This window comes from Rana temporaria, chromosome 6 (genome assembly GCF_905171775.1).
Source record: "Rana temporaria chromosome 6, aRanTem1.1, whole genome shotgun sequence".
In the NCBI taxonomy this organism is placed as follows: domain Eukaryota; kingdom Metazoa; phylum Chordata; class Amphibia; order Anura; family Ranidae; genus Rana; species Rana temporaria.
In genome coordinates this window covers 214,828,802-214,900,890 of record NC_053494.1, presented here as the reverse complement: position 1 = coordinate 214,900,890, position 72,089 = coordinate 214,828,802, and the positions used below count along the sequence as shown (strand labels likewise).

Below are 72,089 nucleotides of genomic sequence, written 5' to 3'. Positions count from 1 at the left end.
CCTGTGACCCTAGGATCGGCCCTGGTGGGGACAGTAGTGCTGCACTAGACGCAGGCCTCGCTCCCGGTCTCACTGGCTGAGAGTAAATTGCCACTGGTTGCAAGGTGCCAGGCAGCGCCGGCCCTAGCAACCAAATGTAGTTATTAGTTAGTAGGGGGGTGGCTGTGTCACCTCTGCGGTTTTTAGTTTTTGCTAAACAAACATAAAAAGACTGAATATTTAGATTTTTTTTTTCATATTTTGTTTGATGGGCACTGATAGGCGGCACTCATAGGCTGCACTGATGGGCACTGATAGGCAGGACAGATAGGCACTGATGGACACTAATGAGGCTGCACTGATGGACACTGATCGGGAAGCACTGATGGACACTGATGAGGCGACACTGGTGGGTACGGATCAGGAAGAACTGATGAGGCTGCACTGATTGGTGGCACTGATAGGCAGCACTTTTTTTAAAGTGTATTTTGTGCGTGTACTCGAGAGAGCCAGAGGCAATCTGCCACCTTTCTCCATGCCCCGGGTGGCAATGGCGGGTGTGTGAGGTGGTCCTCCCACACAGCCCGCCCTACCTGCTCCGCTTTGAAGCCCAACGGGGCAGAGGGACTCCCTATATGGGAGTGAGAGGATCTAGCCCGCTCAACCAGCCCCGTTAGTCCTTCGCCTCTCTTTTTAGAGACCGCGTGGTCAAAGTGCGTGATGTTAACCCAATTTCGAGTGCGTGTAAGTGTAGTGGTTTTTGTGGGAGGGGGGTGGGCGTACTAAGCACAGGCTTACCTCGCATAGCACACCCACCGGGAGCCGGGCTGAGACCACCAAACTCAATTCACATGTAGCCGAGACCGGGATCCGAACCTCTAGCTGCAGAGGTGAATGGCTTGTCAGCGCAGTGCCAATCGCGTTGAGCCACCGCAGCTCCCCCAAGTGACACAAATGATGTGGCACTGATGGGCACTGATTAGCAGTACTGGCGGGCATGAAGGGGACTGATGTCCCTCTAACAGAAGACAGTTAACAGGTTTCTTCTTTCCTCCATTCTAACAGCGTGAGGTGGGGAAAAAAAAGCGCATAGTTCATTAAATTTAATTTTTTTCTTAAAATCCTGTCTGTTTCGGTTTTCGGCCAAACACATCCTGAATTTTCTGTTTGGGAATCGTCATTTCGGTGCAGCGCTGGCACTAAGCAGGGTGCCTTTGCACTGACCCTCTGTGATTGAAATCCAATAGATGAAAGTGGCCGGGGACAGTCAGGCCAGGGAGGAATGAGCCGGATGATGCCGGACATCCTCCAGCCAGGAAATGGGGCGGGGCTCCATCTACATTGCTGCTTCTAATCCACATGGTGAGAAGCTCGCAGTGTGCGGTGAAATCGGAGGAAGCCGTTTCAGGAGAGGAGCCGGGACACCTGTGCGAGACTAGAGGGGAGGCCGGGGGGGGGGGGGGGGCAGATTTATTATACATACAGGCCCAGATTCACAAAGACTTACGACGGCGTATCTCCAGATACGCCGTCGTAAGTCCGAATGGCCGCCGTCGTATCTATGCGCCTGATTCATAGAATCAGTTACGCATAGATTTGGCCAAGAGACGAGCGGCGTAAGTCTCCTACGCCGTCGTATCTTGGGGTGCATATTTACACTGGCCGCTAGGTGGCGCTTCCGATGATTTTCGCGTCGAATATGTAAATGAGCAAGATACGCCGATTCACAAGTCGCAATTAATTACGCCGTTTACGTAAGACATACGCCGCCGGCGTAAAGATAAAGCTGGTCTCTAGGTGGCGCAGCCCATGCAAAAGTATGGACGCCGGAACAGGCGTATCTTTTTACATTGTTTGCGTAAGTCGTACGCCGCGAATAGGGCTGTGCGTAAGTTACGTTCACGTCGTAGGCAGTGTTCGACGTATCTTAGGCATTCTATCCGACGCATGCGCACTGGGATACGTCCATGGGCGGCGCATGCGCCGTTCGTTCAAAACGTCAATCACGATTCATTAGCATAAAACACGCCCACCTCTTCACAATTTGAATTAGGCGCGCTTACGCCGGCACATTTACGCTACGCCGCCGTAACTTAGGACGCAAGTGCTTTGTGAATACAGCACTTGCCTCTCTAAGTTGCGGCGGCGTATCGTAAATACCATACGCTACGGCCCGCCCACGCTTGCGCTGCTCTACGTGAATCTAGGCCTTAATGTCTGGGAATCGCACAGTCCCAGAGAAAAGCTGCAAAGCCATTTATCAGGATGAATGGAGACGCACCCCTCCCCCCTCGCATGCATGCCGCTGTGATCCTCTGCGCTTGTTACATGCAGGTTATTGGGTTAAAGATGTCGTCTCCAGATACGCCGTCATAATTCCGAATGGCCGCCGTCGTATCTATGCGCCTGATTCATAGAATCAGTTACGCATAGATTTGGCCAAGAGACGAGCGGCGTAAGTCTCCTACGCCGTCGTATCTTGGGGTGCATATTTACACTGGCCGCTAGGTGGCGCTTCAGATGATTTTCGCGTCGAATATGTAAATGAGCAAGATACGCCGATTCACGAACGTACGTACGCCCGTCGCAATTAGTTACGCCGTTTACGTAAGACATGCGCCGGCGTAAAGATAAAGCACGTCTCTAGGTGGCGCAGCCCATGCCCAAGTATGGACGCCGGAACAGGCGTATCTTTTTACATTGTTTGCGTAAGTCGTACGCGAATAAGGGCTGTGCGTAAGTTACGTTCACGTTGCAGGCAGTGTTCGACGTATCTTAGGCATTCTGGGCCATATTCCGAGAGAAGTTACGATGGAGCATCTCAGGATACTCCATCGTATCTCTCTTTTTTGGCCCGTGTATCTATGCGACTGATTCTTAGAATCATTTTCGCATAGATACGCTGAAGATCCGCCATCTGTAAGTCACTTACACTGGCGGATCTTAAATGTAATGACGCCGGCCGCCGCTAGATGGCGTTTACGTGAAGGTCTCATTTGTTTATGCAAATGAGCCTGCTACGCCGATTCCCGAACGATTTCGCGTCGCGTACCCGTCGCTAACGTCGTTTGCGTAAGCGGAAACTTACTCCTGCTATATGAGGAGTAAGTTTCCGCATGTGCCACGTAGGCCATGTTAAGTATGGCGTCGGGTCCGCGTCGTGTTTTTCCGTCGGCTACGTCGTTTCCCTAAGTCGTTCTTGAATACGACTTTACGTCAATGACGCACACGTCGGCGTCATTGACGTTTTCCGCCGAGAACTGGAGCATGCGCACTGGGCTTTTTTAAGCCCGGCGCATGCGCAGTTCGTTAGAATCGGGGGCGCGCTTAATTTGAATAGAAGCCGCCCCCTTGAAGATACGCGTGGCTACGCCGGGCCATTTACACTCCGCCGCCCCAAACTACGGAGCAAGTGTTTGGGGAATACAGCACTTGCTCCTGTAGGTTGGGGCGGCGGAGTGTAAATGGCTTACGCGCCGCCCGTGGACATTTACAGAGAATTTGGGCCTCTATCCGACGCATGCGCACTGGGATACGTCCACGGACGGCGCATGCGCCGTTCGTTCAAAACGTCAATCACGTCGGGTCACGATTCGTTAGCATAAAACATGCCCACCTCTTCACAATTTGAATTAGGCGCGCTTACGCCGGCACATTTACGCTACGCCGCCGTAACTTAGGACGCAAGTGCTTTGTGAATACAGCACTTGCCTCTCTAAGTTGCGGCGGCGTAGCGTAAATAGGATTAACGCTACGGCCCGCCCACACTTGCACTGCTCTACGTAAATCTAGGCCTTAATGTCTGGGAATCCAGAGGAAGCTGAGAAAGCCATTTATCAGGATGAATGGAGACGCACCCCTCCCCCTCGCATGCATGCCGCTGTGATCCTCTACGCTTGTTACATGCAGGTTATTGGGTTAAAGATGTCATCGGAATTAGCTCTATTTAACGGTGAGTGGAGCGCGCTGAACCACGGCGCCCGCCCGCCCGCCCCATGAATAAAACATATGTGATGATAATATGACACATTTACACAGCGTCTGCTCTCATAGCTGCAACACAAAACACGCACCCAACAGCCGATTACATTGGAGGTTTACCTGCTTGCTGCCCGCTCACTGTACATTTACTGCCAGCGGGCGGCACAGCCAGGCACCACGATGTACCCGTACGTCGCTGTGAGCATCCTGGCTTTTGGGTGTTCGTGTGCCCCCTGCTGACCCAGCTTGCCCTTGCTGTGATTGGACACAGCACGAGTTTGTCAGCAGGTTTCAGCCAAATGTTTTAGCTGAAACCTGCTGATCGGCTGTGGCTCTGTCCACAGCACAGCCATCTGGCTGTTTCTTTTCCCTGAAAATCGGGGAGAAAATGCAGCCGGATCTGTGAGTAAAAGCAGCACACATTACATATACTGCACAATTGCACGCAGGGCACCGGACGCATTGATTTTTTTTTTTTTAAGCACATGATTAGAGGCTGAGGCTCTAATTGGCTTATAAAAAGGGTGGGATCAGGGCGCAGAGCACTGCACCCTGAGCCTACCCAGTTGTGTGACAATAATGAATTAATATTCGCCAAAGGCCAATCAGAAAGCAGCTCCTCAGACCAGATTGGCCAGGGAGTCTCCTAATCTTGTCTCAGGACACACTGGCCAATCGTATCTCTTCCTGTTCAGCTCGGAGAAGAACGGAGAAGGGAATGGCCCGGATCTTCATTCCCCCCGCCTCTTATGTTAAAGTGGAGCTCCACCCAAAAATGTAACTTCCGCTTTTTGGGATCCTCCCCCACTCCGGTGTCATATTTGGCACCCTTCAGGTATTTGCTCCCACCTCTGTGCATAGATCACCGCGGTGACCTACGCCACGTCCAGCGTTTACTTTGTCCTCCCCCGCTGTCTTCTGGGAGACACACAGGTCCCAGAAGACAGCAGGGACCAGTGGGATCGCGCAGCGCGACTCGTGCATGCACAGTAGGGAACAAGGAAGTGAAGCCGCAAGGCTTCACTTCCTGATTCAATTACCGAAGTTGGCTATTTGTGGTTACCGTATTTATCGCTGTATAACGCGCTCCCGCGTATACCGCGCACCCCTAAAGTGACCCCCAATCCTGTGGAAAAAAAGTTATTTTTGTACTTACAGTTTTGGTGTCTTGCGCGGCGTCCATCGGCGGCCTCGTCGGGTCCGGCGTCCTTCTGCGGCCTCGTCGGGTGTCCTTCTGCGGCCTCGTCGGGTGTCCTTCTGCGGCGGGTCCGGCGTCCTCTTCGGCGGGTCCGGCATCCTTCTGCTGGTTCGGGTGTCCTTCTGCGGCGGGTCCGGTGTCCTCTTCGGCGGGTCCGGCGTCCTTCTGCGGCGTCCTTGCGGCGTCCTCGCGTCCTCCCCGCTCGTTTCCTGCGCCGAATTTTGAATACTGCGCCAGCATATACCGAGCGCAGTACACTCGGGCAGGCTCGGCAACTGTCGTGCTCACAGAAGAAGCCAAGACTGGCCGACTATACTTGAGTGTACTGTGCTCGGTATATGTTGGCGCAGTATTCAAAACTCGGCGCGGGAAAGCGGGTATCGGCGTATATTGCGCACCCACGATTTTGCCCCGATTTTCAGGGCAAAAAAGTGCGCGATATACGCCGATAACTACGGTATTTGTTCACGACAATCAATGGAAGAATGAATGGAGTCGGATCGGATCCTCGCCGTGTCGCCTCTCCTTGCCGGGGATCCTCTTGGTGACACCAGACTCTTTATTCTCCATCTTCTTGTGTATGTAATTAAGCGACTCCACGAGCGCGCTCTGTCATTATACGCGGCGGCCCTTTCCTGCCTTTAAATGACCCGCTTAACAAGCACGATAAAATCTTCACAGCGGACAATTACGGGGCTCGCCGCCCGCCCCAACACAAATCTCTCTCTATTCCCACACGGCGCCTTTTATAGGTGGGAAGAGGAGCGCGGCTGGTCGCCGGCCGGACTGAAGGGTTTTTATGAACGAGGTGTCAGGTCCTCCGCCGTACTCTAATTATTCTACAGCGAGACGCTTTGCTGTTTTTAGAATCGCGTTCCCCCGGGTGGCCTGACTCCGAGACACGAGGCGGAGGAGAAAAGTGGAAGATGAATGGCGGCTATACGGATCTTGTCTGCGCTCCGAGGATTTACAGACTTATTATAAAGCAGCAGGAAATTATGGTTACAAATGACCGTGTGTATCAAAAACCGAAAGATGACTCTATACCTGTAGGGGCAGATCCTCAAAGAAATTACGCCGGCGTATCTGTTGATACGCCGCGTAATTTCAAATTTCGCGCGTCGTACCTTTGTTTTGGTATCTACAAAACAAGATACGACAACATCTGTGTTAGATCCGACAGGCGTACACCTTAGTACGCCGTCGGATCTAAGATGCAATTTTTCTGCGGCCGCCAGGTGGCGTTCCCGTCGTATTCCGCGTCGAGTATGCAAATTAGCTATTTCCGACGATCCACGAACGTACGAGCGACTGTCGCATTTTTTTTACGTCGTTTCCGTTCGGCTTTTTCCGGCGTATAGTTAAAGCTGCTATATGGTGGCGTACTCAATGTTAAGTATGGCCGTCGTTCCCGCGTATAATTTAGAAAAATTTTCGTCGTTTGCGTAAGTCGTCCGTGAATGGGGCTGGACGTAATTTACGTCCACGTCAAAACCAATGACGTCCTTCGAGGTCATTTAGAGCAATGCATGCCGGGAAATTTTAGGGCGCATGCGCAGTTCGTTCGGCGCGGGGATGCGCTTCATTTAAATAAAACACGCCCCCTACCCGCCCAGTTTGAATTCCGCGCCCTTACGCCGCGAGAGATACACTACGCCGCCGTAACTTACGGCGCGAATTCGTTGGGGATTCAAACCAACTCAAAGTAAGTTACAGCGGCGTGGGGTATCTGACATCTGCGCCGGGCGCAGCGTAGGTATGTGAATCTACCCCGTAGATTGTACAGTGCCTTAAAAAAGTATTCACACATTTTGCCATGCAACAACCAAAAAGGTACCGTCATTTTACCACAAAAAACTGGGAAAGCGTATTGACTCGAGTATAAGCCTAGGGTGTCCATCTGCATGCCTCACTGTGCCTCACTTTGCCTCACTGTGCCCATGTGCATGCCTCACTGTGTCCATGCCTCACTGTGTCCATACCTCACTGTGTCCATGCCTCACTGTGCCCATGCCTCACTGTGCCCATGCCTCACTGTGTCCATGCCTCACTGTGCCCAGGCCTCACTGTGTCCATACCTCACTGTGTCCATGCCTCACTGTACCCATGCCTCACTGTGTCCATGACTAGACTTACTTTTAACATGGGAGTATATAGAAAGGGTGCCCGGCTTTGAAAAATCTTTCCTTTTTGGCCGTAGGTTCCCCAGACAGAAAACGTTGCACACTTGTAGAGGAGAACTGTAGCTACATGTATGCCAAGTTTCTGGTCCAGGGGACCTACGGCTGGCCAGTACCGGGTCCCCAAATTTACCGGAGAATTTACCGTTTAACATGGGAGTCTATGGAAGGGGTGCCCGACTTCGGGCTGCACTGATGGGCACCGATAAGGTGGCACTGATGGACACCGATAAGGCGATACTGGTGGGCACCAATAAAGTGGCACTGGTGAGCACCGATAAGGCACTGATAGGCGGCACTGAGAGGTGGCACTGAAGGGCATTGATAGGTGGCACTGGTGGGCACTGAGAAGTGGCACTAATAGGTGGCATTTATAGGTGGCAGTGATGGGCACTGATCGGTTACACTGATAGGCAGCATTACTAGGTGGCAGTGATTGGCATCACAGGTGGGCATTGATAGGTGGCACTGTGGGCATCGATAGGTGGCACTGTGAGCACTGGCAGGTGTCAATGGCAGGTAGCACTGGCAGGCAGTATTTTTGAGCACAGAGGAGGCAGATGTGCCTCCTTCCTCTTCGGGACCAATGTCCCTTGGAAACCGGCCGGTGATCGGCTTTTTCTTCTCCTCGCGCTGTCAGCGTGAGGAGAAAAAAAATGATTACCGATCCTTTGTTTACATCATGTGATCAGCTGTCATTGGCTGACAGCTGATCACATGGTAAGGGGCCAGGACCGGCCCCTTACACGGATCTGTAATCCACCGAGTCTCAGTGACAAGGTGATCACATCGCGCACCGCGCGCACCCTGCAGGGGCGTTTTTTTTTTCAGTCCCGCGCTGTAGCCGTCATTTGACTATAGCTTGGGCCTCCAGTGGTTAATTTTGTGCATGGTCCCGCAGCCTTCTGGGAAATGACATTTTTGGAGGCATTTAGTTCACCAATGGTGTACAGCAGTGGTCTCCAAGCTGCGCCCCAAGGGCCGGATGTGGCCCTTTGCTTGCCCTTATCCGTCCCCTTGGAGCACTATCCCTCCCACTGATACGAGACACTATTCTGCCATCTGACACCGACAATGGAGCATCATTTCTTCCACTGACACAACTAATAGAGCACTATTCCTCCCTATGATACCAGCAATGGGGCACTACCCCCCCCCCCCCCCCCTAATACCAGATGTTCACTAACAATGATGCCAGGAAAATTTCTACTCCCGCTGGCCAAAGTCCGGCCCTCCAAGAGTCTGAAGGACAATAAACCGGCCCTTTGTTTAGAATGTTTGGAGAGCCCTGGTGTACAGAATGTCTTTGGGTTGCCATATTGCCAGATGTTCCAAAACAAACCATTGGCGCAACTCGCTTAGAGAATAGGCTAAGATAGCACGGGAGATCTTTGAAGGGACCGGAGACCACTGAAGGAAAAGGATGTAATTGGCCTCTATGGCCACCCCATTAACGGAGCTTTTGGGGTGCAGTGGCCCAAATCTGGTCCCAACCAGTGGCGGTCCGTCTATAGAGGGCGCTGGAGCGCCGCCCCCTCTGGCTCCGCACCGCCACTGAAATAACATACATTAATACATTGCATGAATGTATGTTATTGTTGCCAGCTGCCGCTGGTCTATTCAGGTGGCCGGACCTTGAGCGCCGACCACCTGAATAACGGCAGCTGGTTGGCTGTGAGGAAGTGCCTATCAGAGCCAGCGGCTCTTATAGGCTTTCCGTGTACAGCCCTCGTCTCCCGGATGCTTATCCTCGGAACGTACGGGGGGTGCGTTCCTTGGATAAGACTGACGGCCGTCTCAGCCAATCAGGTTCACCGATTCTGGTTATCGGTAACCTGATTGGCTGAAGCGTCATCAAGGCGGGAGAAGACATGGAGGGACGTGGAAGTAGAAAGGTAAGTGCATTTTACAGGGCACAGCGGCGACAAAGGGCACAGAGGCGATAAAGGGCACAGAGGCGACAAAGGGCACAGTGGCGACAAAGGGCACAGTGGCTACAAAGGGCAGAGTGGCGACAAAGGGCACAGTGGCATCAATGGGCACAGTGGTGACAATGGGCACAGTGGCAACAATTAAAGGGCACAGTGACATGCACAGTGGCAACAATGGGCACAGTGGCGACAATTAAAGGGCACAGAGGTGACAATTGTCACAGTGGCGTCAATTGAGGGGCACAGTGGCTGCGTTTGATGGCATGGCACAGTGGTGACAATTGATGGCACAGTGGCTGCGTTTGATGGCATGGCACAGTGACTGCGTTTGATGGCACAGTGGCTGCGTTTGATGGCATGGCACAGTGGTGACGATTGATGCCACAGTGGCTGCGTTTGATGGCATAGTGGTGACAATTGATGGCACAGTGGCTGCATTTGATGGCATGGCACAGTGGTGACAATTGATGGCACAGTGGCTGCGTTTGATGGCATAGTGGTGACAATTGATGGCACAGTGGCTGCGTTTGATGGCATAGTGGTGACAATTGATGGCACAGTGGCTGCATTTGATGGCATGGCACAGTGGTGACAATTGATGGCACAGTGGCTGCGTTTGATGGCATAGTGGTGACAATTGATGGCACAGTGGCTGCGTTTGATGGCATAGTGGTGACAATTGATGCCACAGTGGCTGCGTTTGATGGCATGGCACAGTGACTGCATTTGATGGCATGGCACAGTGGTGACAATTGATGGCACAGTGGCTGCGTTTGATGGCATGGCACAGTGGTGACAATTGATGGCACAGTGGCTGCATTTGATGGGCACAGTGAGGCTGCAATTTTTTTCTTTTTTCGTTTGCGCCCCCCCAAAAATTTTGAGCACCAGCCGCCACTGGTCCCAACTTTCCGATGGAACAGCCGAAATAGGCTGTTTTCAACCACATTTGGTGTCAAACCCATGTTGGTTGGTGCCTGCACCAGTAGGACCTTCTCCAGTGTCCTTCCCCTCCAGCCTCCTGTATACTCGGATGTGGCTTGTAGCCAATCCTGGGATTCCTTGAAGTCCTCAGATGAGCTTCTGCTCTCCATGGTGTCATGTGGTGCGTCTGTAGCTCCTCGCCGCGTTCCGGCCTCTTTCACCTTGAGAGTTTTCTGCTGCGGCCCGGGCTGGAGGAATCGCTCTAATCCAATAAAACTAATTAGCAGCTTCTGTTCTCCAGGCAGCAGAGGAGATTATCTCCATAAGTTTATTAGCTGCCGCAGCGGCTCGAGGAGGGAAGGTGAAGCGGCAGCGCGGCTCTGTATTTCACTGCCAGGGTCGGGAATTCTACAAATGTCACATTGTTTCCCGTGTCGCACCACAAGATTGGCTTCTGGAGGGGATGTGGAGGGGATGTGGGTGCTGTAAGTCTTCATTTCTACAATCAAAGAAACAATCAATCAAATCGATCACAGGTGCCAAACACAAGGCCCGCGGGCCGAATCCGGCCCTCCAGGCCATTTTATGTGGCCCTTGCACCTCTCCTGCAGCTGCCAGAGAGCTCCAGCCCTCCTCCGGTCTTCCTCCAGACCCTTAGGGCCAGATTCACAAAAGAGATACGACGGCGTATCTCCTGATACGCCATCGTATCTCTGTGATCCGCCCGTCGTAACTATGCGGCTGATTCATAGAATCAGTTACGCATAGCTAGCCCTAAGATCCGACAGGTGTAATTGACTTCCACTGTCGGATCTTAGGTCTATGCCGGCCGCTAGGTGGCGAGGCCATTGCGGTCGGCGTAGAATATGCAAATGACTAGTTACGGCGATCCACGAACGTCCGCGATGCCCGTCGATCTAAATTTACGTAGTTTTCGTCGAGATACGCGTCGTAAAATTAGGGCTACCTCCTAGGTGTTCTAAGCAATGTTAAGTATGGCCGTCGTTCCCGCGTCGAAATGTAAAACATCACGTCGTTTGCGTAAGTCGTCCGTGAATGGCGCTGGACGCCATTTACGTTAACGTCTAAACAAATGACGTCCGTGCGACGTCATTTAGCGCAATGCACGTCGGGTAATTTTCCCGACGGAGCATGCGCAGTACGTTCGGCGCGGGAACGCGCCTAATTTAAATTGGTGCCCGCCCCATTTGAATTAGGCGGGCTTGCGCCGAGCGGATTTACGTTACACCGCCGCAAGTTTACAGGTAAGAGCTTTGTGAATCAGGCACTTACGCTGTAAACCTGTGGCGGTGTAACGTAAATGGGATACGTTACGCTGCCGTGGAGCAACGTAAATGTATCTGAATCTGGCCCCTACTTTTTTGCTTTCAAGCAATGCATCCAGCTTCTTCCCAGCAGCAGCATAAAGTAAGGGGGGTGCACTGTGATGTAAGGGAGGGTGGGGGACTCAACTTCTGATGGTGGGGGGGCTCTTGACATCTAATGTAAAGGGGAGGAGATGCGCTGGACATCTAATCTTACAGAAACAACCGGCCCTTTTGAGGGCAATCATAATACTGATGCGGCCCCACGATGAAATTGAGTTTGACACCCTAGATATAGATGAAAAGGAAAGGATTGGGGATTTCTTTTAGGTGCACAATGAGTTGCAATAATAAAGTAATTAAAACATAACAATTGGCAAGTAAGATCTAACGCAATCTTATCAAGACAGCACAAAAAGGTAGACTTCCCAACATGTTTCGCCCATATATCGGGCTTCTTCAGGGGATGCTGTCCAGTTTAGAGGTACAAGCCTTCTATGTCTTCCTTCGATTTCCCTTTTAAATATTTTCTTTCTTTGTCTGAATTTCTCACTTCCTGTTTCTCCTCAGTAAGCTTGCCCCCATCGTTAGTCAGCCAGAAGAGCTTACTGAGGAGAAACAGGAAGTGAGAAATTCAGACAAAGAAAAAGAAGGGAAATGGAAGGAAAAGGTAAGAGAACCAACAATGCACTAGCTTAAAGGAACCTATTTAGAAAATAAAAATGAACCTTTACAACCCCTTTTATTCCAAGGGACTTTAACGCCGTCTGCACCCTCAGGTGATTGTTTCCAAGACTGGTGATAGCACTGCCTTCAGCCGCCGATTCTCTGCGCGATAAGAACGATCAAAGCGGCACTTGATCGTTCTTATAGGCAGCGGGAGGGGACGTCCGGTGCTTCTCCGGGCTCTCCCGTGCCATCGGGGGCCCCGAAGAACGAATCGGTCGGCGCTGCTGGAAAGCATAGAGCTAGCTGACTAGCTGACCAGTCATCTCTATGACCGTCGGAGGCCCGGGATTCCGACGTTATGACGTCACGCCCGGTACCCGGAAGTAAACAAAGCCGCGATCGTGGCTGTCGGCATGAGATCAGTGATTTTTTTTCCACCGATTTCATGCTTGTAAGCCTGGAGGAGAGATGTGGGGTCTTATTGACCCCCCCCCCCACATCTCTCCATAAAGAGGACCTGTCACAGTGATTCCAGTGGTGTATTTAGGTTTTGTGCTGCCCTAGGCCTGACGAAACTCGTGCACCCCCTTATTTATATATGATGCACCCAGTCCTGTCAAGACTACACCCCTTTCTTTCTAAGACCTGCCCTGTCATTTTAATGGGAGGAGGACAGAGTGACGCAGTGGGATGAGGACAGAGGGACAGGGTGGGATGAGGACAGAGGGACAGGGTGGGATGAGGACAGGGGGACAGGGTGGGAGGAAGACAGAGGGACAGGGTGGGATGAGGACAGAGGGACAGGGTGGGATGAGGACAGGGGGACAGGGTGGGATGAGGACAGGGGGACAGGGTGGGATGAGGACAGGGTGGGATGAGGACAGAGGGACAGGGTGGGATGAGGACAGAGGGACAGGGTGGGATGAGGACAGAGGGACAGGGTGGGATGAGGACAGAGGGACAGGGTGGGATGAGGACAGGGGGACAGGGTGGGATGAGGACAGAGGGACAGGGTGGGATGAGGACAGGGGGACAGGGTGGGATGAGGACAGAGGGACAGGGTGGGATGAGGACAGAGGGACAGGGTGGGATGAGGACAGAGGGACAGGGTGGGATGAGGACAGGGTGGGATGAGGACAGGGGGACAGGGTGGGATGAGGACAGAGGGACAGGGTGGGATGAGGACAGGGGGACAGGGTGGGATGAGGACAGGGTGGGATAAGGACAGGGTGGGATGAGGACAGGGGGACAGGGTGGGATGAGGACATGGCGGGATAAGGACAGGGTGGGATGAGGACAGGGTGGGATTTTCCGCCGCCCCCCGCAAAGTGCCGCCCTAGGCCTGGGCCTTTTCGGCCTAGGCCATAATACAGCGCTGATTGATTCCTATTACAAGGGATGTTTATATTCCTTGTAATAGGAATAAAAGTGATAATTTTTTTTTTTTTTTTTTTTTTAAAGTGTAAAAATAAAAAAAATTGAGTAAAACATTTTTTTTTTCAAAACGCCCCTGTCCCCGTTATTTTGCGCGCAGAAGCGAACACGCATGCTGGTTCCGCCCACATATGTAAACGACGTTCAAACCCCACATGTGAGGTATCGTCGCGTGCGTTAGAGCGTGTGCAACAATTCTAGACCTCCTCTGAAACTCGAAAATAGTAACCTGTAAAAAATGTTAAAGCGTCACCTATGGGGATTTTTAAGTACCGAAGTTTGGCGCCATTCCATGAGTGTGCGCAATTTTAAAGCGTAACATGTTAGGTATCTATTTACTCGGCGTAACATCGTCTTTCACATTATAGAAAAAAATTGGGCTAACTTTACTGTTTTGTTATTTTTTAAATCATGAAACCGTTTTTTTCCCCAAAAAAGGCGTTTGAAAAATTATTGCGCAAATACCGTGCGAGTAAAAAAAGAAGGAGAGAAGTGCCAAAATAGGCCCGGTGGTCAAGTGGTTAATTCACGTGACCAGCATGGGGAAAAAAAACGAAGATACAAAAAAAGGCCGCCATCATTTCCCACACGGTGAGGCGGGAGGGAAGTTTATGCCAGAGAGCGGCGTAGGCCGACGGGAGAGCGCCGTCAGAGAAAAAGCGCGATTGTTAGGTTAAAAATACAAAAGATAACGCGGAATTAGTAATGTGAAAGTGTTTATTGCGCATGAAATTGGAAGCATATTTGTGCCGCGATCCGATGATTGAGTCAAATTGCCTTACGCTGACTGCCGGTGACATTAGCGGTTTATGGCGGCAGAAATGTGAACGCAGCTTATTACCGGCTGCCAAAAAAAAAATTCGGGAAAAAAGTTAAAAACAATATAATCTCAGTGTACAGCGACTCCGAAAGGCTTCACTGCTGCAAATGTAAATTGTGTTTCAGTCAGCGAGGTGGATGCTTCGCTATTACTGTACACTGTGATATTGTGACCGCCCTGCGCTGGGTGCGCAATGACAGTTTTGTTACTACGAATCCGAGATATCAGAGTCTTAATATCATTTATTAACTTTTTATAATTTGCTTTCCTTGGTTCCCCTCCACTTCCCCCTCATCAACATGTTAACCACTTAAGCCCCGGAACCATTTGGCTGCCAAATGACCAGGCCATTTTTTTTTTTGCGATTCGGCACAGACAATTGCGCGGTTGTGGGACGCGGCTCCCAAACAAAATCGGCGTCCTTTTTCCCCACAAATAGAGCTTTCCTTTGGTGGTATTAGATCACCTCTGCGGTTTTTATTTTTTTTGCGCTACAAACAAAAATAGAGCGACAATTAAAAAAAAAAAAGCAATATTTTTTACTTTTTGCTATAATAAATATCCCCCCAAAAAATATATAATTTTTTTTTCCTCAGTTCAGGCCGATACGTATTCTTCTACCTATTTTTGGTAAAAAAATCGCAATAATCGTTTATTGATTGGTTTGCGCAAAAGTTTTTGGAGAGAATTGGATCCGCGCAGCGTATCAGAGATACGCTACGCCGCCGTACCTTACCTGGCGGAATTTCGAATCCTCAACGATATCGCGCCGTAAGTTACGGCGGCGTAGTGTATTTCTGGCAGCGGAATTCAAATCGGCGATCAGGGGGCGGGTTTCATTTAAATGAAGCGTGTCCCCGCGCCGAATGAACTGCGCATGCGTCGTCCAGAAATTTCCCGCCGTGCTTTGCGCGAAATGACGTTGCAACAACGTAATTTTTTGAACTTAGACGTGAGTTACGTCCATCCCTATTCACGGACGACTTACGCAAAAAAAAAAAATTCAAATTTAGACGCGGGAACGACGGCCATACTTATCATGGCAAGTCTATCTATACGCCGCAAAATACCAGATAGTTGGTTTTCCACTGCCTATTATTTTGTTTTCCACTGCCAGCTAGTTAGGGCCAGATCCACAAAAGAAATACGCCGTTGTATCCCTGTTTCTATCTATGCGGCTGTTTCATAGAATCAGTTACGCATAGATATCCCTAAGATCCGACAGGTGTAATTGTTTTACACTGTCGGATCTTAGGATGCAGTACCTCGGCCGCCGCTGGGGGCATTTCTCGTCGAAATTCCGCGTCGGGTATGCAAATTAGCACTTACGGAGATCCACAAAGCGGTTTCCCTTCGTGAAGTCTCCGTAAGTTGTTAGTTTGCAAACGTAAAATTAGGGCTGCTTTTACAAAGTGTAAAGTTAGTACACCATGTAAAAATATACCCTTCTTTCCCGAGGCGATGTCAATTTTTTTTTCAAATTTTTTTTTTTCCTGCCGCATCTTTTTTTTTTTCCCCGACGCAACTTTTTTTACCCGGCGCGATTCACAAAACTCGGCGCAACGTAATTTCACGCAATGCACGTCGGGAAAATAGCGTCGGGAGCATGCGCAGTACGTCCGGCGCGGGAGCGCGCCTAATTTAAATGGGACTCGCCCCATTAGATTGGGCACGCCTTGCGCCGGACAGATTTAAGTTACACAGCCGAAAATTTCTAGGTAAGTGCTTTTGTGGATCGGGCACTTAGGTAGAAATTTTGCGGCGGTGTAACTTAAACCCAAAAAATTAAGTTGCGCCCGCTGTACGTGGATCTGGCCCTTAGTTTTCACTGCCAGTTAGTTGGTTTTCCACTGCCAGTTAGTTGGTTTTCCACTGCCTATTAGTGAGCAGTGATATCAGGAAATGAAATGCAAACTTTAATTCTATAGCAAGTTTCAGCCGGTTCCCCAACACTGTAATCTTGTATCAAATATGACAAATTCGCTTTGAAATGTGGCACCACATCTCTGCACTGATGGAATAATGTTACTTAGTCTCATTAAACAGGATAATTGCAACTTACAGCTGTGATTTCTTTCGAAAAGCTCAGAGTTCAGCGATGTGCGGAGACGTGGGGGGAAAAGTTCTGTAAAGGTTTAGTAGGTCTCACCAAATGCAACAGATTTCTTTTTTTTAAATCACATATCCAGATGATGTTGTTTTGTACAAACAGTTGGGGGGTTCAGATTTTCTCTGATCTCTGGGAAGTGTAGGCTGCCAGAAACCTGGAAAAGTACATATAAAACCGACGAAAGCATAAGAAGAAATGACGATTTAACAAAAAGTATCAGAGAAATAGACGGACAGCTGATGTTAATCAAATCTTGACTTTTCCTGTCAGGGTCGCCATCAGGGGGGTACAGGCAGTACACCTGTAAGGGGCCCGGAGGTCCCCAGGGCCCCGGATGACAACCCCCCTTTTTTTAATTTATTTTAAAAAAATATATATTTTTTTTATATATTTTTTTTGGCAGAAAATCACTCAGAACCCCCAAACACTATGGGCCAGATTCTGGTACATCGATGTGTATCTCTGCGGCAGCGTAACGTATGTCATTTACGTTACGCCGCCGCAAGTTTTTTAGGCAAGTGCTTTATTCACAAAGCACTTGCCTGTAAAGTTGCGGCGGCGTAATGTAAAACGCCCGGCAGAATTCAAATTTGGCGGGTAGGAGGCATGTTTCATTTAAATGAACCCCGAACGAACTGCGCATGCGCCGTCCCTAAAATATCCCAGTGTGCATTGCTCCAAATGACGTCGCAAGGACGTCATTGGTTTCGACCTGAACGTAAATGACGTCCAGCCCCATTCACGGACGACTTACGCAAACAACGTAACTTTTTAAATTTTCGACGCGGGAACGACGGCCATACTTAACATTGGCTGCGCCTCATATAGCAGGGGCAACTTTACGCCGGGAAAAGCCTAATGTAAACGTCGTAACTATACTGCGTCGGCCATGCGTACGTTCTGGAATTCGCGTATCTAGCTAATTTGCATACTCGACGCGGAAATCGACGGAAGCGTCACCTAGCGGGGGAAAAAAAATTGCAGTTACGATACGACGGTGTAAGAGACTTACGCCTGTCGGATCGAATGGATATCTATGCGTAACTGATTTTAAGAATCAGTCGCATAGATACGACGGCCCAGATTAGGACTTACGACGGCGTACATGGCGGTGCGCCGGTGTAAGTCCTTTGAGAATCTGGGCCTATATATGTTTTTTTAGCAGACACCCTAAGGAATAAAATGGCGGTCATTGCAACTTTTTTATCTTGCACGGTATTTGCGCAATATTTTTTCAAACGCCTTTTTTGGGGGGAAAAGACAGTTCCATGAATTAAAAAAATAACAAAACAGTTAAGTTAGCCCAATTTTTTTGTATAATGTGAAAGATGAAGTTACGCTGAGTAAATAGATAACCAACATGTCACGCTTTAAAGTTGCGCACACTCATGGAATGGCGCCAAACTTCGGTACTTAAAAATCTCCATAGGCGTTGATTATTTCTTTTTTTACAGGTTACCAGTTTAGAGTTACAGAGGAGGTCTAGTGCTAGAATTATTGCTGGCACTGTAACGCACGCGGCGACACCTCACATGTGTGGTTTGAACGGCGTTTACATATGTGGGCAGGACTTCTGAGCGCAAGCTACTGGGGATAGGGGCGCTTGAATTTTTTTTATTTTACTTAATTTATTTTATTTTTACACTTTTTTTTTTATCACTTTTATTCCTATTACAAGTAATGTAAACATCCCTTGTAATAGGAATGGTTCGTGACAGGTACTCTTTATGGAGAGTTGCGGAGTCAATAAGACCTCCACATCTCTCCTCCAGGCTGGAAAGCATTAGATCAGGAAAACAAATTCACGGATCTCATGCTTTCAGCCGCGATTACGGCTTTGTTTACATTCCGGTACCCGGACGTGACATCATTACATCGCGCCCGGGCCTCCGACGATCATAGAGATGACTGGTGACCATCTGGTCACCAGTCATCTCTATGCCTCCCATCCAGCACCGGCAGATCGTTTCTCCGGGTCTCCGATGGCACGGGAGATCCCGGAGAAGCACCAGATGGCGGCGGGAGGGGGGGGACGTCCCCTCCCGTCGCCTATAAGAACGATCAAGCGCCGCTATGATCTTTCTTATGGTGCACAGAATCGCCGGCTGAAGAGTTGGATATCTGAATGATGCCTGTAGCTGCAGGCATCGTTCAGATATCCCCACTGAAAGTCCAGGACGTCATATGACGTCCTTGGGCAGGAAGGGGTTAAAAAAGCTCTGCCTGACCAAAGATGGCTGCTAGGGTCACATGGGGTGGCAGCACCCAATGGGATAGCTTCCCTAGTGGCCCAGGAAACCATGGAGGAACCATGTTCCTTTTGACTTCCTCTCCAACTGCAAGTGCCGCTGCAGAAGAGCCCCACCTGCAATGGAGAAAGTAGACTGCACCTGCCTACACGCGTGGCTCTTAAAGGGCACAACATTCATAGAGGGTTACCTTGTTGTGCGTCATTGCCCAGAGTTGGCACAGTATCACCTGGAACTTCCCTCTTAACCACTTCCCGACCGCTGCATGTATATGTACGTCCACAGAATGGCACGTACAGGCACATGGGCGTACAGGTGCGTCCTTGCCTTCTAGCGGGTGGGGGGTCCGATCGGGACCCCCCCCTGCTACATGCGGCGGTTGGAATCCCGCTGGGAGCGATCCGGGACGAAGCCGCCCCCTCGCAATCGCTCCCCGGAGCTGAAGAACGGGGAGAGCCGTATGTAAACACGGCTTCCCCGTGCTTCACTGTGGCGGCTGCATCGATCATGTGTTCCCTTTTATAGGGAGACTCGATCGATGACGTCAGACCTACAGCCACACCCCCCTACAGTTGTAAACACACACTAGGTGAACCCTAACTCCTACAGCGCCCCCTGTGGTTAACTCCCAAACTGCAACTGTCATTTTCACAATAAACAATGCAATTTAAATGCATTTTTTGCTGTGAAAATGACAATTGTCCCAAAAATGTGTCAAAATTGTCCGAAGTGTCCGCCATAATGTCGCAGTCACAAAAAAGAAATCGCTGATCGTTGCCATTAGTAGTAAAAAAAAAAAAATTAATAAAAATGCAATAAAACTATCCCCTATTTTGTAAACACTATAAATTTTGCGCAAACCAATCGATAAACGCTTATTGCGATTTTTTTTTACCAAAAATAGGTAGAAGAATACGTATCGGCCTAAACTGAGGGAAAAAAAATGTTATATATTTTTGGGGGATATTTATTATAGCAAAAAGTAAAAAATATTGCATTTTTTTCAAAATTGCCGCTCTATTTTTGTTTATAGCGCAAAAAATAAAAACCGCAGAGGTGATCCAATACCACCAAAAGAAAGCTCTATTTGTGGGGAAAAAAGGACGCCAATTTTGTTTGGGAGCCACGTCGCACGAGCGCGCAATTGTCTGTTAAAGCGACGCAGTGCCGAATTGTAAAAACGCCTTTGGGCATTTAGCAATTTATTCAGTCAAATAAAAATCGATCACCGTTTATATTTGCATTGGTCACCACTTGAGAAGGCGTTACGTCAAATAACATTTTTTTCCATTACAGCAAATAGTTTTGCCCGTCCTGTGGTGATTAATGGCGGTTTACATTAAAGACATTAATACTGATTTTCTCTGTTATTGTCCCTAATCTGCATATTGGAAGGCGCCCAGCTCTCTGGATATACGGCTCCGCTGGAAACAGACCCGTCACATCCATTACCCGGCTTGGAAATGAGTCTATGGAAGGACGAATGTGTCTTTGACTAGATGGACTCCGGGGAAAACACAAACTATATGTTCTCCCGGGGTGTTCATATGTCAAAGTCGGCAATTCGGCAGAAATCTTAGTCATCTATGATGTGGAGCAGAAGATCCCAGTGGTCCAAGACTTTAATGGATTACTACCCGAGGGCTGAATTGCAATAATGCCCTTGGCTTACCTTGTAAAGCGCTGCAAAGAAGCTGCTTGTAGGACTTTTTTTGACGCCCTGCCAGCGCAGCGCCTCAGTGTGAAAGCACTCGGGGCTTTCACATTGGGATTGCAGATGCAGCTTCTTTCAGGCGCTTTTTTTAACGCTAAAGCGCCTGAAAAACGCCCCAGTGTGAAAGGGGTCTTAGAGGCTCCTCTCTTCTTTTTTATACTCAGTTGTGACATGACGCCAGGCCTGGACTGGGACAAAAATTTGGCCCTGGACTCCATCCAGACTGGCCCACTTTGACAGGTCTCTCCTATGGTGGCCGGACAACTCCCGCACCCCCCCCCAAGCCACCCAAGCCCCCTCTCCCCCTTCACTAGCCACAAGCCGTTCTACTTTATTAGAGTAGAGTGGCTGGTACTGGTCCTCTTATAGGCAGTACCAGTGGGGAAGCTAGACATTATTTCACCCGGGCCAAAGAATCAGTTCGGTGCCCCCCCTTATGGGACAAGATTAGGCAGAAGTGAGAAACTCCCAGGCCATAGCTGTTGAGTCAGCTGTCTGTCGTCGTCCCTGCTCCTCCCCTTGATTCTCTGTTCCCCCCAGGTGAGCGCTGCGGGGAGGGAGAGGAGGTGAGCGCTGCGGGAAGGGAGAGACAGAGGAGCGGAGGGGGGCAGCGGTCCGCCGTCACTGAAGCCGGCCCACTGAGCTATCGACCCACCGGGAAACTCCCTGTCGTCCCAATGGCCAGTCCATCCCTGCATGACGCTACTCTTATATCAAAACATCGCTTGTATATCAAGGCACAATTTATTAAAACATTTTGCTTGTCTTGCAAAACGCTCTCAAACCAAGTTACTCTCAAACCAAGGTTTTACTGTATCTAAGATAACATTGTATGTGTCATTTAAAATTATAATGATTTTTGAAATGTTTTATACAGTAGGCTTGTATATCAGCCAAAAAGCCATTAAAAATAACATAAAAGAAAACATAAAATAAAAGAAAAAAGTTAGAACCAAAAGGTACAAGGCCAAAGATCCTTTTCCTATTCATCCCACACATCTAGAACAATGGTTACAATCATAAGCCTAGATGTACAGACATCTCCAACATCCTTTCATTCCGACATTGTCTAGACACAACCAAAAGAAGAAGAAAGAACTCAGAACACAACGAGATGTAGGCCATAGTTCACTTTTACTTCCCACCGAGATAGCTTCCTCGTGACTCCATCCTGTTACATGGTAATAACTCCACTCCATGTTGTATCTCAGAACACAGAACACAATATTGTATCTCATCTCCACAGTAGAGAGTGGAGACAACAAGGGTGACCCGTGGTTAAGGGGGAGTACCAGCACCTATTCTTTGAGAAAAAGCCCTGTATATATAAATATTTTATACTGTAGAACAACCTTTATCAACCTTTTTTACCCCAGAGAACCCCCCCTTTTTTCCCTGTAGATTATCCCGTTCTGGGTTAAAAAACCTTTTTTGATAATTTATATATTCTAATCTTCACAGGGTGCTTGACTCCTCCGGTCGGTGTGTCTCTTTTTCCGGTCTACCCAGCTCTCTCCCATCCTTCCCGGTCCGGCCCGCCCTTGGTCAGTTTCCGCCTCCTTTTCCTTCCTTCCCCCTTTCTCCTCCCCCCCCGCCAGCCACCCCCCGTTCCTTATTCAAGGACGGGGTCGCAGGTTGTGGCCTCTCGTAGACCTGGGAGTGGTCCCCCTTTTTTTTGCTCCTCATCTTGGTCCATGATTCCATCTGACCTCTTTCCTCTCCCGTCTGCACCCCAAGGAGGGTTTGCTCCTGGCGGCGTGGTTTACTGGCTGACCGCGGGTTCCGGTTTCCAACACCTACCTTGGTAAGTATTTTACAACCATTATCAATGATGATTATATACACATGTGAGGATCATGCACACGTATGTGCGACACATATGTACGTGGGTGTGTGTGTTCCTTTAACAATCTTCATTGATATACATGTGTTTCTTTTATAGAATCTATTAGGTAGATTCAGTAAGAGTTAGGCCGGCTTATCAGTAGATAAAGCCGGCCTAACTCAGAATCTACGCCGACTTATGTTTAAGCGTATGCTCAAACAGAGATACACTTAAACATATCTAAGATACGACGGCTTGCGCCGTCCTATCTTAGATTGCAATATTTTGCATGGCCGCTAGGTGGCGCTTCCATTGCGGTCGGAGTAGAATATGTAAATAAGTAGATACGCCGATTCACGAACGTACGCCCGGCCGACGCAGTACTTTTACGCCGTTTACGTTAGAGATAGGCCGCCTAAAGTTCGAGCTAGGCACTAGTTGGAATAGTAATGTTAAGTATGGCCGCCATTCCCGCATCGAAATTCAAAATTTTTACGTCGTTTGCGTAAGTCGTCCGTGAATCGGGATTTACGTAGTTTACGTCCACGTCAAAATCAATAGGCCCGTGCGGCGTACTTAGCCGCAATGCACACTGGGAAATGTAGGCGCCCGGCGCATGCGCAGTTCGAGAAAGCGTAAGGTCAAGCACTGTTAACATAAAACACGCCCCCCTCAAACACATTTGAATTAGGCGCCCTTACGCCCGCCGCTTTAGGCTACGCCGCCGTAACTTAGCAGGCAAGTACATTGTGAATCATGTACTTGCCTCGCTAACTTACTGGAGCGTAGCTTAAATTTCTTAAGCTATGCCGCCGCAAAGTTGCGGCAATCTTACTGAATCTACCTATAGGTTTGCGCAAAAAACTGTTTCCCCCCCTGAAGAAGACCACTACTTTTATTACTAAGGTCGAAACGCGTTGGGGCTGTTTGCGCCCATAGTGAAATGTATACAGTACTGTTCAATTCTACCTTGGTTGTTCCTACAATTATGTACCAGTTTTATTGATGTACTTTGAAGCTCATGTCCTGAGTTTTTTAGATGGTGTTCCCATCTCATATGATCATTGATATTTCATTTAATAAAATGTATACTTTTTTACAAATTCCACTTTCATTATTACTACTTTTATTTACCGCTGCAACACAAAGCCCCTATGGGTAATTTTTTCTTTTTTCAAAGTTCAATCAGGGGTGTGCAGCACCTTTATTCACAGTTGGTACCGCTTTCTTTTTGCTAAAAGAAATGCCTTCAGTGGTGGTCAGAAGGCCACCCCAATCCCTGAGAACAGGAAGTTATTTCAAAGGTTTCTCTGTGTTGAAATGGTTAAGAATGGCTGGTCTAGGGGATGTATTTTTTTGGATTTGCTGCTTGTAGAACATGTAACAGGAGAGTGGGTTGGGGTAGTATGGGATACCCCAAAAATGCTGACATGTAACTGGAAGACACACTTCACTAGGAGAAACTTCTTTGAACAGTCCCGAAGCCAGAAACAGATGAGAAGGCCAGAAATTAGACCCTGTAAGAGCTGTCTCAAAAAGAGAGCTTCTACTGGCACCCCAAACGTAGAACAGCAGACAGTCACTAGGAACCTGAGCTCAGTTCACTACTCACAACGTCCCAGGACAGCTACACACCTTCCTGCTACACAACTTACAACCCCCCTGAGAAAGTCACGTGTCCTGGTGACAAAACGCATAGGGATGGGGTCTATTGGATGACGTCATTGTGTACAGCGGAACCTGTAAGTGTAGTATTTGAAATAGGGAGCTGGCACTGAACACCGGCTCTGCATTGGTTGAGTGTTACAATTCCCCTGAAAAAGTCACGTGTCCTGGTGACAAAACGCATAGGGAAGGGGTCTACTGAATGACGTCATTGTGTACAACGGAACCTGGAAGTGTAGTATTTGAAATAGGGAGCTGGCGCTGAACACCGGCACTGCATTGGTTGATTGTTACAATCCCCCTGAGAAAGTCACGTGTCCTGGTGACAAAATGCATAGGGACGGGGTCTATTGCATGACGTCATTGTGTACAGCGGAACCTGGAAGTGCAGTATTTTAAATAGGGAGCTGGCGCTACTCACAACGTCCCAGGGCAGCTACACACCTTCCAGCTACAGCTACACAACTTACAACCCCCCTGAAAAAGTCACCTGTCCTGGTGACAAAACGCATAGGGAAGGGGTCTATTGGATGACGTCATTGTGTACAACAGAACCTGGAAGTGCAGTATTTGATATAGGGAGCTGGTGCTAAACACCAGCACTGCATTGGTTGATTGTTACAATCCCCCTGAGAAAGTCACGTGTCCTGGTGACAAAATGCATAGGGGAGGGGTCTATTTTATTAATTTAATTATTATTTCTTATTATTTATTTATTTTTTATCAATTTTTTTTCACTTAACTTTTTTTGCTATCACACAGGAGAAAACAATTCCCTGTGTGATAGCAATTGGAGGTGACATGTTCTCTTTATTGACCCTGGTCACCTCCAAAACAGGAGTCCTAGGATTCCCCCATAACTTACCGCCCTTAACTGTATGTTCCTGGCGTCGGGGGACTCCATGCCCTGCCGCCCCAAGGCCTGGCCTCAGTGGCCTTGTGGGAAATCAGGGCCTGCAGACCACACTACCCAAGGGGTCATACACCTTCTCACATAGTTTTGCAGAGATGTGTGACTTCCAGGACTTTTCCCTTTTCCATTAGAAGTCTTGAGCTGGGGTAAGCTCTGCACTCCAAGCGGTTGTTACATAAGAGGACCTGGTGGAGCCTTAAGCAGCACCTGTAAATTTAGTTTGGGTTACTACACCATTTCATATTACCGTATATACTCGAGTATAAGCCGACCCGAATACAAGCCGAGGCACCTAATTTTACCACAAAAAAATGGGAAAAATTATTGAATCGAGTATAAGCCTAGGCCGCAGGGATATGCAATTAGCGGACCTCCAGATGTTGCCAAACTACAAGTCCCATGAGGCATAGCGAGACTCTGACAGCATCAAGCATGACTCCCAGAGGCAGAGGCATGATGGGACTTGTAGTTTGGCAACAGCTGGAGGTCCGCTAATTGCTTATCCCTGGCCTAGGGTGTCCATCTGCATGCCTCACTGTGTCCATGCCTCACTGTGCCTCACTTTGCCTCACTGTGTCCATGCCTCACTGTGCCCATGCCTCTCTGTGCCCATGCCTCACTGTGTTCATGCCTCACTCTGCCCATGTCTCACTGTGTTCATGCCTCACTGTGCCCATGCCTCACTGTGCCCATGCCTCACTGTGCCCATGCCTCACTGTGTTCATGCCTCACTGTGCCCATGCCTCACTGTGCCCATGCCTCACTGTGTTCATGACTCACTGTGCCCATGCCTCACTGTGTCCATGCCTCACTGTGTCCATGCCTCACTGTGCCCATGCCTCACTGTGTCCATGACTAGACTTACATTTAACATGGGAGTCTATACTGTAAAAGGGGTGCCCGGCTTTGAAAAATCGGTGCTCCCCAGCCATAGGTCCCGCGGACAACAATCTTTGCACACTTGTAGAGAAAGGGTGGGGCTACATGTATGCCAAGTTTGGGGTACAGGGGACCTACAGCTGGCCGGTACCTATGTCCCCAATGTCCGGGAGATCAGGTGCAAAAAGGTGACTTGAGTATAAGCCGAGGGGGCATTTTCAGCACCAAAAAATGTGCCGAAAAACTCGGCTTATACTCGAGTATATACGGAGGGCCATATTCTGAGTATAGTTACGATGGAGTATCTCAGGAAACTCCGTCGTATCTCTCTTTTTTGGCCCGCGTATCTATGCGAGTGATTCTTAGAATCATTTTCGCATAGATACGCTGAAGATCCGACAGGTGTAAGTCACTTACACTGTCGGATCTTAAATGTAATTTCCCAGCCGGCCGCTAGGTGGCGTTTACGTTCAGGTCTCATTTGTTTATGCAAATGAGCCTGATACGCCGATTCCCGAACGAAATCGCATCGCGTAACCGTCGTTTGCGTAAGCGTAAGGTTACCCCTGCTATATGAGGGGTAACCTTACGCCAGTCCCACGTACGCCATGTTAAGTATGGCGTCGGGTCCGCGTCGTCTTTTCCCGTCGGGTACGTGGTTTTCCTAAGTCGTTCTTGAATACGACTTTACGTCAATGACGCACACGTCGGCGTCATTGACGTTTTCCGCCGAGAACTGGAGCATGCGCACTGGGCTTTTTTTAAGCCAGGCGCATGCGCAGTTCGTTCGAAACGGGGGCGCGCTTAATTTAAATACAAGCCGTCCCCTTGGAATTACGCGGGGATACGCCGGGCCAATTACACTCCGCCGCCCCAAACTACGGAGCAAGTGCTTGGGGAATACAGTACTTGCTCCTGTAGGTTGGGGCGGTGTAGTGTAAATGGCTTACGCGACGCCCGCCTCAAATCTACAAGAATATGGCCCGGAATTCTAATTGATTTGTCTTTATTGGATATATAGGAATGAATCTACTGAAAAATATATTCAGCTGGCAAAAAAAAAAAATCAAAAAAATGTGTGCAACAAAAGTTTTATAAATAGACCTCTAAGGTAATGGTGTCGAAGGCAATTGATACATATGCTATCCCTGGCGCTACACCATTTTTCTTATTAATCTTCCCTGAATGGGTGTCTTTGCCAAGTTTCTGGACGTTGGAGGGCAGAGCGGCGCATGGTAATTGAGAAAGAAAAGTTCAGCTTGGAAAGTCTCTGCTGTGGGTGACACTGGCACACTTTAGTTGGCGAGTTTTCCTAGCATACATTATAGGACTTTTGTTTGATTAATTCTTACTATTCGTATGTAACCCTGGAATGATAATGGAGTCGTTGAAAAAGATTAACGGGGAAGATATTAAACACCTTGCCCTGGTCTCATTACTCATATGAGGAGGACGGCGGATGTGTCATTCTTGACGTGCCACCTTGGCCTGCCAAGCAATATATACCGTATTTATAGCTGACTTGGACTGCCTGAGATCGAGGTCCGAAAACTTGGAAAACCTTTGTTACCCTTGGGACTTTGCTTAAAGCAGGAGTTCACCCGAAAAACTATTTTTAACATTAGATTGAGGCTCATTTTGTGAAGGGGAATCGGGTGTTTTTTTTTAAATCGAAGCCGTACTTACCGTTTTAGAGAGAGATCTTCTCCGCCGCTTCCGGGTATGATCTTCGGGACTGGGCGTTCCTATTTAATTGACAGGCTTCCGACGGTCGCATACATCGCGTCACGAGTAGCCGAAAGAAGCTGAACGTTGGTGCTACTCTATACTGCGCCTGCGCACCGACGTTCGGCTTCTTTCAGAAAATCGTGACGCGATGTATGCGACCGTCGGAAGCCTGTCAATCAAATAGGAACGCCAAGTCCCGCAGCCCATACCCGGAAGCGGCGGAGAAGATCGCTCTCTAAAACGGTAAGTACTGCTTCGATTTAAAAAAAAACACCCGATTCCCCTTCACAAAATGAGCCTCAATCTAATGTTAAAAATTGAGGGCCAGATTCAGGTAGAATCGGCTTACTCTGCGGCGGCGTAACGTATTACATTTACGTTACACCGCCGCAAGTTTTACGGGCAAGTGCTTGATTCACAAAGCACTTGCCTGTAAAGTTGCGGCGGCGTATCGTAAATCCGCCCGGCGCAAGCCTGCCTAATTCAAATGGGGCGGGGACAATTTAAATTAGGCGCGTTCCCCCGCCGAACAAACTGCGGATGCTCTGTCCCTAAAATTTCCCGTCGTGCATTGCGCTAAATGACGTCCCAGCGCCATTCACGGACGACTTACACAAACGACGTGAAATTAAAAATTTCGACACGGGAACGACAGCCATACTTAACATTAGTTAGACCACCTAGAGGGCAGGTTTAGTTTTACGCCGAGTATCTCTACGGAAACGGCGTAAATTTACAGCGACGGGCAAAGCGTACGTTCGTGAATCGGCGTAACTAGTCATTTGCATATTCTACGCCGACCGCAATGGAATCGCCACCTAGCGGCCGGCCTGGAATTGCAGCCTAAGATCCGACGGTGTAAGTCACTTACACCTGTCGGATCTTAGGCATATCTATGCGTAACCTGATTCTATGAATCAGCCGCATAGATACGACAGTCGTATCTCTTTTATGAATCTGGCCCTAAGTTTTTGGGTGAACCTCCACTTTAACCACTTCAGCCCCCGGAGGATTTGGCTGCCAAATGTCCGGGCCACTTTTTTGCGAGTCGGCACTGCGTCGCTTTAACTGACAATTGCGCGGTCGTGCGACGTGGCTCCCAAAAAAAAAATTGACGTCCTTTTTTCCCCACAAATAGAGATTTCTTTAGGTGGTATTTGATCACCTCTGCGATTTTTATTTTTTTGCGCTATAAACAAAAATAGAGCGACAATTTTGAAAAAAAAAATTATATGACCATCCGCTGACACCCGTAATAGTCCGCTTCCGCAAAGATCTGATTTTCCGGACGGAAGAAATTTTTCTTCCATCTGCCGGATCGGATCGGATGAACACGGACATACGGTCCACGTTCATCCGATCACCCATAGGGGAGAGCGGAGGAAAGACAGGGCTTTTGCGGACACACGGAGCGGATCATTACTGATCCGCCCGTGTGAAAGAACACAAACAGTCTGTGTTCCCACATGAATGAGTCACTCTTCTATTGACCTGTTGGGTTCAGAATCAACAACCTGTAATATTTTAAGATATCCTGGAATACATTGTGAATTATCCTTAGAATGTAATCCAAGATATCATTTCTCAGTCATCCTATGCCCCTAGTGGACATAGGATGACTTTAGGCACAAGAGTCATCGGTGAAGCTGAAACAGGAGTACCCCACATCCTTCAAGAGCCTCTGGGTCCTACGGGCCATTCTGTTACATTATATAATCAGAGAGTGTTAAAAACAGAGGGCCATATTCTGAGTATAGTTACGATGGAGTATCTCAGGATACTCCATCGTATCTCTCTTTTTTGGCCCGTGTATCTATGCGAGTGATTCTTAGAATCATTTTCGCATAGATACGCTTAAGATCCGCCATCTGTAAGTCACTTACACTGTCGGATCTTAAATGTAATTACCCAGCCGGCCGCTAGGTGGCGTTTACGTTCAGGTCTCATTTGTTTATGCAAATGAGCCTGATACGCCGATTCCCGAACAAATTCGCGTCGCGTAACCGTCGTTTGCGTAAGCGTAAGGTTACCCCTGCTATATGAGGGGTAACCTCACGCCAGTCCCACGTACGCCATGTTAAGTATGGCGTCGGGTCCGCGTCGTCTTTTCCCGTCGGGTACGTCGTTTCCCTAAGTCGTTCTTGAATACGACTTTACGTCAATGACGCACACGTCGGCGTCATTGACGTTTTACGCCGAGAACTGCAGCATGCGCACTGGGCTATTTTAAGCCCGGCGCATGCGCAGTTCGTTCAAATCGGGGGGCGCGCTTAATTTAAATACAAGCCACCCCCTTGGATTTACGCGGGGATACGCCGGGCCAATTACACTACGCCGCCCCAAACTACGGAGCAAGTGTTTGGGGAATACAGCACTTGCTCCTGTAGGTTGGGGCGGCGGAGTGTAAATGGCTTAAGCGCCGCCCGCCTAAAATATACGAGAATATGGCCCAGAGATCTTCAGAAGGACGTTTTTTTTCTCAACACATTTCACGAAAAATGTAATTCACTTCTTCGGTTGGATACCAGTACCGGGATTGGGTGCATGCACACTCACCATGCATTTCCAGCGAACCAGCGCGCCCTTGCAAGACGAAGGGCCAGATCCTCAAAAGGGATACGCCGTCGTATCCCTGTTTCCATCTTTGGAACTGATCCACAGAATCAGTTTTCCATAGTTAGGCAGAAGATCCGACATGTGTAATTGAATTACACTGCCGGATCTTAGGATGCAGTACCGCATCCGCCGCTGGGGGCATTTCGAGTCGAAATGCCGCTTCGGGTATGCAAATTAGCACTTACGGAGATCCACAAAGCTTTTCTGCTTCGTTTTTTCTCCGTAAATATTAAGTTGCATGTGTAAAATTAGGGCTGCTTTTACAAGGCCTAAACTGTTTACACCTTGTAAAAGCAGACCCTTCTTACCCGTGACGCTGTTATTTATTTATTTATTTTTTCCCGCCGTATCTTTTTTTTTTTTTCGACGCAACTTTTTTTACCCGGCGCGATTCACAAAACTCAGCGTAACGTTAAAACCGCGCTATGCCCGTCGGGAAAATGACGTCATGAGCATGCGCAGTACGTCCGGCGCGGGAGCGTGCCCAATTTAAATAGGACTCGCCCCCATTTGAATAGGAACGCCTTGCACCGGCGGAATTTAAGTTACACACCCGAAAATTTCTAGGTAAGTGCTTTGTGGATCGGGCACTTAGGTAGAAATTTTCCGGCAGTGTAACTTAAATGGGAAAAGATAAGTTATGGCGGATGGCTGTGGATCTGGCCCAAAATCTCTTGTTTTGGGATGTAGGATAGGCCAGAAATCTGATCCTTGAAGACGTGGTAGCTTCTATTTAATTTTTCTAATAACATTTGTGAGATTTTGGTCCAAATGGAAAACTTTCCAGTAACTCAGAAACAGACGTTTTAGGGCTCCTGCCCACCTTTATTCTGCAATAGAAGCAATTTTCCACAAGGATCACCCTCACAGGGGTTCTCAGCATCATACAGAACACATATTAGCGAATGTATATAGGTATATATAGGTATATATAGGTATATATAGGTATATAGGTATAGGACACGCCCCCCCCCATGCCACGCCCCCTTATAGAATTATGCACAAATAAATAATTATATCTTTTACCACTATTGTTCCTTTATATTGGCTTTTGAAATTTACAAATGCAGCAATTTAAAAATTGGATGAAATGTTTAGGGCTGAAAAACATTTTTCTAAAGATAAATAATGTATTTTTTATACAACTATAGAGATCAGACCAAAATAAGGGACAAATGAGGAGGAAAAGGTTGGGGGGGGGGGTAAGTGGCCTCACCAATGATTGTGGGATTGTGGGGGTGAAAGTGCTAGGGACCATCAATGATTGTGTTTTTTTTTAAGATGTGCGTGTTAAAGTGCCACTGATCATCAATTATTGTGGGGGGGGGGGGGTTAAGGTGCCACTGACCACCAATGATTTTGAGATTCCCTTTTTAGGAAGGTTAAAAGTGCCACTGACCACCAATGATTGTGGGAATTTTTGGGGGTGGGAGGTTAAAGTAGGTCATCATAGATTGTGGGATTACTTTTTTTTTTTTTTTTTTAAGGTTAAAGTGCCACAGTCATTGGTGGCGCCACAATCATTGGTGGTCTAATGATTGGGGGATTTTTTGGGGGGGTTTAAAGTGCCACTGGCCAACAATTATTGTAGTTTTTTTTTGGGGGGGGGGGGTGAGGTTAAAGTAGCACTGATCATAGATTTTGGGATTACTTTTTTTTTTTTAGGTTAAAGTTAAGGTTAAAGTGCCACAGTCATTGGTGGTCTAATGATTGTGGGATTTTTTTGGGGGGTTTAAAGTGCCACTGGCCACCAATGATTGTAGTTTTTTTTGGGGGGGGGGGGTGAGGTTAAAGTGCCACTGACCACCAATGATTGTAGTTTTTTTTGGGGGGGGGGGGGTGAGGTTAAAGTGCCACTGACCACCAATGATTGTAGGATTTTTTTTTGATGGGGGGGTTGAAGTGCCACTGACCACCAAGAATTTCAGGATTTATTGGGGGTTAAAGTGCCACTCTCCACCAATGATTGTGGGAATTTTTGGGGTGGGAGGTTAAAGTACCACTTGACATCATAGATTGTGGGATTACTTTTTTTTTTTTTAGGGGGAGGTTAAAGTGCCACAGACCACTAATGATTGTGGGTTTTTTTTTTTGGGGGGGGGGGTGGGTTAAAGTCCCGCAGACCACCAATGATTGCAGGATTTTTTTTTTGGGGGGGGGGGGATAAAATGCCACTGACCACCAATGATTGTAGGATTTATTTGGGGGGGGGGGGGGTTAAAGTGCCACAGACCACTGACTACCTATGAGTTTGAGATTCCTTTTTTTGGAAGGTTAAAAGTGCCACAGACCACTAATGATTGTGGGATTTTTTTTTGGGGGGGGGGGAGATTAAAGTGCCACATATCACCATTGATTTAGGGATGGGGGGGGGGGGGAGTTGCCAATGACCACTTATGGTTGTAAACAAATGAAAAGTAAATGTACACATTGAAAAAAAAAAGTAGGTATTATTAAATAACACCAAAATAAAGAACAATCTGCCTAAATGATATATATATACACACACACATACAGTATATAAAACGTATTTAGGATATAGTCTTAAGCCTCGTACACACGATCAGTCCATCCGATGAGAGCGGTCTGAAGGACCGTTGTCGTCGGTTAACCGATGAAGCTGACTGATGGTCCGTCGCGCCTACACACCATAGGTTAAATAACCGATCGTGTCAGAACGCGGTGACGTAAAACACAACGCCGTGCTGAAAAAAACGAAGTTCAATGCTTCCAAGCATGCGTCGACTTGATTCTGAGCATGTGCTGATTTTTAACCGATGGTCGTGCCTACTAACGATCGGTTTTTCCCATCGGTTAGGAATCCATCAGTTAAATTTAACGCAAGTTGGCTTTTTTTTTTAACCGATGGTTAAATAACCTATGGGGCCCACACACGATCGGTTTGGACCGATGAAAACGGTCCATCAGACCGTTGTCCTCTGTTTAACCGATCGTGTGTACGAGGCCTTACATGACCAAGTAATTGGAAGTCATGGCACAGAAAATTAAGGGGTATTAGGTGGTTGAGGTGGTATAGAGATGACACCCCAACACTACTGTGCCTGTTCTACAGGTCAGGATTTTCAATCTTATGAAGCTAACAATTTAAACATTATATATTTGTATATATTATATTATAATACAAACAGGTGATGGAACTTATTCAGTATCCATCTCAGGGAGTTTGTTTTCTCCCTCGGAGTTCGCCAGCCTGTGGCCCCCCTTGCCCATAGTGTCCAGGGGTCCGTCCTGCTTGCAGCTCCTCTTTCAGGGGCTCCACTTTGGGTTTGGAGACTGTAGAGATTCAGGTGTTCATGACATCCTAAAAAGTAAATCAAAAATTAAATTGAGTCTATGAAAATCAGAAACAAAAAAAATTCAATTTTTGCAATCGTCCTAAAACTTTTCTTTTGGTATCCTTAAAGGGGTTTTCCACCTTTTTTTTGTAGCTGCTGGCTTTTAATAAACTGACACTTACCTGCTCCACGGCTCCAGCGACGCGCCGGCCAGGGCTCCGCTCCTCGCCCCCGGCCGGCGTCTTCATTCTTAGTGTGGACACCCGGCAGTGACAGCTTTCGGCTTCACGGCCGGGCACCCACTGCGCATGCGCGAGCGGCAGTGCGCATGCACAAGCGGCGCAGCGCCGTCCGATTGGACAGGAGCTCGCCTACAGGGAGGGGCTGTGAAAAGGCGATTAAGCTAATCGCCTTTCCAGCCCCTCAGCGGAAGGAGGAAGTGGGACAGGAAGTCCCCTTCTCCTAAAGCCCCCACTCCCCCCCCCCAAAAAAAAATTACATGCCAAATGTGGCATGTAAGGGGGCGAGGAGTGGGTTAAGAGGAAGTTCCATTTTTAGGTGAAACTCCTCTTTAATGACGTCATGCTAACGGAGGAGAAGCAGGCTAGGGAGGGGGACACCCGGGACAAACAGGGCCGATCCTAGGCAGGGTCCACGGGGTGCTCCGCACCCAGGTGCCGCAGAGGTGGGGGCGCCGAAGCTCCAAAGTGCTCCCCTACCTCCTCTTTGTCTGTGTCTAGAGGCAGAGTGCATGTAGATGGTGCTGCGGTTCCCCACCACGCTTGCTCTCTCCGCTGGCAACTGACAAGAGCGCATACCCGGAATCCGGGCTGGGTACCACAGCGGAGCCTAGTACCGAAACACGTTCCGGTACTAGGCTCCACTAATTTATTCTGTCCGGTGCGCATGGAGCAGTCTCCTGTCTGCCCCGCCCCCTCTGTGTGTGTCGGCTCTTCTCCCATAGGCGGTGTGATGAGAGGCTTCTGGGTTGGCCGAAGCTTCTGCCAATCATCCCGTGCACTCCCAGAAATGCTCTACAAGTGCCACCCTCCTAGTAACCAAAGATACCACATATGCCCCCCTGTAATGTTCTTCTGCTCTCAGCGCGCCCGAGCTACAGGGATCTATTGGACAAGTAGCCAAGTACTAATCTATAGGGACACCTGATGTGGGGGGCTCTGATGGGGGACACTAATGAAGACTTCTTAGGGGAGCATCTCTGTGTTTGAGTCATAGCTAGGGTTGTCCCGATACCGATACTAGTATCGGTATCGGGACCGATTCCGAGTATTGCCCCCGATGCCTCATCCGATAATCCCACCCCCCTCCCGCCACCACGCCGCATCCCCGCTGCCGCCGCCGCTTGGTTAATACGGGCGGGGAACATTACAGCTTTCATTTGAATAGCTGTAGTGTTTCCCGCCGCACCGCGTATAGACACTCCCCCTTGCTCGGGTGAACTGTCCAATCCCGAGCAAGGGGGAGTGTCTATACGCAGCGCGGCGCGTATTAACCAAGCCGCGGCGCGGCAGCATGTAGGTAAGGGGGACATGGCTGCATATATGGGGGGGACATGGCTGCATATATGGGGGGGACATGGCTGTATATGGGGGGGACATGGCTGGATATGGGGGGGACATGGCTGCATATGGGGGGGACATGGCTGCATATGGGGGGACATGGTTGGATATGGGGGGGACATGGCTGGATATGGGGGGGACATGGCTGCATATGGGGGGGACATGGCTGGATATGGGGGGACATGGCTGCATATGGGGGGGACATGGCTGCATATATGGGGGGGACATGGCTGCATCTGTGGGGGGACATGGCTGCATTTGTGGGGGGACATGGCTGCATTTGGGGACACAATTAAAAAAAAGTATCGGTATTCGGTATCGGCGAGTACTTGAAAAAAAGTATCGTATTCGGTATCGGCGAGTACTTGAAAAAAAGTATCGGTACTTGTACTCGGTCCTAAAAAAGTGGTATCGGGACAACCCTAGTCATAGCCATAGAAACATTTGTAAAGGGGAGGAGTTAGTAAGATGACCACGCCCATGTGGGGGGGCGCCAGAAATATTTCTGCACCCAGGCGTCTGTGACCCTAGGATCGGCCCTGGGGACAAACACCTCAAACAGCGGTATGTTTGGGTCCACTATTCAGCCCCCCGGATGAATTACTACACAGACTATTAGACATTTTTAATGGAATGCGATTAGAATGGAATTTGGCAAATTTGAATAAACAAAATTAATTCTGAAAACTAAACTAATTTAAGGATTATTTTTTTTTTATCGTTTTGCACATTTCTAGCTCTGACATGAATAGGCAAAGCCCCGCCTCTACCAAGATGGCCGCCTAAGCATAGAGAAGGACAAGGCATGGAGGGTCAGCAATGGGGAAAGATCGGCTGCAGGGAGACCACAGATGGTGGTGGTGACCAGTCCACCTTTTTCGACAAAGCCCTCCGGAGGTCGGTTCCTCCAAATCCGGTGAGCAGATAACACATTTTAGAACGATCCAAGCATCAATATCTATTATTCACAAAGGAGGAGATATACATACTGAGTGCAGGCGGAGTTGATATAATGGCTGTATGGATTCGTTTCAGACAAACATTTCATACAAATCCAGCAGAAGTACTGTCCACATTTACCACAGGCCATTTTGTTGCACCCAGAATCTTTCTGTAAGAAAAAAAAAAATACAATTTGTCATCTTGAAATAACACATGAAATGAAATACATAATGTATTTGTAAAAATAAAAAATAAAAATAAAAAATAAAAATGCTGTTAGGCTATTTTTCTCCAGGTTATTCATACAATGTAGAGTGAATCTGGAAAATACTGCATTATGACCAGTAGATGGAGCTGATGATCATAGGAAATTAGGGCCAGATTCACAAAGGAGATACGACGGCGTTTCTCCTGATACTCCGTCGTATCTCTGTTTCTATCTATGCGGCTGATTCATAGAATCAGTTACGCATAAATAGCCCTAAGATCAGACAGGTGTAATTGTTTTACACTGTCGGATCTTAGGATGCAATACCGCGGCCGCCGCTGGGCGGAGTTTGCGTCGTATTCCAGCGTCGGGTATGCAAATTAGGAGTTACAGCGATCCACGACGGTTTTTCGCGTTCGCTACGTCGCTGCTAGTCTAGTTTCCCGTCGCAAATTTAGTTGTCGTTTTGGGTGCCCTAACTTTACACAGCACACGTATGTGCTGTATAAAGTATGGCCGTCGTTCCCGTGTCGAAATTTAAAAATTCACGTCGTTTGCGTAAGACGTCCGGGAATACGGAAGTACGCTACGCACGTCGCCGTTCGTAAAAATGACGTCAGTTTGTGCAAAGCACGGCGGGAATTTTGAAACGGAGCATGCGCAGTAGGTCCGGCGCCGGAGCGCGCCTAATTTAAATGGCACACGCCCCTTTAAATTACGCGGGCTTACGCCGGAGGCCACCGGCGTAGGTTTTCATTGCAAGTGCTTTGTGAATCAGGCACTTGCGATGAAAACTTGCGGCGGTGTAACGTATCTACGATACGTTACGCCGCCGCAGTTTCTACGTGAATCTGGCCCTTAATGCCTATTGCTTATGATAAATACTTCCATTGGAGTTTCTGCCCAGTTCGCAGGCCCCGGCGCTGTGGAGTGTCCGGAGCCGCGATGACGTCACAGAGCCGGTCATGGCACAGGTTCTGAAGGAATGCCAATTCCTTCAGAGCGCATGCGCCAATGACGTAATCAGTGGCGTATATAGTAAATATCTTCTAAACGATAGGTTTCTGATGGAGTTCCTCAAACTGGAGGATACATGGGCCCAATTTGGGATAAAGCACCTACATCATTTATATCGGGAAGGTAAGATACTCACTTTTGATCAACTATGGGACCAGTTTGGGATACCCAGGACCTGGCGCTTCAGATATGCTCAAATGCAATCGTGCAGCCGTAGCGCAAGTTTGGGGACGGAGAGGTCCTGGTTCAGAATACCGTCTTTGGAGACTACTTTGTTGGACCCTAATCCAGCCAAGAGAATTTCCAGGTATTATCTGGCGTTGGGGCCTCCAGATCCTGAAACCAGATCTAAACCGAGGGAAATTTTTTTTTTTTTTAAATTGGGATATTATTATAACAAAAAGTAAAAAATATTGTGTTTTTTTTTCAAAATTTTTATGTTTATAGCGCAAACAATTAAAACCGCAGAGATGATCAAATACCACCAAAATAAAGCTCTCTTTGTGGGAAAAAAATTATAAAAATATAATTTGGGTACAGTGTTGTATGACCGCGCAATTGTCATTCAAAATGCGTCAGCGCTGAAAATTGGTCTGGGCACGAAGGGGGTTTAAGTGCCCAGTAATGAAATGGTTAAAGTAAAACAATAAAATAAAATATTCCTTTAAATTTCGTACCTGGGGGGTGTCTATAGAATGCCTGTGAAGTGGCGCATTTTTCCCGTGTTTAGAAAAATTACATTTCTAAAGGAAAAAAGTTATTTAAAACGGATGATGGCTATAATGAATTGTCGGTTCCCAGCAATATGGATAAAAGTAATTGAAAAAAACGGCATGGGTTCCTCCCCCCCCCCCAGTCCATTACCAGGCCCTTTGGGTCTGGTATGGATATGAAGGGGAACCCAGAACCAAAAATTTAAAAAAGGTTCCCCCACAAAATCCATACCAGGCCCTTCAGGTCTGGTATGGATTTTAAGGGGAACCCTGCGCCAAAGAAAAAAAATGGCGTAGGGGTCCCCCCAAAAATCCATACCAGACCCTTATCCGACCACACAACCTGGTAGGTCAGAGGAAAGAGGGGGGGGACGAGAGTGCGCCCCCCCTCTTGAACTGTACTAGGCCACATGCCCTCAACATGGGGAGGGTGCTTTGTGGTCTGACCGGATTGAAAAAGGTTCCTGTGCGTGTTTGGGTCCGGTTCAGGTGTGAATTCAGGGAAAAATGTGGACCTGAATCACACCTGAACCAGTGAACAGACACGTACCGGAACCCAGACACGATGCCAAAAAAGTACATGGTGGCCGTACACCTGCTCCCGGCACTGGCCAGCCCGGTATGCCTCGGTCAAACTAAGGCTGCTTGCCTGAATGTTGGCATCACAGCGAGGACATTTCTTGCAGTTCTCTGTTATCCAAGTCTTGCTCTCCCATTCTCGCAATTTTCTCAGGCGGCCTATCTTCCCGCGGTTCCTCTTTGGACCTGGTTCATCTATACAGTAAATTGTATATACAATAAATGACAACATGCAAATTAAGGTTTCAAGTCCATTAGAAAAATGTCCTTGTACAAATAACAGGCATATAAAATGATGTATATAAAAAAAATGTAAAAAAAATTAAAAGTATTCATACCCCTTGAAATTTTCCACAATTTGTCATAAGCACTTTCCCCGACTTTTTCATTCCCCAAATTAGTTGGGGTAGGCGGTACACTTTGGTGGGGGTGGGTCAGACACACCTGATGATGATGAAGTTAGAAAAACTTTGTTTTTTGGACATGCTGAAAAACAACGTTTTTTTTCATGCCGAAAAATGATCGAGTGTACGCGGCATTATGGCTTTCTGTTTTGAAAAAGTCCAGTATACCTGGGCCCGTTTGCCTCAAGACTATGTCGACTCACCTGCAGCCTAATCATTAGCGCTCCGTGAGACTCTACGCTCATGGTCGGCTGAAAATAGCTCTATCCTTCTTCAGTATGTTGATGACTTACTGTTGTGCAGTCCCTCCCTGATGGCTTCTCAGTTGGACACTGTGGGCCAGATTCTCGTAGGAGTTACGCCGGCATATCTCCAGATACGCCGTCGTAACTCTGAGTTTGAGGCATCGTATCTATGCGCCTGATTCTTAGAATCAGTTATGCATAGATTTGTCTTAAATCCGACCGGCGTAAGTCTCTTACGCCGTCGTATCTAAGTTGCATATTTACGCTGGCAGCTAGGTGGCGCTTCCGTCGATTTACGCGTCGAATATGGTAATGAGCTAGATACCATATTTACGTTGTTTACGTTAGGCTTTTTTGGGCGTAAAGTTACCCCTGCTCTATGAGGCGTACCAATGTTAGGTATGGACGTCGGAACAGCGTCCAATTTTTCATGTTTTACGTCGTTTGCGTAAGTCGTCCGTGAATGGGGCTGGACGTAAGTTACGTTCATGTCAACGGGCGCAATCTAATTTAAAAATTCAAGGTGATACTGAGCATGCGTGCGCATGCGCCATTCGTTAAAAGCGTCAAATATGTGGCGTCACGATTAATTTACATAAAACACGCCCACCACTTCCACATTCGAATTAGGCGGGCTTACGCCGGCCCAGTTACACTACGCCGGCGTAACTTAAAGCGCAAGTTCTTTGAGAATACGAGACATGCTGCTCTAAGTTACGGCGGCGTAGTGTATCTCAGATGCGCTATGCCCGCCTAAAGATAGGCGATTCTACGAGAATCTGGGCCTGTTAGTTTGTTGAATTATTTGTGTAAATAGGGTCATAAGGTCTCCGAGTCCAAGGTCAAGTTCTGTCTCTCACAGAGTATTTGGGGTTGGCACTCACCCCCGGGGAACGTAAAATAAGCTCTGCAAGGGTCACAGCTGTCATGGGAATTCTGGTGTTCCCAGGGTCCTGATGGAAGTTATCCAGCTGTACTGTTCAAGTCCCCATCAACCATCTCCACCGTGAAACATGGTGGTGGCAGCATCATATTGCAGGGATAATTTTCTTCAACAAGGACAGGGAAGCTGGTCAGAGTTGATGGGAAGATGGATGGAGCCAAATACAGGGAAATATTTAAAGAAAACCTGCAAAAGACTTGAGACTGGGGCGGAGGTTCACCTTCCAGCACGACAACGACCCTAAACATACAGCCAGAGCTACAATGGAATGGTTTAGAACAAAGCATATTCACGGAATCACATGTTATGCCGCGTACAGACGATCAGAAATTTCGACAGCAAATTTCCGATGGAGCCTACACACGGTCGGAATTTCCGACAAAAAGCTCCCATCGAACATTTGTTGTCAAAAAATCCGACCGTGTGTACGTGGCATTAGAATGGCCCAGTCAAAGTTCAGACCTAAATCCAATTGAGAATCTGTGGCAAGACTTGAAAATTTCAGTTCACAGACGCTCCCCATCCATCCATCAACTTTGTGTTGGTCTATCACATAAAATCCCAATAAAATACATTTATGCTTTTGACAAAATGTGGAACATTTCAAAGGGTATAATTAATTTTTCAAGGCACTGAGGCCCGGATTCACAACGGAGTTACGACGGCCTATCTCCGGATACGTCGTCGTAACTCTGAGTTGCATGGTCGTATCTATGCGCCTGATTCATAGAATCAGTTACGCATAGATTTCTATTAGATCCGACCGGCGTAAGTCTCTTACGCCGTCGTATCCAAGTTGCATATTTACGTTGGCAGCTAGGTGGCGCTTCCGTCGATTTACGCGTTGAATATGGTAATAAGCTAGATACGCCGATTCTCAAACGAATGGCGCATTGGTGCGGCCGGCGTTTTTTTTACGTCGTTTACGTAAAGCGGGGAGGACACCACGATGGCCACAGAAGGACGCCGGACCGGACGAGGCCGCCGATGGACGACGGGCAGGACGCGATGGACAACGGGCAAGACACCGACGAGGGGCATCCAAACTGTAAGTATTTTTTTTTTTCCGGGAATTTTTCTTCAAGTTCAGGGGTGCGTGGTATACGCCGGGGCGCGTTATAGCAAGATAAATACGGTATGTTTTTGACAAAATATGGAACATTTCAAAGGGTATGAATACTTTTTCAAGGCACAGTGTACAGTATATATCATTTTTGGGGGTACTAAGTAATTTTCTAGCAAAAAAAATAGGCCTGGTCTTCAAGTGGTTGCTAGAACCCCATACTCTGCAATCACAAAATACCAAGTAATCTTGGAATTTCAAGAAATGAAGTTACCTGGTTCTCCAGACGTAGGATCCATGGATTCTGCTAAAAAAAGGAGATCAATGAGATAAATTAAAATCATAGGCTATATGTAGATAAACTCAATTGAATGTACAAGAGCATAGAATAGATTTGGGAAGGGGAAGGGAGGACACTGACAAACAATAAACCGTAGGCCAGCCCATTAAAACCCATCCTACAACCAGCATGCTTCAGTTTTGTAAAAGCGTTGACTGTTTTTGAGTTTATTTCTGTTTCGTTTCTGTTTGTTTATCGTGATTCGTAACGAGTCGTAATTTCGTAAGACGTTAGTTATCGTATTCGTAGTATTTTCGTAACACTTTTTTTTCCTTTTCTGTTTTTTCCTGTTCGTTTATTTTTCGTTGAATCGAGATTAGTATTTTCGTTATATTTTGTATTCTGCCGCGTTCGTATTTTTAAAATGTTTTTATTCGTTCCTTCGTTTTTACGTTGGTTTAATTCTTGTTGTTTTGCTATTCGTATTTACATTATATTTTCCATCATGCCGCGTTCGTATTTTCGGAAGAAATATATCTTCGTTGCTTTATGATCATTCGTATTTTCGTGTCTAATTTTTTTTTGATTGTAAAAAATGTACTTTTGTAGATTTTATTGCATTCGTAATTCTGTTAGAATACATTTTACGTTTATTCGACACACTACACGTCGTAATTTTGTAATTCGTACTTTACTGTGATTGACTTGACTGTCTTAGGGCCAGATTCACCAAAGAGATACGACGGCGTTTCTCCTGATACGCCGTCGTATCTCTGTTTCTATCTATGCGACTGATTCATAGAATCAGTTACACATAGATATCCATAAGATCCGACAGGTGTAATTGTTTTACACTGTCGGATCTTAGGATGCAATACCGCGGCCGCCGCTGGATGGAGTTTGCGTCGTAAACCAGCGTCGGGTATGCAAATTAGCAGTTACGGCGGATCCCCGACGGATTTTCGCTTTCGCTACGTCGCCGCTAGTCTAGTTTCCTGTCGCAAAGTTAGTCGTCGTTTTAGGTGCCCTAACTTTAGTCAGCAAACGTATTGCTGTCTAAAGTATGGCCGTCGTTCCCGCGTCGAAATTTAAAAATGAACGTAGTTTGCGTAACACGTCCGGGAATACGGAAGTACGCTACGCGCATCGCCGTTTGAAAAAATTACGTCACGGCGCGCAAAGCACGACGGGATTTGAGAAACGGAGCATGCGTAGTAGGTCCGGCGCTGGAGCGCGCCTAATTTAAATGGCACACGCCCATTTGAATTGGCCCGCCTTGCGCCGGAGGCCGCCGGCATAGTTTTCATCGTAAGTACTCTGTGAATCAGGCACTTGCGATGAAAACTTGCGGCGGTGTAACGTATATACGATACGCCGCCGCAGTTCTATGTGAATCTGGCCCTTAGTTAGCACACACACCCTGTCTAGAATGAAGTCTGACGTAGAAGAAAACTAAAATATGTCAGATATTACAAATACAAATCTAGAAATTAGATGCACTGCAGTCTAACACAGAAAAAGACACAAGGAGCCAGGAGGTAATGAGAAAGAAGCTCATTGGGGGAAGGAACAAACCTCTTCAGAGGAAAGGGACAGCGCTCAGTGGCTATTGGTCAATGTCCAGAAATATTTCAGTACTAACGAAAGCTAATTTACATTATTTCGTATTTTCGTTGTTTTCATTTCCGTTTTCTGAAGATTCGTAATTTATTTTTCGTTAGTTTTGATTTTCGTTTTTTATTCTTTGTTCGGCATTTCGGTTGTTTTCTTTTCGGTCTTCGAATATTAGTAAGTTTGCATTTTCGTTCATTTTGTTTTTCGTAATAATTTTTTTTTTTTGGGTTCGGTATTTTCATTGTTTCTATGTTTTCGTTTCTTTCTTCTTTCGTATCTTCGTTTTCCATATTCGTTATTTTGAAAATATCGTTATTCGTTATTGTAACGGAATGACCCGGGACACCCAGAGACTTTGTGAGGATGGGGGATACTCCTGTGTCAGCGTCACTGATAACTCTTGGGTCTGAGTCCACCCTGTGCCTTTTGGGCATGGGGTGGCAAGTGAATCATAATTCATGTATTACATGAGATAGGACATCACTGATAGTTCGTATTGCAGGATTTTGAGATACTGCAAGATGTTGGCCCAACCAGTCAATAGTGACTCATTCTATGATTAGCCCTGACTAGTGACATGCTAATTGAGTCAGGGCCTGGAAGACATTCCATTGTCCTTGTGTAAAGGTGTTAACCCAGGTCTGCTCCCAGAACTCTAATTATGCATGCTAAATACTGTTTATGTGTGATAACACTGTCTACAGCCTATTGATGCTCAGAGGTGTGAATAGGTGTCAAGCTGTATGCGGAGACGAAACGTCTGCCTAGGGAACTCAGTGTGTGAAGGTGTTTTGTTTGTTATGCTGTTAATTAAAGAATGTTAAGTAATTAGCCTTAGTGTGTGATTAGGGGGTGGAGATCTCATTGTTGCTTTAATGCCTTGTACTGTATAAAAAGCTGAGAAGAAACCATTAAAGTATCTTTACATTTGAAACCAGAAGCACAGAGCTGTGTGTCTCGTATCTGGGGGGAATTCTTATGGATCGGGTCCTGTTGGTTGGAGTGTCGATAAGCTGTCGTGACTGGGATGGAAGGTCGTAAACGGTGGTGGCCGCTACAGTTATTAATTGCGCTAAACCGTTTGTTCATTCGTATGTTAACGAATCAACTAAAATAACGAAAATTGACGGAAAACGTATTCGTAACTAAAAAAATTGCACATGTCTATAAATTAATTACTGAATTTGGAACCTTTTATCCTTGGTGTATGTCAGTTGCATACCTCGCAACTTTGTGAGTTGGGAATGAGGGACACCTATCAGCAAAAGTATGCAGGCATAGGACACACCCCTTGCCACGCCCCCTTAAAGGAGACTTGTACAAAAAAAAACAAGATTGGTTAAACCCACAAGTCTTTTTTTTTTACCACTACTATTCCTTTATATTGGCTTTTGGAATTTACAAATGCAGCAATTTGGAAATCAGAGGAAAGGTTTAGCGCTGGAAAACACTTTTTGATAGATAAAAAGTGCATTTTATATACAACTATATAGATCAGACCAACATGAGGGACAAATGAGGAGGAATGAGGGACAGAGGGACATTGCTCCAAATCAGGGACAGTCCCTCGAAATCAGGGACAGTTGGGAGCTATGCAGTTGTGTAACAAAATAGCACCACCACCTCACATGAGGAGATTTCCAATCATTTCTGTTTCCAGGACTTGACGTGGAAGAAAATCAGCCCAACAGCAACAAACCTGATAGGCTTATTATTTGCGCCTCAATATGATAATGAGAAATGGGCCAAAAATGTTAACCTCTGAGCACAGTAAGAGAACTGGGGCATGGTAAACTCAGCTATAAGGATGAAGAAGTAGAGGTAGAGACACAAAGTAGGACCACAGCCTCACTTAAAGCCCTAGAATCCAGCACCACCAACACAAGAGAAGAACAAAATATATCAGAGAGAAGGTGGAACATTTGGGTGTAGACAGAGGTTGCTCTCTAATTAGGCAAATTAGGCTGGCGTCTAAGGCCTCGCGCTCCCAGGGGCCTCGCGGCCACCTAATTTGCCTAATGTGCGCGTGCGTGGGTTGCGAATGTCCCCCGATCGGAGTCCCCAGGGCCGTTGTTTATGCCCGGAAATAGTTGTCCCAGCCAGGGGGCGGACTGACCTCTTAATCACTTCCCGAGGTCCCAGGGTAAGTGCATTGCGGCTCCATGTACTCCCTTCCTCCGGCTAGTCCTCTTTTGCCGCACTCTGCGGATCTCCTGCAAGGTGAACAGCTCCCTGATCCACTCTCCAGGATGGACGCAGGGCAGTCTGTAATGGAGGAACCTGCTACTGCCAGAGCTGGTGCCTGGCGATCATCGGGGAGCCTATTGCCACTCAAGCTACAGCATGACAAACAGTCCTGCCCGACGCTGGCATGTAAGTGGGGCCTCATGTCTAAGATTTGCCTAAGGCCTCACAAAGCCTAGAGCCGCCTCTGGGTGTAGATGTAGGAGTCAGGTGAGGTTGTCTGTGTAAGTTGATGGCCATGTTGTGCATTACAAGGGTCATTTCATCTAGCTCACAGGTGTCAAACACAAGGCCCACGGGCCGAATCCGTTTCATGTGGCCCTTGCACCTCTTCTGCAGCTGCAGGAGAGCTCCAACCCTCCTCTGGTCCTCCTCCCGACCCTTACTTTCTGCTTTCAAGCAATGCATCCAGCTTCTTCCCAGCAGCAGCATAAGGAAAGGGGGGTGCACTGTGATGTAAGGGAGAGTGGGGGACTCAACTTCTGATGATGGGGCGGCTCTTGAAATCTAATGTAAGGGGAGGGGATGCCCTGGACATCTAATATTACAGATACAACCGGCCCTTTTGAGGACAATCATAATGCTGATGTGGCCCACAATGAAATTGAGTTTGACACCCCTGCTCTAGTTAGTGGGTAGGGTAGGACCTATGGTATGATGGCACTGTTAGAACAGAGAACAAAAACAAAAAACACAAAATCTTTGTTACAAATCCAGCGTAGACTCACATGCTTTACATTTGGAGACTCCATGGTAGGTCATCATACAAAGGGTACAGAAAGCATACTGACAGCTTGTGCAAATGCCCATCGTGCCGCCTGGCTCTTGCATTACAGGAGTCTGACAGCTCAGACGAGGGCAATAAACCACATCAGTCATCATCTCCAAAGTAGACTTCAAGAGGAGACGATCATAGCGGACGAACAATTCTTCTCCAACCAGCTTCTTTACCTGCAAAAATACACAAGTTTATATTTTTATGGATGTTAATGTTAATTGTTTTTGGACTTCACATTCACACTATTCACAGAACAATAAAGCCAGATTTCAGGTACTGTATGTGCTGTGGAGGAGATCTTGCTACCTGTGATTAGGTTGTGTACAGTGCAGGGATGGGATAAGGTGCCCTGCCAGTGGTAACCCCTGTCCTCTGCCCTGCCAGTGGTGGCCCCTGTCCTCTGCCCTGCCAGCGGTGGCCCCTGACCTCTGCCCTGCCAGCGGTGGCCCCTGTCCTCTGCCCTGCCAGCGGTGGCCCCTGCCCTCTGCCCTGCCAGCGGTGGCCCTTGTCCTCTGTACTGCTAGTAGTAACTTTTGTCCAGCCCGTGGTGACCACTGTACTTGGCTCAGCTGACCCCTGTCCTTCACCTTGATGTCCCCTATGCTTGGCTCTTCTGACCCCTGTCCTTCGCCCTGATGACCCCTATCCTTGGCTTTGCTGACCCCTGTCCTTTGCTATGATGACTCCTATCCTTGGCTTTGCTGCCCTACGTACACTTCCCTGTTGACCCCTGTCCTACGTCCTGCTGACTTTTGTCTTTTGCCCCGATGACCCCTCTCCTTGGTTTTGCTGCCCCCTATACACTTCCCTGTTGACCCCTGTCCTATGCCCTGCTGACTTCTGTCCTATGCCCTGCTGACTTCTGTCTTTTGCCCTGCTGACCCCTTTCCTCTGCCCTGCTGACCCCTTTCCTCTTCCCTGCTGACCCCTTATTTCTGCCCTACTGACCCCCAGTACACGGCTCCAAACGATTTCTGTACACTCTCCTGCTTACCCCTTATTCCTTTGCCCTGCTGACCCACTGTACACTGCCCTACAAGCTCCTGTATACAGCCTTACAATCTGCTGACCCTATCCTCTGCCCTGGTAACAGCACACATGCAAACTAAGGCTTATAAGACCACCCATCAGTAGTAATTTACAGAGTGTGCTGAATTTTCCACTGCAGAGCTACTGAAGGAAGTTACAGGATACATGTACAGTTCTCTGTGCATCCATTGTGCTTGGTCATGTGACCATAGACCACAGGGCCAAACAGAAGAACCAAGTGGGTAAGCATCATAGAACCAGTCCTGCTACTTCTATTCAGCTCTACATCTTGCATCTCTCCACTCATTGGGTTTTAATGACCAGCCCCAGCTCATAAGCCACCATGAATTGATGTCTGCAGGGTTAGCTAAATATGGAGCCTGAAAAAATAAAATAAACAGGTTACCTGGGCAGGTGTAGCGACTGAGGTGCACTCGGGTTCTGGACAATTTAGGGCGTGGACTTGTCCATCTCTGATTTGGATTTCAAAATAGTCTCGAAGGCAGATATCACAGTACACATGGTTGCAGTCCTTAAAATACGTACACTCGCAGCCCAGCTTCTCAGAGAAGCAGATATTGCATAAAAACTGTTTGCTGTCAAAACATTTCTTCTGTTGGCTCTCATCAAAGTCCAATATGTGTCTGATAAGGTCATACACCGATTGGACATCTTGAATAGCACGTCTGTCAACCGCTTCCTCTTCGGGAGCAGCTGCAGCAATGCAGAGACTTGCTTCCTTTTCTGGAGCAGCTGCAGCATTACAGAGACTTGCTTCCTCTTCAGGAGCAGCTGCAGCAATGCAGAGACCCGATTCCTTTTCTGGAGCAGCTGCAGCATTACAGAGACCTGCTTCCTTTTCTGGAGCAGCTGCAGCATTACAGAGACTTGCATACTTTTCTGGAGCAGCTGCAGCATTACAGAGACTTGCTTCATCTTCAGGAGCAGCTGCAGCAATGCAGAGACTTGCTTCCTCTTCAACCTCCATAAAAGTGTGCGTTCCATTATTAATAAACTGAACTTCATAAGGTGATTTTATATTCAAGTACTCAAGGGTCTCTTCCTTCAGAAACTGCATCCAAGCAAACAAAATGACACTTCCTCTGTTCGCCTCCCAGAGATCGTCTAACCGCTGGCACATAAGTGTAAGCTGAAAAGTAGAGTTTGAAAGAGTTAGAACTTGTTTTTCTAATTTTAAATCTTTTTTATGAGGGAATTTTCAAAAGTCACAACATACGGTAACTTAGCTTAGCAACACATACTAATAGGACACACCGCTTTTTGAGTTCAACCTAAAAAAGAAGTCTTGCAACTAAGGATAAGGAGCAGGCCTATTGCAAGTACTGTAGATATCAGGTATTTTTGCTAGAAAATTAATTAGAACCCCAAACAAAAGTTCCCTGGGAACCAATCCACATGGGCTGTAACCGCCGCGAGTGTGGTGACTTTAGAGACATAGACTCCACCCTATGTGTTTCGTCAGAATTGACCCCTGTTGACGTTTTACATTATGTGGGCAATCTTTATCTAATCCACAAGGTCATTGTGATGAAGAAATAATCAGCACTATCCATGACTTTAACCCCACTTCCATAACAGGGGAGAAGGATTGGACCTTTTTTTATCATTGTCATGTATCAGCTTGTGAACAGCACCTCTTGACTTTTATAATTTGGAGTCTAACGTTTCCGTGATGTCCACCAGTGATTCAGCAGTCCGGGACTGTCCCTCTTGATTGGCTAAGACACAGCAGTGGTGTCATTGGCTCCCGCTGATGTCAATCAAACTCTGTTAGCCAATCAGGAGAGATAGAAGGTGGGGCCAAACTGTGGCTTCATTTCTGAATAGATACACGGGGCTGCAGCTCGGCTCGGGTGTACCCATAGCAAGCCGCTTGCTGTGGGGGCAGGAGGGAGGGGCGAAGAGCTCCAGCCAGGGATTTGAGAAGAGGAGGATCCGGGCAGCCATGTGCAAAGCCACTACACAGAGCAGGTAAGTATAACATGTTTATTATTTTAATAGAAAAAAAAACAAGACTTTCCATTTATTTTAACTCTTTGGTGCCAGCCGCATATTCGACCTCTCTGCGTCTGGTCCTTGGTGCCAAAAGGCCGCATATTTGTGTGCTTTTCTGTCAATACAGCTGTGCTGAGAGCACAGGTGGCACTAGCAGGGGAAACTAGTGGGCACATATGAGGCAGAATTGCCTCTTCCTCTTCGGGACCCGTGTCCCTTACAAATAAGCCAGCGATCGGCTGTCAGCATGAGGAGAAAAAAAAAAGATTACTCGCTTTTGTTTACATCACGTGTCATTGGCTGACAGCTAATCACGTGATAAGGGGCCGGGTGATCACAGCGCCTATTGACGTCCTCCCGGCATTTGAGGTCCACGCTGTAGCTGTCATTCGGCTATAGCGTGGGCACCAAGTGGTTAAAAGGATGAAGTGAATAATTTACCTGTTCTGGTGAAAGCCACTTGCAGCTGAGTGTGAAGATGGGACACGTAGTGGAGGGGTATCCTGGTGGAAACTCGAAGTCCAGGACAATTGGTGGTAGAAAGGAAACCGTGTTCTCAAAGCTTTCCATGGTGTTTGATGCAGAGTTGCCTAAAGACAATAAAAAAAAAAAAAATTAAAGATTTTTATATGCAAGGTTTTCTTGCTTGGTTGTAACACAAGAAAGTCTACTATGATGTTGGAGGGGACCCCATGCCTTTTTTTTTAAAGGTTAGCATAGGGTTCCCCTTAAAATCCATACCAGACCTAAGCGTCTGGTATTAATTTTCGGGAGGACACTACTCCTTTTTTTTTTACATTTTTCTTTTGTCGGCAAATTAGGCAATGTTTTTTTTTTATTCAGCTGTCAGCGGGGAAGCTTGCTTACAGCTGGTGGTGACTCATCTGCTGTTAAGGAAGCAGCGGCTGGCTTCCCGGCCCACTCCTTAACAACCTATTTACTGACACTGTGCGCTCTGTAGACAGGTATCTGCACCCCCCTCCCCCCTGAAAGGTGTCAAATGTGACACCGGAGGGGGGGAGGGTGCCGATCAGCGGGACTCCACTTTAGAGTAGAGATCCGCTTTAAGAAGCATCAAATCTAGAGATATTACATGCATTTCATCTGACTTACATTTCACAGATATCCTAAAGTTTGGAGGAAGTTCCAGACACACTTGTATTTCCCCTCCCGGAGAAGTGTCAGTTCTCCTAAACTCATCTTCAGGGTATATACTGCTAAGAGCCAGAAGCTCGTCCTCCTGGGCTTCCTGATTCTCACGGGACATTGCTTATCTGTGGAGGCCATAAAACAGGGCAAGTCAATCATTTCAGTCAAGCTGCTCTTAGTATGATCACTCAATACATTGCTTACCAAACTGTTCACCATTAGGAGTAACTGGTTCAATACCGGGCACTTTCACCCCCTTCCTGCCCAGGCCAATTTTCAGCTTTCAGCACTGTCACAGTTTTAATGACAATTGCACGGTCCTACAACACTGTACCCATAAGAACATTTTAATCATTATTTTTTTCACACAAATAGAGCTTTCTTTTGCTGGTATTTAACCACTTCCCACCCGGCCACTGCATATGTACGGCCGGGTGGGCGCTCTCTACTTCTGAATGGATGTTCAGGAACGTCCCTCGGAAGGAGGTGGATCGCGCTCAAGCGCGAGCCTGTGCAGCGGCGCGATCCCGATGCGCTTGTGTCTCCAGGACACGGCTCATCTCAGATCGGCAGGAGGGCTCTGTGATTGGTCCTCCTGATCACATGACGGCCGTGTCCAATCACAGCCCTCATGTGATGTAAACAGAGAGCCGGTTACTAGGCAATTGGCTCTCCTCTCCTCACACATTAGTTGTCGGTGAGGAGAGGAGAGCGGATCGCTTCAGCCGGATGGTGAGTATGAGCTGTTTTTTTACAGCTTTTTACACACTGATCACCAGCCTAATAACACACAGTGCAAAACACATGTCCCCACATATTGTGTTATTTTACTCAGAGCTTTAATCACTTATAAGCACGGTTGGCATTATTTAAGTTAGTAATCAGCGCAATTATTATAATTTTACCTGTCCCCCACATATGTAACAGTAAAATCACATCATGTCCCAATGATCATCTGCACACATACGTCCGTGATCACCTGCGCACATCTGTACATGATCATCAGCGTACATCTGTCCGTGATCACACAAATCAATTAATAGACACTTAACTGGATTTTTTTTTACCAAAGACATGTATCAGAATACATTTTGGCTTAAATTTATGACAACATTAAATTTTATTGGATTTCTTTTAAAATAGAATAAAGAAAATATAGTTTTTTTTCCAAATTTCTGCTCTTTTTTCGCTTATCGCACAAAAAAAAATAAAAAATTAAGTTGTGAATAAATACCAACAAAAGAAAGCTCTATTTGTGCGAACAAAATTATAAAAATGTCATTTGGGTACAGTGTTGCATAACCGCTCAATTGTCATTGAAAATGCGAGAGAACACTGAAAGATGAAAATTGGCCTGGGATGGAAGGGGGCGAAAGTGCCCGGTATTGATGTGGCTAATCACCTAATTTTTTTATTTTTTTGCTAAATAATAAAAAAAAAGGACAAAAAAATTTTGAAAAAATTAATTCTTTGGTTCTGCCCGCGGCAGACGCTTTGCTTGCCCGTGCCATTCTGCCAACGCAAATGTGTGTGAGGCATTCGGAAAGCGGTTAATGTAGCACCCTCTAGTGTGAGGAAAATGTTTCTGCTCACAGTAGCTGTGTGAGCCTGTATAAACAGTTGGGATTAATGTAGGTCAGGCTGGAAATCTCTACAGGTCCGGCCTCTGGTACCTCCCCCTGGTTCTAGAAGCTACTGGAATTTTCTAGAAGCTAGTGGGTGGAGGCCAAGATGCCTGTCAGGGCTCCTATCTCTCCACAGTGACCCACCTGTTAAAGATCCTATAATAAATAATAAGTTCCAATGCGCTACTGTGAGTAAACAAAATGTGAAAAAATAGTGTATAAATTATACCTGGGGCAGCTGTATCTAAAGTGTTCACATAACACAAAAAGGGAAAACAAAATAAATGAGTGATAAGCGCTCCAGGTATGTGATAAATCACAACCAAGGTGTAAAGTATATGAATGAACCACAATCAAAAAAGGATAAGTGACCAAACTCAAAATGTGCAGTGCGTGCCGAGAAGTAATTATCTGAAAGTGAGTGTTCAGATACTGTGAAACCCCTTGGGGATATCCAGTCTCCTCATAAGAACAATATATATATGTAAAGAATATATACTGTATATAAAAAGGTATAAAAATGTGGATATATGAATGTGTAGTAACAACAATAATACTGATAGAACAGTCTATAGATGGAGATGGTAAGATGTTCCCATATTTGGATAACTGTGTGAAGGCAGCAGTTTCAAAATCCTCATTGGTGTTGTAGTACCCTTACCATAAAGGTGCTATATGTGCGCATATAGTGATGTCCCTCCAGATCTCCGATCTCCTTTCTCCTGGGGTCACTCAGTTCAAGTTTGTTCCAGCTGCTGTATGCCTCCAAAATAGTCCAAATAATGATGGTCCAATAGGAGAAGCAATGGGGTGGGGAGAAAAGAAAATTGCCTCCAATAGTGTAGTAAGTTTGGAAATCCAAGGGTATTTTTTGTAGTAAAAAGCAGGTAGCACAAAAAGCGCTTTACAATGACAGACAGCGTTTATGTGAAAGTGCAGACGTGGCGTTTAAAATTGCCGCCTTACGTCCGATGGCCTCCGGCTTGTGCGAGTGTTTTCCTCGGTCTCGACTTTCGATTCCCTACGGCGTTACGTCACGTACCTCGTGACTTCATCAGGGGATTCTGGCCCATAAATATTCTGGAGCCTGGCCAGCAGGGGAGCATGTTGTCAGGTGGAAGATGGGGTGCTGAGGCTGTGTCGTGGAGCCTTGCAGGGGACCCCAGGTCTGAGGGGGCTCTGACTTCAGGCTGGAGCCGAGTAAGGAGAGAAGCTGGACAGAGGGATCACCAATATCCATCAGTCTTTGCTAGGAGAAACCACGGCTAGCATGGGAAGACCTTGACAACAGGAGGACTGAACAGCGGTCTTTTCCAAAAGCAGCAGGATTCCAGGGACAGTGTCAGTACCTCTACACCCCCCAGGGCCTAAAAGGGAGAAGACTGCCAGATTCAATATCCAGCAAGCTTCCATCCTATTTTTTTGTTCTGGGGACACTTACAAGGCTGAAGGATGGAAAAGGACCTGGGGGTCCTAGTAGATAATAGGCTCAGCAATGGCATGCAGGGCCACCATCAGGAATTATGGGGCCCCTTACACAGCTCCAGGCATGGGCAAGGCCCCCTGGAGCAGAGAACCGGAGGGGGGGTGCTGCCTCTCAAATTGAGCAGGGGGGGGGGTCTGTGGCTAATTGACCCCTTACAGGTGTAATGCCTGTATCCCCCTGATAGCGGCCCTGATGGCATGCAAACAAAGGAAACTGAATATTGGCATTAAAAAGGGGACTAACTCCAGAGATAAAATGATAATTCTCCCGCTCTACAAGACTCTGGTCGGGCCACTCCTGGAGTATGCCGTCCAGTTCTGGGAACCAGTCCTTGTCAGGTCACCTGTGGCCAGGTGACAAGTGCACCCTGTTGGGGTCAGGGATGCACCACAGGGTAGTGGACCCTATGGCCGACTGCGTGATCAGAGAGGAAGCGTGAGCCCAAGATTCCCCAGGGCGCGGAGTCTAAGACCCAGCTTTGTGTTCACCAGAACCTCTGGTGGTGAGGATGGCCTTCACCGCAGCTGGATCCGCGGCTGAAGCTGTGACATTTCTTTTATTGGTGAGGCGGGGCCACCCTTCACGTGACCCCGCCCCTTCTGACGCAAGGGGGAAGCCAGGCTTCCCTAGTGAGATAGCAGAGGGTGCGTCAGAGGGGGACGGGGTCACGTGACGGGTGGCCCGCCTCACCAATAAAAGAAATGTCACAGCTTCAGCCGCGTCATTCGCCGGGCTGTGTCCGGCGGAGAGAGGAGGCCAGCGATGCTGCGCTTTGGATCCCGGAAGATCTTCTCATCGCTGGACCGGAGAGGAGATCACCCGTCGCTGGATACCGACAACGTTGAAGCAGGAAGCCGGGACCGAGTGGATTACCACCGCTGGATTTATTTTTTGTTTTTTTTAATAATAAAGGACTTTTTTCTACGGTGTGTGTGTGTTTTTTACAACTATTTACACTTCCTTCATGAAATGGTAGGGGTACCCCATTACCAATTCACATGGGGGGGGCAGGATCTGGGGGTCCCCTTTGTTAAAGGGGTCTTCCAGATTCTGATAAGCCCCCTGCCCGCAGACCCCCACAACCATCAGCCAGGGTTGTGGGGATGAGGCCCTTGTCCCCATCAACATGGGGACGTCCTCCCCGTGTTGAGGGCCCCCTCTTTTCTGCGGCCGACCAGGTTAACATGCTCGGATAAGGGGTCTGGTTTGGATCCACGCCATTTTTAAAAAAAATTTGAGGTGGAGTTCCTCTTAAAATCCACACCAGACCTGAAGGGTCTGGAATGGATATTTGGGGGGAACCCCCACGTCATTTTTTTTTTTTAAATTGACGGCGGGGTTCCCCTTAATATCCATAGCAGACCTGAAGGGCCTGGTAATCGAATTTGGGGGGACCCCCACATTTTTTTTTTATGAATGAATTCTCTCTGAATTGCCGGGAGCCGACAATTCATTAGAGCCGCAAGTCTGGTTTTAAAATACTTTTTTTCTTTCAGAAATGACACTTTGTGCAGGGACAGTTCTATGTACGGGAAACATGCGCTTTTTCACATGCTAACTTTACACCCCCCAGGTACGAAATTTAAAGGAATATTTCACTTCTATCGTTTCACTTTTAGCATTATTAAATTCACTGCTCCTGAAAAAATTGCCATTTTTAAAACTTTTTTTTGCATTGATACATGTTTCCTGGGACAGGACCCGGGTCCCCAAACACTTTTTAGGACAATAACTTGCATATTAGCCTTTAAAATTATCACTTTAGATTTCAAATGTTCGAGTCCCATAGACTTTAATAGGGTTCTAAAGTTCACACAAACATTTGGTGTGTTCGCAAATTCTGATGCAAACCGAACAGGGGGGTGTTTGGCTCATCCCTACTGGTGACCCCACAATAGGGATAAAACCTTTCATGGAAGGGAGTTTAACAAGACACGTGGGGTCACTCCTTATAATTAGAAGAAAAGATGTTTAACCTTAAACCGAGTAGAGAGTTCTTTACTGTAATGCCGCGTACACACGATCATTTTTCGGCATGAAGAAAACGTCGTTTTTCAAAAACGTCATTTAAAATGATGGTGTGTGGGCTACACATCGTTTTTCAGGTTCTAAAAAACGACAAAAAAAAAAACTCGAACATGCTGCATTTTTAAACGCCGTTTTAAACAATGTCGTTTTTCGGGTCGTAAAAAACGATCGTGTGTGGGCAAAAACGACGTAAAAAACCCGTGCATGCTCAGAAGCAAGTTATGAGACAGGAGTGCTCCATCTGGTAAAACTAGCGTTGGTAATGGAGTAAGCACATTCATCACGCTGTAACAGACAAAAAAGCGCGAATCGTCTTTTACTAACACGGAATCAGCTAAAGCAGCCCAAAGGCGATTAGAACTTCCCCTTTATAGTGCCGTCGTACGCGTTGTACGTCACCGCGCTTTGCTAGAGCATTTTTTAAAAACGATGGTGTGTGGGCAACGAAAAATTATCGTGTGTACGCGGCATAAGAGCGGCAAGGATGTGGAATTCCCTTCCACAGGCGGTGGTCTCAGCGGGGAACATTGATGGTTTCAAGAAACTATTAGATAAGCACCTGAACGATCACATGCAGGGGCGGACTGACCATTTAGGCACTCGGGCACTGCCCGAGGGCCCCATGCCACTAGGGGGCCCCATCAGGGTTGCCAGCCTCAGTAAAACCAGGGACAGTATGTAAAAATCTGTATTTTTTTTACCTGCCCCGCCTCTCCAGTACCTTTTCAGTGTGTGTATAATATATACTGTAATAGGTGGATTCAGATATACGCCGTCGTAACTCACGCCGTCGTAACTCAGTAGATACGCCGTCGTAACTCTGAATCTACTCCGTCGCAAATTTAAGCGTATTCTGGAAACCAGATACGCTTAAATTAGGCTAAGATACGAGCGGCGTAAGTCTCCTACGCCGTCGTATCTTAGGGTGCAATATTTACGCTGGCCGCTAGTTGGCGCTTCCGTTGAGTTTGGCGTAGAATATGCAAATGACTAGATACGCCGATTCAGAAACGTACGTGCGCCCTTCGCAATTATTTACGCCGTTTACGTTAGAGATACGCCGGCGTAAAGATAAAGTTGCTCCCTAGGTGGTGCAGCCCATGCAAGGTATGGACGTCGGAACAGGCCTATCTTTTTACGTCGTTTGCGTAAGTCGTACGCGAATCGGGCTGGACATAATTTACGTTCACGTCGGAACGGCGTACTTTGGAGCAATGCACACTGGGATATGTTCACGGACGGCGCTTGCGCCGTTCGTAAAACACGTCAATCACGTCGGGTCACGAGTAATTTACATAAAACACGCCCCCCTCATCCTCATTTGAATTAGGCGCGCTTACGCCGGACCATTTACGATACGCCGCCGTAACTCAGGAGGCAAGTGCTTTGTGAATACAGCACTTTCCTCTCTGACTTACGCCGGCTCCAGCGATACGCTACGCCGCCTCAAAAGTGAGCCGTCCTACCTGAATCTAGCCATATGTGTGTAGTTGGGCATCCCGTGATCCCACTTCCCCACCAAGCTGGTTTTCCGCAATAAAACAAGCCCATGGACTGATTTCTGAAAGGTGGAAAATGCGTGTTGCCTGGCTGTGCAGGAATCGGGGAACCCAGCAGCCCTTTTAGGGGGTAGCGCTACATTAGGCACAGACAAGGGCACCAAGGGGTTAATGTTGCGTGTCTAAGGAGCCAACGCTCCGTCGTACCACCTGTGTGATCCAGTGCCGGCTCCGTGTTCCTTCCTCCATCCGGGAATACAAAGTCCATGTGGTTGAGGCGGCGCTGAGAAGGGCGGGGCTTCTTGGGATTGTTTTCCTATGAATCAGCCGTCCCGACAGCGCTGGTCTGCGATCCCTTCCCCCGTATAAAGGGAGTGAGTGAGTGAGAAACTTATATAGCGCAACACATGCAAACTGAATCGCCCGTATAAAGGGAGACAAGTGGAGCTCATGTCATTGTCACCGCCAGTCGCCATTTCTCTGCGTCTCATCAGAGGGATACCCCCCCCCCCCCCCCGTGCGCGCGCCGGTCAGAGTTGGGGAAAGGTCACAAGACAAAGTGTGATTAACACACCTTCCGACCGATATTAACCCCTTCTTAGCTTCCATCAGCGTGTATGCAAACATACAATTTCAGTGGCGGCCATCAAACGCAGCCACTGAATCCATAAATTGCCGCCACTGTGCCCATCAAATGCCCCCACTGTGCTCATCAAATGCCCCCACTGTGCCGATAAAACACAGCCACTTTGCCCATCAAATGCCCCCCACTGTGCCTATATAAAGGCAGCCACTTTGCCCATCAAACGCAGCCACTGTGCCCATCAAACGCCCCCACTGTGCCCATCAAATGCCCCCACTGTGCCCATCAAATACCCCCACTGTGCCCATCAAATGCCCCCACTGTGCCCATCAAATGCCCCCACTGTGCCCATCAAATGCCCCCACTGTGCCCATCAAATGCTGCCACTGTGCCCATCAAACGATGCCACTGTATCCATAAATTGCCGCCACTGTGCCCATCAAATGCCCCCACTGTGCCATCAAATGCCGCCACTGTGCCCATCAAATGCCCCCACTGTACCCATCAAATGCCCCCACTGTGCCATCAAATGCCGCCACTGTGCTCTTCAAACGCCCCCACTGTGTCGATAAAACGCAGCCACTTTGCCCATTGAATGCCCCCACTGTGCCATCAAATGCCGCCACTGTGCCCATCAAATGCCCCCACTGTGCCGATATAAAGGCAGCCACTTTGCCCATCAAACGCAGCCACTGTGCCCATCAAACGCCCCCACTGTGCCCATTAAATGCCCCCACTGTGCCCATCAAATGCCCCCACTGTGCCCATCAAACGCTGCCACTGTGCTATCAATTGCTCCCACTGTGCTATCAAATGCCGCCACTGTGCCCATTAAACGCTGCCACTGTGTCCATCGAATGCCCCCACTGTGCCCATCAAATGCTGCCACTGTGCCATCAAATGCTGCCACTGTGTCAACAAATGCAGCCATTGTGCCCCCACCCCCCGCCCGCTGTCTGCCCAGCCCTTTACCCTGGAGGGGCAGCGGGTGACGGCGGCAAGCAGTGTGTTCCATGCTCCTCCATGTCTTCTCCCGCCCTCTCCTATAAGCGATTGGACGCCTTTGGCTCTAATCAGGTGCTTCAAAATCACCCCCTGCCGCTGTAATTCAGGCGCCCAAAAAGGGTTCGGGCACCTGAATAGGGGGTGGCAGCGGCGGCCATGGATAGATTCATGCAATGCATGAACCCATCTATTGGTCATAGAGGGGGTGGCTGGAGAGAGGGGCGGCACCTGTGCGCTGTAAGGTACGCGCTGACACTCCTGGACTCTATTCGGTTGCCGGTGTCCAACCAACAATTCCTCCAAACCTGCCATTGCTGCTGGTCTAAAGACACCGGAAGTTACCGGTAAGTGGTTGGAGTTTCTGACAGGTTGGAGAATTTGACAGAACACCGGCCAAACTTGCCGCCCCTGTAGGGCAGTCAGCGAGTGGTTAGGAAGAGGGGCGATGTCTGGAAATAGATGTGGCGCCTCCTGCTGGGTGAGGTCAGTTTTGTTACTTGCTCACTCCATAGTAATAGGATCCATAGGGGGGAGGGGCTCCACTACACAGAGCTGGGGGAGGGGCTCCACTACACAGAGCTGGGGGAGGGGCTCCACTACACAGAGCTGGGGGAGGGGCCCCACTACACAGAGCTGGGGGAGGGGCTCCACTACACAGAGCTGGGGGAGGGGCTCCACTACACAGAGCTGGGGGAGGGGCCCCACTACACAGAGCTGGGGGAGGGGCTCCACTACACAGAGCTGGGGGAGGGGCTCCACTACACAGAGCTGGGGGAGGGGCCCCACTACACAGAGCTGGGGGAGGGGCTCCACTACACAGAGCTGGGGGAGGGGCCCCACTACACAGAGCTGGGGGAGGGGCCCCACTACACAGAGCTGGGGGAGGGGCTCCAATACACAGAGCTGTCCAACTGGTTTTACAACTGCAGTATATGGGCATTAACCCCTCGGTGACCAGTCTGCAGTTTTTATGCATTAACCCCTCAGTGACCAGTCTGCAGCATATAAGCATTAACCCCTCATCACCTCTCCTCTCCTCTCCCGGTCACACCCCCCACAGTGTCGGTTTTCATACCCTCTGCAATCCACACCTGACAGTGGAATGGGCCGGGTGGGAGGAGTCATGGGAGAGGAAGCCTTGTACTTCCCAAAAATAGGTATTTTTGGGGCTGTTTGTACTATCTTGGCATTTTTATTGGATACAATGTATAAATTGTATGTAGAAATTATCAATTTGTTTTTCCTTTTTATAGTAATCCAATTAGGATTTTGTCTAACCTGTACATAACATATACACTATATTACCAAAAGTCTTGGGACGTCTGCCTTTACACACACATGAACTTTAATGGCATCCCAGTCTTATAGCTGGATTCAGGATGGCGGGCGCATAGTTGCGGCGGCGTAGCGTATGGCATTTACACTACGTCGCCGTAAGTTTGCATGGCAAGTACTGTATTTACAAAGTACTTACCTGCAAAGTTACGGCGGCGTAGCGTAAATGCGGCGGGCGTAAGCGCGCCTAATTCAAAATAGGCTGAAGGGGCGTGTTTTATGATAATTTGGGTTGACCTGACGTGATTGCCGTTTTTTTGGAACGGCGCATGCGCCGTCCACCTACATGTCCCAGTGTGCATTGCGGCTAAGTCACGGACGTATTGTTTTTGGACGTAAATGACGTAAATCCCTATTCACGGACGACTTACGCAAACAACGTAAAATTTACAATTTTCGACGCGGGAACGACGGCCATACTTAACATTACTACTCCAGCTATTTGATGGAATATCTTTAGGCCTGTTAATGCGTTACGTAAACGGCGTATCTGTACTGCGTCGGCCGGGCGTACGTTCGTGAATAGGCGTATCTAGTGATTTACATATTCTACGCCGACCGCAATGGATCGCCACCTAGCGGTCAGCCTAAAAATTACACTTTAGGATACGACGGTGTAAGACACTTACGCTGCTCTTATTTGAGCCTAATTTTAGCGTATCTGGTTACCAGAATACGCTTAAATTTGCGTCGGCGCAGATTCAGACTTAGGCCGGCATATCTACTGATACGCCAGCCTAAGTCTTTCTGAATCTAGCTATTAGTCTGTAGGGAGTTGGCCCGCCCTTTGCAGCTATAATATCTTCAACTCTTCTGGGAAGGCCGTCCACAAGGTTTAGGAGTGTGTCTATGGGAATGTTTGACCATTCTTCCAGAAGAGCATTTGTGGGGTCAGGCACTTGGGCTGCCACCTCATTAGTGCCGGGACATGGTCATCTGGAGCCCAGGACAAACATTCCAAATTGTGCCACACGTCCCCCCCCCCCCCCTCCGAAATCTCCTCCACCCCTCCAAGGGCCAAATCTGCATGCTTACAGTACAAATTCACCCCCAGATGAAATCCCCCACCCAGCACAAATCATTGCCCCACCACCACCCCCTTCCCAGCTTACACTCATACTCGCAGTTTGCCCCCAGTTTAAAGCCCCCCCACAAAAAAGACCCTCCCCCAGCATAAATCCTCTATCCCTCTAATTTCCCCTTCGAGCACAAATTCCACTCCCCCCATCCTAGCACCCCCCCTTTCAAATTTACCCTCTCCCTCCAGCATATCAATTTTTTTAGTACTAACCCCCCAAAAGCCCCCTCCTAGCACAAATCATCTCCCCCCCTCCCTCCTCCGAGTCCTCCCAACACATATCCCAAATCACCACTCCTATAACACCTCCCCAAATTTCCCCTCCTAGAACAATTCTTGCCCCCTGTCGCTCCCAAATCCCCCTCCCAACACAGACCCCCTCCCCACCTCACATGATACCACAATGTTCAGAGCAGCCGCCCCTCCCGCCCATCCCATGTCCCGGCCCTGCACTGCATTCCTTATAAACTAAACACACATTATTTAAACATGTTCTGGGGGTAATTTAATGCAGATAAGGTGCTGCGTGAATTTAATTACCACCTTAATCAGCCACAGAACCTGTGTAATTAATGTGTGTTTGGTTTTAAAGGGATGAGGTGGTAACCATATCAGGTCCTAATGTTGGATGAGAAGGCCTGAGTCGCAGTCTCCACTCTAATTCATCCCAAAGGTGTTCTATCGGGTTGAGGTCAGGACTCTGTGCAGGCCAGTCAAATTCCTCCACCCCAAACTCGTTCATCCATGTCTTTATGGAACTTGCTTTGTGCTCTGGTTCAAATCATTTGGTGGAGGGGGGATTAGGGTGTGGGGTTGTTTCTCAGGGGTTGGGCTTGTCCCCTTAGTTCCAGTGAAGGGAACTCTTAAAACGTCAGCATACCAAGACATTTTGGACAATTTCATGCTCCCAACTTTTGTGGGAACAGTTTGGGGACGGACCCTTCCCGTTCCAACATGACTGTACCCCAGGGCACAAAGCAAGGTCCGTAAAGACATGGATGAGCGAGTTTGGGGCACGTTTCCTTCCCACTGCACATGCGCGAGTTCGGGAGGTGCATGCTGGGTAGCCAGCCTGCACCTGATTCCAGAAGAGAGTCCCAGGGGGGCTTCAGATGCCCACAGTCAGGATGGCCGCGCTGTGAATCAGGAGATCAAAGTAAGTAAGCAATGCTGCACAAGAACAAGAAGGGGACACTTTTGAGAATTGCCAATTTGTAAAGTACGAGCAGTGACTGTCATTGGGAAATTTATAAAGAACAAAAAAAAAAGCCCTCGAAACTCCGCTTTAACCAGTTTCACTCAGGCACAGGTTGGGGAGGTCGGGGTGTTACCCGCAAGCAGGGCCGTAACCAGGGGTGGGCAGCTGCCCTGGGCACTGCGGGATCATGTGAGGTGGGGGGACACCACAAGAAGTTTGGGGGAGGGGATTTATGTTGGGAGGGGGAATTTGAGGAGGTGTTCTAGAAGTGCTGACTTGAAGGGATTTATGTTGGGAGGGGGCAGCATTGGATAAGAATTATTCTAGGAGGGGAAATTTGGGGAGGTGTCCTAGAAGAGGTGATTTGAAGGGTTTTATGTTGGGAGGGGGGATGGGGGAAGAAGATGTGTGCCAGAAGGGGGACTTTTTGGGGGTCTGTGCTAGAAAAGGTAATATAGTAGTGGTGGAAGGGATTTTTGCTAGGAGGGAAAAAAAATTGGTGGGGGAGGAGAATTTATGCTAGTAGGGATGATTGGGGGTGTTTGTGCTAGGAGGGAAAATTTATAGGGGGGATCTGTGCTGGGATTGGGGAGAATTTGTGCTGGAAGGGGGTAATTTGGAGTGGGAGGAGGGGAAATTTGAGGGGTAGAGGAATTTTATTTTTCGGCAGGGCCGGATTTGCTCTCCCCGCCACCCCAAGGCCAGGTTCCGCAATGTACCCCCCCCCCCAAATCAACGGAGAATGGTAACCGAATGGCAGGGGCGGCACGGTTAGTTCAAAAAATTTTTGTTTCTTTTTTTTTTTTTTACTTTTTTATTACTTTTTTTTTTTGTAGCTTGTCGTTTACTTTTTTTTGTATACTTTTCGTTTTTTAATATATATATATATATATATATATATATATATATATATATATATATATATATATATATATATATATATATTATTTTTCTTATTCTTTACTTTTTAATTACTTTTTTTATTTTATTAATTGAATTATTATTTTTTTTTTTTTCCCACCTAACTTTATTGCTATCACACAGGAGAAAACAATTCCCTGTGTAATAGCAATTGGAGGTGACAGGTTCTCTTTATTGACCCTGTCACCTCCAAAACAGGAGTCCTAGCACTGTGCTAGAACTCCTGTCACAGCTGAGATGGGAAGAGCACAGCTCACCCCTCTCACTGTGTACATCGGAGGAGGGACAGGAGACGGACTAGGGGGAGAACGGAGTCCCGAAGACAGAGCCAGCAAAGAGAGGTATGTGGGGGGGGACGGACGGCAGCACACATTTTACAAGTGATTTCGGCGACATCGCCACAATCACTTGTTAACGAGCGAGTGGATTTCCCCCACACTACAATTAGTCCTGCTAGAAAGCAACTTACCGCCCTTAACTGTATGTTCCGGCCGTCGGGGGACTCCATGCCTCTGCCACCCCTCTGTGCCCTGCCGCCCTGAGGCCTGGCCTCGGTGGCCTTGTGGGAAATCCGGGCCTGTTTTTCGGGGAGGGTGGACTTGTGCTGGAAGCATTTGGAGAATGAGAGGAGTTGAGCTGGGGGGGATTGGGGGCGGTAAAGATTCATGGTGGGAAGGGGATTTCAGTAGGGGGCTGATTTGTACTGGGAGGAGGGGGAATGTATGCTTAGCGGGTAAGCAAGCAGATTAGTGCTCAATTTTTTTTTTTGGGGGGGGGGTTTCCCATACATCTTGGGGGGTGGGGGTGCAATTTGGCATGTTCGCCCTGAGCTCTAGACTACCTTGTCCCGGCACTGCCCTTGGGTACTGGAAAAAATGATTGGATGGCTCTACAGCTACCCAGATCCCTTCTACACAAACGCCAGGAGCCGGCTGCACAAAACTGAAACTAGCTCAAGATACTACGGCAGCCCTGAGCTTGTTTTATCCTCGGTTACATAGTTACATAGTTAGTCAGGTTGAAAAAAGACACAAGTCCATCCAGTTCAACCACAAAAAATAAACAAACAAAATAAAAAATACAGTACAATCCCATACACCCAACTCCATACCCACAGTTGATCCAGAGGAAGGCAAAAAACCCCAGCAGAGCATGATCCAATTTGCTACAGCAGGGGAAGAAATTCCCTCCTGATCCCCCGAGAGGCAATCGGATTTACCCCGGATCAACTTTACCTACAAATCTTAGTACTCAATTATTTTATGTATATTTAAGAAAGTATCCAGACCTTTCTTAAAGCAATCTACTGAGCTGGCCAGAACCACCTCTGGAGGGCGTCTGTTCCACATTTTCACAGCTCTTACTGTGAAGAAACCTTTCCGTATTTGCCGCCCCTCTGTGCCCTGCCGCCCGAGGCCTGGCCTCGGTGGCCTTGTAGGAAATCCGGGCCTGTTTTTCGGGGAGGGTGGACTTGTGCTGGAAGCATTTGGGGAATGAGAGGAATTGAGCTGGGGGGGATTGGGGGCGGTGAAGATTCATGGTGGGAAGGGGATTTCAGTAGGGGGCAGATTTGTACTGGGAGGAGGGGGAATGTATGCTTAGCGGGTAAGCAAGCAGATTAGTGCTCAATTTTTGACTTTGAACCCACCAGACACGCCCTACATTCTGAGAGATTCATATAAAGCCCCACTCCGGGATAACGTCAGCAGAACTACCAATCTATCGATCATCCTAACAATGATCCCTTCTTTGTAAATAAACCTCATAGGCAGCCAAAAAAAATGGACAGGTACCTGCCGGCGTTCTCCTCGGACTATGTGGATGGGCACACACGTAATTCCCCCTGTCGCTTCTTGGCCCAATGTGAACTGCACATCCCATCATGCATTGGGAGGTTAGTTCCTGGTTGGGAGTTACTTGGACCTCTTCCACCATTGAGCGTCCTGGTGCTGCAGCAGGTTGCCCAGCAGCTCGAAGACCAAGATGGCCGTTGGACTTTTTTCCCGGTCTGCCTGTATATTTTTACATTCAGTCCTCTGTTCTTCTCTCCCTAGAATTCATAGTTTGCCTTTGGGCAGAAGATAGCCGTCCATTGTCTCCGTGTTCTGCCTGTGTCCTTCCCCCGCCCCTCCTTCCCCAGTTATTCTCCTCTATATAGAAACCAGCAGACGCAGAACGCCGTTCAGCTGAGATTAGTCCCGGAATGTTCTGCTGGCGTCACGCCCAACGTTCTACGACTAAGCAATGTGAGAGAGCTGAGATATTCTCTACCAAAAAGAAACCATTCAGCAGCCGCCAGGTCATGTGAAGTGGGAAGGGATGACCCGATTGTACCTGGGTCCAGGTTTGTGGAAGGTCCCATTAACCACTTCTGGACCGAGCCTGTTTTTGAGATTTGGTGTTTACAAGTTAAAATCAGTTTTTTTTTTGCTAGAAAATTATTTAGAACCTCCAAACATTATATATATATATACAGTGGAACCTCGGTTTAAGAGTAACTTGGTTTGAGAGTGTTTTGATTGAGTGTTGACTCGCAAAGCTAAATAGCCCTGCAGTACCTCATTTGGATTGAGGTACGGGGGCTCAGGAGCCGAGAAAAGCCGAACATTGCCCTGCAGTACCTCATTTAGCCTGAGCTACGGGGGCGCCGGAAATGAGCCGAAGTGTCCTCTGGCCTTTTTCGGCACTCTCTGGCGCCCCCCCCCCCACCCACCTCTGGCCGCATTCGGTATTGCATCCCATTGAAGTCAATGCAGAATACATTTTTGTTTCCATTGACTTCAATGGGGAAACTCGCTTTGATATGCGAGTACTTTGGATTACAAGCATTCTCCTGGAACGGATTATGCTCGTAATCTGAGGTTCAACTGTATATATATATAACATTTTCAGACACCCTACAGCAGAGTTGTTAGACTCAATTTCGTCAAGGGCCACATCTGTATAATACTGATGTGGCCCTCGACGAAATTGAGTTTGACAACCCTGTTCTAGGGTGTCTGTTTTTATATATATATATATATATATACAGTTGAACCTCGGATTACGAGCATAATCCGTTCCAGGAGTATGCACGTAATCCAAAATACTCGCATATCAAAGGGAGTTTTCCCATTGAAGTCATTGGAAACAAAAATAATTAGTTCCGCATTGACTTCAATGGGATGCAATACCGAATGCGGCCAGAGGTAGGTGGGGGGTGCCAGAGATTACCAAAAATGTCCGAAAAGGCCAGAGGACACTTTGGCTCGTTTCCTGGTTGCCTTCAAAGGGCCATACATTTATCCAGGGCTTTTCTTTTCTCGGAATTGGTGCAGGAACTACAAATCGCACTACCAGTGGGAAGATCTTAAAGGAGCAATAAATACCAGGAGTGTGTTATGTGATCTTTACACTTTAAAGTAAGTATTTGATAAACTGAAGTAGATTTATATAAGGTTTAACAACTTCCGTACTGCTGCATTGTAAGATACAATGTTGGGGGAGGGTGTATTTCTGGAGTTCTGTTTATAAGCGTCAGAAAACATACTTAGGCGGCCAGTGCACCCATGAATGGCTATGATCTGAGCTGTCACTGGACAGCTCATACATATCACAAATGTAATTCAAAAGTGCAGCGCTGTGAGAGTTAATAATAAATTAAATAATGTCCAAATGAGCATATGCAGTCTTCAAATTATTCAAAGGGCCAGATTCAGAAAGATCAGCGGATCTTTAGATCCGCTCGATCTACCTGATTTAAGATCCGCTCCCGCAAGTTTGAGAGGCAAGTGGGTAATTCACAAACCACTTACCTCCAAACTTGCGGCGGCGGATCGTAAATCCCCCAGCGGAATTCGAATTCCGCGGCCAGGGGGAGTGTACTATTTAAATCAGGCGCGTTCCCGCGCTGATTTAAATGAGCATGCGCCGTCCGCGGAATTTCCCGGCGTGCATTGCTCCCGCTGACGTCGCTAGGACGTCAGTGGTTTCGACGCTTACGTAAACGACGTCCGTCCGTATTCGAGAACGACTTACGCAAACGACGTTAAAAAATTTAAAATCGACGCGGGAACGACGGCTATACTTAACATTGGCTGCGCGTCATAGAAGCAGGGGTAAGTATACGCCGGGAAAGCCGCTACGGAAACGACGTAAGAACACTGCGTCGGGTCCGCGTACGTTCGTGAATTTGCGTATCTCGCTGATTTACATATTATTCAACGTAAATCAGCGGGAACGCCCCCGGCGCCATTTTCAAATTGAGAATAAGATCTGACGGTGTAACACAGTGTAAACAAAGAAACACCCGCATGAAGCGCTACACCATAAGGACGGTAAACCACAGTGTTGTCAGTGGTTAAAGAAGTTTCACTAAAACACAATCCGTGCAGCTGTCAACCACTAAGGAGACATGGGCAAAAAGCAAAAGAACAAAAACATACAGCGCACAAGGGTTAAGTGAATGTCACTTTATAGTCTGTAATGTGTGGAAAAACATATATGCATGAAAAATTGAAAAGTTGAAAAAATTGAAAAAATTGAAGTAGCCACAAATAGCACACAGGAAAATAGCACATTAAATTTTTTTAAAATTTGTTTAAAAAAACTAATAACAATAGTCCGCATAACATAAGCAGCAGTTCACGTGGAGATGGTAGAGTGAAAACACATACACTTCGGGGGAGATGTTAGGAATGAATCCAAGTAGTGTGCATACACTTGTATGCAGAGGTAAAACAATACCTCAATAAAAGCAGCCGCTTCTACGTCTCAATGCAGGGAGATGGAATCCGTTGGTGGGATGATGACAGCCACACTGGGAGCAGATGTAGAAGTTATATCCATGCAGAGATGGATACTGCCGTTTAAAGACCACTAGCTCAGGGGCTGATGGAAAAGAAACCTTCCTCGCAAACAGAGATCTCCAGCGGCAGGGGAAGTCCTGGAGGGGAGCCACCAAGCCGGTTCAGTGACGCAGCCGCGTCACACGGGAGCGAGGAAAGGGGGATGGTAGCCTGATGGAGTCACGCAGAGAGCAGGAGGTGTCCGGACACCTTCGATCCAGCGTCAGGTGACTCAAAGCACCAATCAGTGTGTGCAGAAAACGAGCAGTAGAGATGCTGGCGCTAGTGTCACTGAGAGGATTTCCCGAGTGTCGGCACTACACATCAGCTGCAGTGTGCTTGCTGCAAACATATAGGGGCATCAAAGATTGTACTGGTGAACCGTGACTGACATGTTTCGCGTGCCAGGACGCTTTATCAAAGTCGATAAAGCGTCCTGGCACGCGAAACATGTCAGTCACGGTTTGTCACGGAACCATGAACCAGACGTACAACAAGAGATAAGTGAAAATAAGAAGGCTTTATTGAAAATCAAGCTGTAAAGCAAAAGTCCAAACGGATGGTTAAACAGAGTCTTGCGAAGCCAGAGGTCAGGAACCAGAAGGGTAGTCGGACGAAGCCAGGATCAGGAACCAGCAGGGAAGTCAGACGAAGCCAGGATCAGGAACCAGCAGGGAAGTCAGACGAAGCCAGGATCGGAACCAGAAGCAGCAGCAGTCTTAGAAGCATGTGAACACAGGAGGACCAAGCAAGGAACTGAAGCCACAGACTTCCTAATATATGAGCCAGGCATCCAGCTCCTCCCAGTGGGAAGGAGGAGCCGCAGGGTGGGAGGCTACAAGAGTCCCAGAAACCAAGATGGCCGCCAGCACATGTCAAACGAAGGAGACAGGAGAGAGGTAAGACCATGACAGTACCTCCCCCTCAAGGGCCCCTCCTCCGCGGTGCAAAAAACGGTTTCTGAGGGAAACGTGCGTGGAAGGCTCGGAGCAAGGCAGGAGCATGGACATCTGCGGAGGGAACCCAGGAACGCTCCTCTGGACCGTAACCACGCCAGTGGACCAAAAACTGCACCCGACCGCGGACCAGGCGTGAGTCCAGGATATTGCTCACCTCATACTCCTCATGATTGCCCACTTGGACCGGACGAGGCAGAGGAACCGAGGAAGTGAAGCGATTGCACACCAGTGGCTTCAACAGGGAGACATGAAACACGTTGGAGATCCGCATGCCAGGAGGAAGCGCAAGGGCATAGGCTACCGGGTTTACCCTGCGAAGCACTCGGAAGGGACCAACAAAGCGAGGAGCCAGCTTGGGAGTGGGCACTCGAAGGTTGAGGTTGCGAGTGGACAACCATACACGGTCTCCGACCTGGTAGGAAGGAGCAGGCGCTCGTCTGCGATCAGCCTGGAGTTTCTGGCGCTGCGCAGAGACCTCAAGGGACTTCTGGATCTGTACCCAAGAGGCGCGTAGGACGGAAAGGTGATCCTCCACAGCCGGAATATCCTGGGGAGAGAATGCCTCCGGTAACACGGCAGGTTGGAACCCATAATTGGCCATGAAGGGAGACGTCCCAGAGGAAGAGTTCACCGCCGTGTTCCTGGCAAACTCAGCCCAAGGCAGGAGGTCAACCCAATTGTCCTGGTGATCGGAGACATAGCAACGAAGGAATTGCTCCAAGGCCTGATTGGATCGTTCTGCGGCCCCATTGGACTGAGGGTGGTAGGCCGAGGAGAAGGAGAGATGAATCCCCAACTGGGAGCAAAAGGCGCGCCAGAACCTGGACACAAACTGACTCCCCCGATCCGACACTATCTCCTTGGGCAAACCGTGCAACCGGAAGACCTCCCAGGCAAAAATCGTGGCCAATTCTTGTGCAGAGGGTAACTTCTTGAGAGGAACACAGTGGCACATTTTGGAAAACCGATCCACAATCATGAGAATGACCGTATGGCCTCGGGATGCAGGGAGGTCCACAATGAAATCCATCCCCAGGTGTGACCATGGGCGCTCCCCGGTGGCTATGGGTTGCAGCAGGCCCAACGGAAGGTGCCGAGGGGACTTACTCTGGGCACAAACGGAGCATGCCGCTACATATGCGGCGATGTCGGAGCGTAGGGAAGGCCACCAGAACAGACGTGAAACGGCCCAGGACAGCTGATTCTTACCAGGATGCCCCGCGGTCTTGGAGTTATGGTAGGTTCGCAACAACCGAGTGCGCAACTCCTCAGGCACAAAACATCTGCCGTTGGGTCTCCCAGAGGGAGCACCAGATTGAGCCGCCAAAATCTGCTCACCAAGGGGAGAGGTCAGACTGGTGCGAATGGCGGCCAGGATCTGATTCGGAGGTATGACCGAAGTCGGTATAGATTCCTCCCTGGACAGTTCGGAGTACTGCCGTGATAAGGCATCCGCCCTGATGTTCTTGGAACCGGGTAGGTAGGAGACCACGTAATTAAAACGTGACAAGAACAGAGCCCATCTGGCCTGACGTGGTGTCAATCTCTTGGCCTCAGAAAGGTAGGTCAGATTCTTGTGGTCCGTCAGGATGAGAACCGGAACCACGGAGCCCTCGAGCAAGTGCCTCCACTCTTTGAGAGCCTGCACTATGGCCAATAACTCCCTGTCACCAATCTGATAGTTGCACTCCGCGGGTGACAGTTTCCGGGAGTAAAACCCACAAGGAAGCAGCGGACCCTCTGGTGTTCTACGCTGAGACAGAAGGGCGCCTACTCCCGTCTCAGATGCGTCCACCTCGAGGACAAAGGGCAACCCAGGGTTGGGATGAGACAGAATCGGGGCCGACACAAAGGCGGATTTTAGGGCCTCAAAAGCCCGGATGGCCTCGAGCGGCCAGACCTGGGAATTACTGCCCTTCCTGGTCAGATCCGTGAGAGGCTTGGCCAGCATGGAGAAGTCCCTGATGAACTTCCGATAATAATTGGCGAAGCCCAAAAAGCGCTGCAAGGAACGAAGACCACTGGGCTGAGGCCACTGTAAGACAGCCGAAACCTTCTCAGGGTCCATGGAGAACCCCTCAGCGGAAATGATGTAACCTAAGAAGGTTACCTGGGATCGGTGAAATTCGCATTTCTCAAGCTTACCGAACAGCTTGTTCTCTCGTAATCGTTGCAACACTCGCTTGACATCCAGAATGTGGGCCTCCATGGATTCAGAGTATACCAAGATGTCATCCAAATAGACCACCACACACTGCTGCAACAGGTCACGGAAAACATCGTTGATGAATTCCTGAAAGACTGCGGGCGCATTGCACAACCCAAAAGGCATAACCAAGGATTCATAATGACCGGTCCTGGTGTTAAACGCGGTCTTCCACTCATCGCCCGCCTTGATCCTTACCAGGTTATATGCCGCCCTCAAGTCGAGTTTGGTAAAGACCGTGGCCCCCTTAAGGCGATCGAACAGCTCGGAAATCAAGGGTATCGGGTAAGCGTTCTTGATCGTGATGCGATTAAGGCCCCTGTAATCGATGCAAGGCCTCAACTCACCGCCCTTCTTTTTCACAAAGAAAAATCCAGCCCCTGCCGGGGACGAGGATTTGCGAATGTGACCACGGGACAGCGCCTCCATCACGTACTCCTCCATAGCCTCATTCTCCGCAACCGACAGTGGATAGACCCTGCCGCGAGGAGGAACGGCACCAGGTTGTAACTCTATGGCACAATCGTATGGGCGGTGCGGAGGTAGGGCAACTGCGCGCACCTTATCGAATACATCCCGGTACTCCTCGTATTCAGGAGGCAACAGAGAGTCCGAGGAAGTACACAGCAACTTGACAGGCCCATGGATGCAACTAGCCCCACACTGTGGTGACCATGAGAGGATCTCGGCCGATCTCCAGTCAAAAGTCGGATTATGCTTCTGGAGCCAGGGGTACCCCAAGACCACCGAGTAGTGTGGAGACGAAATAACCTGGAAGCAGACCGACTCTCTGTGAACGGCACCAATGGCTATCCCCACTGGAAGGGTCTCATGGGTCACGTGTGGCGGCTGGAGGGGTCTGCCGTCTATCGCCTCTAGAGCCAGCGGGGAACCTCGAGCCTGCAGAGGAATGGAATTGGCGGCAGCGAACTCACTATCAATGAAAAAACCACCAGCACCAGAGTCCACCAACGCCTGGGTCGTCACCGAGCCCCCGACCCAGGAGAGGACAACAGTGATCAGTGGTTTATCAACACGGGAAACCGGGGACGAGGAGACTCCACCCAAGATCTGCCCCCGACAGGATCTCAGGTGCGAGC

At 48.2% G+C, this 72,089-nt stretch overlaps 1 protein-coding gene across 6 annotated transcripts; it reads right to left on the bottom strand.

The window, feature by feature from the left end:
* Positions 1-33,244: 33,244 nt before the first annotated feature.
* On the bottom strand, positions 33,245-65,167 carry LOC120944253 (E3 ubiquitin-protein ligase RNF14-like). 6 transcript variants are annotated; one of them, XM_040358241.1, is made up of 9 exons: positions 64,792-65,167; positions 50,205-50,365; positions 49,533-49,681; positions 47,482-48,225; positions 45,997-46,219; positions 41,405-41,437; positions 38,546-38,661; positions 36,006-36,127; positions 33,245-33,462 (listed from the first exon to the last, which is right to left on the bottom strand). In XM_040358241.1, the coding sequence occupies exons 2-9, from the start codon at positions 50,356-50,358 to the stop codon at positions 33,453-33,455; spliced, it is 1,551 nt and encodes a 516-aa protein (XP_040214175.1). In that variant the 5' UTR covers positions 50,359-50,365; positions 64,792-65,167; the 3' UTR covers positions 33,245-33,452. The 6 variants fall into 6 exon arrangements, with proteins under 6 accessions (XP_040214175.1, XP_040214171.1, XP_040214172.1 ...); XM_040358237.1 differs by having other exon boundaries at positions 38,546-38,670; positions 64,792-65,166; XM_040358238.1 differs by lacking the exon at positions 64,792-65,167 and adding an exon at positions 57,086-57,366 and having other exon boundaries at positions 38,546-38,670.
* Between the last annotated feature and the right edge of the window lie 6,922 nt (positions 65,168-72,089).

Excerpts from the sequence above, each read along its gene's own strand:
- LOC120944253 (XM_040358237.1), bottom strand. The coding sequence starts at position 50,358 with ATGTCCCGTGAGAATCAGGAAGCCCAGGAGGACGAGCTTCTGGCTCTT. Across the intron at positions 48,226-49,532 it reads AGTGGCTTTCACCAGAACAG|CTTACACTTATGTGCCAGCG; the intron begins GTAAATTATTCA and ends TCTACTTTTCAG. Across the intron at positions 36,128-38,545 it reads GCTGTGATGCCAACATTCAG|AAAGATTCTGGGTGCAACAA; the intron begins GCAAGCAGCCTT and ends TTTTTCTTACAG.